This window comes from Ovis canadensis, chromosome 17 (genome assembly GCF_042477335.2).
Source record: "Ovis canadensis isolate MfBH-ARS-UI-01 breed Bighorn chromosome 17, ARS-UI_OviCan_v2, whole genome shotgun sequence".
Taxonomy (NCBI): Eukaryota; Metazoa; Chordata; class Mammalia; order Artiodactyla; family Bovidae; genus Ovis; species Ovis canadensis.
This window is the reverse complement of record NC_091261.1, coordinates 70,135,245-70,207,333: the sequence shown is the minus strand read 5'-3', so window position 1 is coordinate 70,207,333 and position 72,089 is coordinate 70,135,245. Positions and strand designations below refer to the sequence as shown.

The following is a 72,089-nucleotide window of genomic DNA, read 5'->3' as shown; positions in this document are numbered from 1 at the left end:
ATTTTCACACTGGATACTGCATTGTGGTGCAACTACTTGCCAGGCTCCTCTGTTCATGGGGTTCTCCAGGCAAGAGTACCTGAGTAGGTTGCCATGCCCTCCTCCAGGGGGTCTTCCCGACCCAGGAATTGAACCGAGGTCTCCTGCACTGCAGGCAGATTCTTTACCGCTGAGCCACCAGGGATGCCCTCGACATGCAATAATCCACCAAATGGACCTCTCTATTGAACGGTGCCCGGAACGAAAAGACATGATGATAATGACAATGGTGGTTGGTACTTCATTTAATAAACCACCCTGAACGTAACAGTCCCCAAATAAGAACTGCTTTTTGATACTCATGGATTCTGCGGGTCAGGAAATGGATAGAGTACGTAGGATTGTTCGGTCACTGTTCTATGATGGCTAGGTTTCATCTGGAAAGGTTCCTTTTGGTTTGTTTGTTTTAAAGATTTTTTTTTTTAATGTAGATCACTTTTTAACTTTTAATTTTATATTGGAGTATAGCCGATTAACAATGTTGTGATAGTTTCAGGTGGACTTTAAAGGGATTCAGCCATATATATACATGTATCCATTTGCTCCCAAACTCCCTTCTCAGCCAGGCTGCCACCTGACATTGAGCAGAGTTCCCTGTGCTATACAGTAATCCACTGTTGGCTATCCATAATCCATTTTAAATATAGCAGTGTGTACATGTCCACCCCAAATTCCCTAACTATCCCTTCCCCTCATCCATCCCCTCTGGTGACCACAAGTTCCAGAGAAGTTCAATTTTGTATTTGAATATGCTTTGCCAGTAAGTGAGTGAGAATTTGAATTCAGTAACTCATGTCTCCAAAGCCCAGGACCTTTCAATAGGCCCCAGTAGAAGGAACAGGTCTGCATGTGGGTCTTCCTTCTAAATGGAGGAAAGAACCTTGGTCTAAGATGATCTTGGAATTCAACCCTTACAAACCCATATTTCTGGGAGGGTGGGCCTTGGAACTGCAGGTTAGACCTTGGAATTCATTGGTGCCAGATCTCTGTTATATGGGACACACCATATGGAACCTAGAATTCATCACAGCCTTTGGCAGGCAGCCTGGCCTGCAAATAACCGCAGAAGGCTACATTTTGATCAGGAAGCCCACAGCTGTTTTTCAAAGTCATCGCCGGAATTTTTAATTTAATTTTATCTTTAGTAAACCTTGGTACCCCTGGTTTCTCAGCCAGGCTTCTAATTTCCTGGGTGTTCTGGACGATCACAGTGGGTACCTAGCTTGTGGGGAGAGAGAAATTGGGATGTTTGAAGTGGTTCCCACACCTTGTTGGGCCAAGCAAGGCTTGGGGCCTCAGGAAAAAAAAAAAAAGATCCCAAGTCAAGTTAAGCACATAAACAGCTGTGGCCTTGTCTCAAGGTTGCAGCCGCAAAAGGGAAAGAGTACAAAGGACCTCTGAGTGCTCCCCCAAATGGGCAATTGCCTGTTTTCCTAAAATGAGGCATCTGGAAGGCCAGGCAGACACCCTCAGGATAGACAGGCCAGCCGCTTGGGCCAGTTTGCCATGCACAAGCCTCTTAGACCTTTCAATTTTCAATTTTCCAAGTGATTCACCAGATCCCTGTTACGTGGGGGCTGGACTCTTGAAAGCAAAGCCACATCTGAATTCTCCAAAGTGAAGCCACGTTTTAGGATTTGGCTGCAAGGGGCTTGGAATCCAGCCACCCTGGGACTTGAGGGGAGAGCGGTTCCATTTTTGAGGTTTGAGGGATCCTAGAATTCAGAAGCTGGGCCCAGCCTGGGAGAGAAACTGATTTCAATAGAATTGAATCCCCCACCTCCACCCAGACCCGGGCTGATAGAACAACCTGGTTCAGGGCACGTTCTCACTGGTGTGAACTGTGTTGTGAGCCGTTAAGGTGTCAGGCTTTTGCTTACTGGGGGCAAAGACAAGGAATGAAATTGTGCCGTTCACAGAGACGTGGATGGACCTAGAGACCCTCGTACAGAGTGAAGTTAGGTCAGGAAGAGAAAAACAAATAGTGTAGAGTAGCACATGTATGTGGAATCTAGAAAAATGGTACAGATGAGCCTATTTGCCAAGCAGAAATGCAGACACAGACGTAGAGAAAAAGAGTGAGGACACTCGGGGTGGGGGGAATGTGGGGTCGGGATGAGCTAAGAGGTTGAGATTTACACACGCTCCACTGCTAGGTGTCAAACAGACAAATAATGAGGACATCCTGCATAGCCCAGGGAACTCTACTCAGCGCCCCATGGTGACCTTAGTGGGAAGGAGATCCAAAAAAGAGGGGCTATATGTATACGAATGGCTGATTCACTTTGCTGTACAGCAGAAACTAACACAACATTGTAAAGCAACTATATATCAATTAAAAAAACAATCACATGATGGACTTGGTGTGTTTATGTTTCTTCTTTTTCTTCCTCCACCTGGAATGGCAGTTCTTCTGTGGTGTATCTACCCCACTGGATGGGACAGGGAAGGGGAAGAGAAAAAAGAATCCACATGTAAAATTCAGGGTTTTGTTATTTTCTTTTGCCTACACAATACCACACAGATGGTGTGGTTGACTTATTTTTAACTGTGTTTGTGTGAATGAACCAAACTGGTCAGTTGCTTGGGTAATAATGAGATCAGATGCAAGCTGATCAAAGGCACCAAAAGCAACCGCTAATTTGATCAAGGAAAAAAAAATAAATCACCCCATAATAGCCAGACAAAGACATGTCAGTTTGGTCTGTGTATAAATGTGGCCTGCCTTGAAGTTCAGTGATGGTACAGAGAAGTATCCAGATGAATTGTACTTCTGACCATCTAAATAGCTGAGCCCTGATCATTCAGCCTGGCAGTTTAGCTTGTCCAATCCAGTTCTCAAGAAAGCTTGCAGAAAATGGCATGGGTGTGTCTGCAGGCAAGGAGGAACCTTGGGAGGAGGGAATTGCTGGTAACATAATACAATTATGACTGTTGACATTAACTATCAATCAAGTAGGGCAAGCAGGAATCCAGTGACTTGTTAGTCAATTGATTACACAGTGGCCAGTCCAATCAGTTGTACAATTTTTCCTTCCGTTTCTTCTTTTATTGTATTATGTACTAATTTAAAAATTATTTTAGATTGATGTATTGCTGATCAACAGTGTCTTTTTTTTTTTTCAGGTGTGCAGCAAAGTGATTCCGGTATAACAACTTATCTTTCTCAAACCCTCATTTCTTTGGAGTTGGGAAATCAACTGCCTCTCTCCCTTCATATCTCTGTTGCGGTATGGGTTGAATATGGGTTAAATATGTTATGGGTTCATCTGTCCCATTTTTCTAGATTCCACACATATGCATTAATATATGATAGCTTTCTCGTTTTGACTTCAGCCTCTGTGGCAACTCCAGGTGTGTGGATACGATGAAGGGACAGTGGTGGCAAGGGAGGGTGGGGCGAGTTAGAAGGTTAGGGTTGACACACATACACTGCCATGTGTGAAATAGCTGGTGGGAAGCCGCCGTATGGCACAGGGAGCTCAGCTCGGTAGTCTGTGACGACCTAGAGGGCTGCGATGTGGGGAAGGAGGCTTAAGAGGGAGGGGGCTTTCGGATGCATATAGCTGATGGTGGTGCAGTAGGAAAGAATCCGCCTGCCAAGGAAGGGGAAGTGGGTTTGATCCCTGGGTCGAGAAGATCCCATGGAGAAGGGAATGGCAACCCACTCCAGTATTCTTGCATGGACAATTCCATGGACAGCGGAGCCTGGTGGGCTACAGCCCGTGGGGTCCCAAAGAGCCGGACACGACTGAGTGCCCACCACATACATAGCTGATTCACCTCCTTACACAGCAGAAACTAACACAACTTTGTAAAGCAATTACATCTCAGTTAAAAAATACATTACGGGGATGAATTGTATCCTCCCTTGCCCCAAATAAAGGACACCGAGAACTCCTAACCTCCAATGTCATGGTGTTTGGAGATGGGGCCTTGGAAGGTAGTTAGGTTCAAAGGCGGCCATGAGGGTGGATTCTCCATGATAGGATTAGTTTCCTTATAAGAAGAGGAAGAGGTTGGAGCCCTCTGTTTCTCTGTCTCTCTCTGCCATGGCGGGACATAAGCAGAAGGTGGCTGAGGACAAACCAGAAAGGATATTCTCATCAGAACCCTACCAAGTTACCACCACGATCCCAGCCCTCTGGCTTCCAGAACAGCGGTAAGACATACTTTTCTGTTGTTTAAGGCACCCATCGATGATGTTTTGTTATGGCAGCCTTAGCAGACTAAGACAGTCCTCTCTAAGATCCCTTCCAGGATGGAGATTATATGACTATTGATCTTGCCCGTATGTGGCTAAAAGACGTAATTTATCCTGGGATGGAAACCTCTATCTAAAGGGTGAAATTATTATTTTGGTCCATGATGTATTACACTTCCCTCGTCCATTTCTCGTCTTGGCCCTGTCAGCGAATTCAGTGCTGATGAGTTAATGTATATGAAAGTGCTTTGTAAATGGCAAGGCCCCAATAAAAGGACTTATTTTTATGGTATTGAAGTTGAGAGCATTACAGCTGGGCTAAAGGCAGAGTGCATCTGATATGTGTGGGCAGCAAGGTCATGGGTGTGTGATATTTGTGAAAATGCACCACGACTGTAGTACATGTGTGTTTCCGTTTCTGCCAAAGCGGAAATTTAAGAAACAATGGAGCAATATGTTTCTAAACATGTGATCTTGAGAAGCGGCTCAAAGCTGCCCCCAGACTCTAACGTTTGACGTCTGCGTGGTCTTGGATGACTCACTTCTGTGATTTGATTTCTCCTTCTGAAAAATGGGTACAATAATTTTCACTTCCTAGGGCTGATAAGAAGATTAAATGAGGTACGGCACGTGAAACACAGAGCTATATATACTAGCAACGTATGTGCCTCTCTATCTTGCGTGTGTTTTGTGTGCGTGTACAAAGGCCGTGTGCCATCTTTCCTTCTATGTCTTGTAGATTGATTTGTTCCCTGTGGTTTGGCCTGCATCCCCCCAGTAAACTACCAGGAACAAGAAACAGAAGATGGTGTTTTGGGAGCATAGCCCCGGAAAACCTGGGCTTTGGAAGATCCTGGAGGAATTACCTTTTGACCTTACAATGCCTCCAGCCTTCTCCTCAACATTTTGTAATCAGACATTTGAAACAGTTCCTTGGAGCTTTAAAGCGTGACTCATCATCACTGCCTGGTCTGCACATTTCAGTCAATGACCCAAAAGTATGGTCTCACTCTGAGAAGGATTAAACCTTCCACTGTCTGGGAGGTGGGGGAAGGATGTGAAGGAAGAAACACTTGCATTTCAGGCCACTCCAAACTCTCCATCTTGGGCTCTGTCCTTGGCACGCCGCTATTGGGGAATTTGCTAGAGAAGGGAAACATTTGAGTCCATTATTTTAAAAGCAGCAGAAAATAGACTCTAGGAAAAAAAAAATGTGCTTTGGCCACAGGAACTTAATGGGCCATTTTGATCTCTGCCTCCTGCCTGGCTGAGGGTGTCAGGAGCCATGCTCTCAGCTTGCAAAAAAATGTCATAATGAAGTGTTCGAGTAATGGAGAGTTAATGGAACTGGGAGCCAAGGTTATAACAAAAGGGCCTTAAAAGAGGGGTGGGGTATAATTTATTAACAGCAATATATGGAGCAGGGAACCTGCAACATTTATGAGGAAAGAAAATGGGACCTTTCACAAGATCCAAGGTTTCCACTCTCCGTAGGCTCCGGAGACACCCATTGGTCAAATGCAGGCTCCGCCCCTTTCCCTTCGAACCCTTCTGCGCTTCTTCCCGAGGAAGTGTGGCATCTCTGCTGAGTTCTGTGGATCAAGGGTGACTGCTCTGATTCTCCCAGGGATGGAGAAGTTTCTGTTTATGATAAGGATGTTGAAGTTAATATCCTCAGAGCATGGTTCAAGTGCTTAGGGTATTCTTTTCAAAATCTGGTCTACTAGCCAGGGCTTTGCTGGGAGTGAGATAGACACAGAGTTCACACTGGCCTAAGACTGAAAAAAAAAAAAAAATGGGAGTATGGGTCTTCTTTTGGATTCTATCCAAAGTATATTGGTCTTATTTTGAAGCGGATCTTGAGATGAGTAAGTTTATTTAGGAAATGATTCCGGGTAACTGTGGTTAGGTAGTGGGAAAATGAGGGACGAGAAGGAAAATGATAAAGGTTTTTTTTTTTTCCACAACTTTTTATTTTATATTGCAATATAGCCAATGAACAATGCAACAGCTTCAGGTGGACGGGAGCAAAGGGACTCAGACATATAAATACATGCACCCACTGATTAAAGGTGTTTGTTATCAAGCTAGTTTGGGCAGGTGGAGCTTAACTAATTTGAGCCACACTCTGGATGATATTATACAACATACTTTCAAACTGAGGGGCAAGGGGGCTGGGGAAATTACTCAATCCTTGCAGTCCTTAGTTAAGAGCTGCTGTTGGAGTTTTAACTCCCTGGCAATCTTAGCTTTGTCTGCCTGATGCCAAGTGTGCTCCTGTGGCCAGGGGCTGGGGGAGGGACCTTTGGGCAGAGGGTTGCAGGCTGTTTTCTGTAAAGAATTGTCAACATGGAAAGGTGACTGCCAAGGAGATGTAGACGCACTAGCCAGAGCATCAGTCAAGGAGGGGTAAATACTAACTGACTTTGTTGATTGGAAAATTCAAGCTTGCACTAGCTTCAGGCATAGTTAGATCCAGGGGCTAAAGAAGCATCATTTGGACTTGGTCTGTAACATTTCACTACTGGTTTTTGTTTTCTCAACATCAGCTCCATTCTTAGGTGAGATTTCCCATGTCACGGTATGATGCCTGCCAGTAGCTATATGCTTTTTCAATATATATAGTTTAGCCACCTCAGTGGAAAAACAAAACATTTTTTTCCCCTCAGACAATTTCAGAAACAGCTCTAGAATGTGTGCATATTGGCTCAGCTTGGTTAAAGTATTTTAACAATTAATTTAATCTACCTGGAACCCCACCCCTCCACCCAAGCAGAGTCTTCACCTGCACAAAGATGCTGCGATACTGTCTTTAGCTAGAATCACTTGGTTGTAAGTGACCCCCATTCCACCACATCAAGGAATCCTTTTTATTTTCGTGGCATGTGTGTGCAAGCATGATTTCAAGTGTTAGCCCTCTTCTATGTTCCTCTGGAATAACTCTTCCTCTTCTTTGCTGCGTGTCTCCTTCTAAGTAGATGGCCTTCCAAATGGACTTTATGGGGACTTCCCTGGTGGTCCAATGGCTAAGACGCCTCACTGCCAATGCAGGGGGCACCAAGTTTGGTCCCTGGTCAGGAAACTAGATCCTACATGCTGCAACCGAGTTCACATGCTCCAACTAAGACCTGGTGCAGTAAAATTAAAACAAATTGACCTTGTGAAGCTATTACATCAGGATGGTGGGATAACAAGTCACAGAAGATCTAATTAAAACTGTGTTTGTGTGTGTATACCCATACACGTTACTGACTCTCTACAAAGCACAGAAGAGCATTGTGGGATTGTGTTCACTTAATCAATGATTATTATTGTTCGTTTCTGGGAAGGAAAAGACTGCACATTTCTTTCCATCTTTTCCTGTTTTTAGCACCTCCCTACCCACTCCAGTATTCTTGCCTGAAAAATCCCACAGACAGAGGAGCCTGGTGGGTCATAGTCCATGGGGTCGAAAAGAATTGGACACGACTGAAGTTACTTAGCATGCACTCCTTGTATGAGCTTCCCTGGTGGCTCGGTAAAGAATCCACCTGCCAATGCAGGAGATGCAGGTTTGATCTCCTGGAGAGGGAAATGGCAACCCAATCCAGTATTCTTGCCTGAAAAACCCCATGGACAGAGGAGCCGGGTGGGCTACAATGTATGGGGTCACAAAGAGTAGGACATGACTTCGGGGGTTAAACAACAATATTTACATGTATATCTACATAAATATGTTCATATGTATGTTGGTATATTTATATTTACATATATATACAGTTCTATGTTCGTATAACTAAAACAGGAGCTAGCTGTGGTTTCTGTCTTGGCTGGATTCCCAGTCTTACGTAGACTCATCCGTCATGGACTTTGCCTTCCTTCGGCTCTGTTCTCAGACGTCATCTCGCCCCATGAACATAAGATCCTCCGGTAGCTCCAGTCCCACCTCTCTCACTCTCATTCAAAGAGAAGAGTTTGTTTTGACAAAGGCTCAAACAGAAGTGCCAGAATGCCATCTCACCTGCTCTGGTAGCTCTGACTCAAGTCACATGACCCTTCCTGAAGCAATCACGGGCCTTGGAAGAACCCGAGTGTCTGACTGGCCAGTCTTGGATCTCATATTCTCTCTTGATTTAAACACTGACTTAATCAGAATCACACAGACTGAAAGTAGGGGAGAGCCGCTTCTGGAAAGAGGAAGATTAATGTCATTCGTGTGTCTCTTTTGCAGCGTTCACTTATTTTCTCTCTTGTGCTATACACGTTCATGACTAAAGCAGCATCCAGCACCCATTCACATCACTAGACTCGTTATCACTGCCCAGGTGTCCTCTGATACATTACTTAACATGTTGCATCATAGGGTTTCCCCAGATTTCCTACTGTGGGTACATGTGTTCTTATTCTCTTGTTCTTCTTGATATCCTTGGCATCCAGCACAGAGGCTGGCACTTATCAAGCATGCAAGAAATCTTTGAGAGGCAAAAAAGAAAAGAGAAACACAGCAAGAAATAACAGAACTCTGAATTTGAAGTCCCAAATTCCTTCCCAAGCTAGTAGTTTGGATCTGAATGTTGTCCTGGTGAGATGCAACATAGTAACCTAAGAGTCGGACAGGACTGAGTGACGTCACTTTCACTTTTCACTTTCATGCATTGGAGAGGGAAATGGCAACCCACTCCAGTGTTCTTGCCTGGAGAATCCCAGGGATGGGGGAGTCTGGTGGGCTGCCATCTATGGGGTTGCACAGAGTTGGACACGACTGAAGAGACTTAGCAGCAGCAGCAGCAGAAGCAACCTGTACTTTCAACTCATCAGGTCCCAAAGGGAATTCACCATCTTGTTTTCGGAACCATTACCCATTTCCTACTTTACGCTATTGGACCTCAGGACATCTGCCAGAGGTTTAATCTGGTGGATGTAGACTTTGTTTCAGAGGCCCACAAGCTCTCTAATATCATGGAAAATTTTATTTCAGCTTTTAGTGGAGTATCTTGTTTAAAAAATTATTTATTTATTTGGCTATGCCTGGTCTCAGTTGCAGCATGCAGGCTCTTCAATCTTCATTGCAGTACGTGGGTTTTGTTTTTTTTTTTTTCTTTTTTAGTTGCTGCATGCAGGATCCTTAGTTATGGCATGGAGGATCTAGTTCCCTGACCAGGGATTGAATCCAGGCCCCTGAATAGAGGGAGCACAGAGTCTTAGCCACTGGACCACCAGCAATGTCCCCATGTAAAATTTTAGGGATGTGTTTCCATGAATTGACTAGAGGTGTTCTCCCTCCAACCACGCACAGAAAGCAGGGTCCAGGAATTCATGTGTTTGGTATTGCTTGTGTTACTGAATATCCATGAAATGCAAAAGGGGACCGTGACCTAATGAGGTTTTAACCCTGCCTCATTACTACACATCACCGTAAAAGCAGCCCCTTCTTGGCCAAGACTATTTCAAGGAGATTTAGGAAGTGTTTGACTCCAGAAGAAAGGCTGGAAATGAGGGACCCTTCAGATGGACCTCTCTGAAAGCTCAGAGCAAGATATGTGGGCCACAGTCTGCCCCCTCCCCCCCACCAACCCCAGAGGCACCAGGTAAGTTCACTTGTGGCTGTCCCTTATAGCCCTGCAAAGACTTACCCAGTGCTGGAAAAAACAAGGACTCAGTGTCTATGGATCTGGGTTTACATCTCAACTCTGCCACCAGGACATGTGAGACTGATGACCTGTCCATTCTGAGCTTCAGTCTCCACGTCTATAAAATCATTATTGTACATTTCTCCGGGGGTTGTGAAACTATAATAAGATAACATTCATAGGCAAAGCTCTTGCTTCACGGTGGACACTTGCTATTACTACTCTGATCTTCGTTGCCTTTCTTATTGTGATGTTTGGTAATGTTGGAAGACAACTTGAGTGGAGGAAACCAAGAATTGTCAGCCTGATCCAATGGGACCATTTGCTCCTTGGTGGCTCAGTGTGAAGGAACACGCCTGCCAAAGCAGGAGATTAACGTTTGATCCTTGGGTTGGGAAGATCCCCTGGAGAAGGAAACGGCAGCCCACTCCAGTATTCTTGCCTGGGAAATCCCATGGACAGAGGAGCCTGTGGGCTACAGTTCATGGGGTTGCAAAAGAGCTGGAGACGACTTTGTGACTAAATAACAACAAAACAATTCAAATAAACATTATTTATGGCCTGCCCTCTGTTAAGCACTTTATATACCTTATCCCAGTATTTCCAGCAACAACCCCCGAGGTGGACCTTATTAGCCTCATGGAGGAAACAGAGGGTCAGAGGAGTTAAAAGCCCGACCGATGTTCAACAGCTGCTGCAAAGTGACAAATCCAGGATTTGAGCCTTGTTCACATGACATCAGATGCCATGTTTGTCCCATGACACGAGCCCCAGACCCCCTGTTCTCTACACACCTTAGTTTTTAATCGGTCCTGGGGGTGGAAGGTCAGGGGTCCTGGTGCCCTAATCCAGTTCTTGCTCTGGTTTTCCCATGAGAGCTTTGATCACCTTGTGTGTCCGCCACGTCCCAGCTCCAGTCGCTGGGAGGTCATCGTCCCCACTACCTGGGGACTCCAGGGGCCAGGAGCTGTGTGGGCTTTGCCTGTAAAGCAGTTTGATGATGTGTTAAGTGTCACTGCTTAATGAGCTGCAGGACCAAACACTCAGGGTAGAGGCGAGGGAGGTCGACACAGCCCCCAGATGCAAGCTCCTGCCCAAATTCAATCGTAAACGTCACAACCAAGGGTGGGTCTGGAGCCGCCCGCTCAGAGAACCCTGACTTCCGTTGCCCCATTGGCCTCTGACTAATCCACTCTCCACTCAACAGCTTGCCCCGACTTCCTCCCCAGTCCTCCAGCCAGCCCCCCCGCACCCCCAGCCCATCCTCAGGGTTGTCGCCATGGGAGGTCTCTTCTTACAACAGGGCAAAGCAATTAAGGCCAGACGGGGCGAATTAAACCAGAAAGAATGAGTTTCCTCCAGTGCCAGAGAAATATTTGGGGCCTTGCTTTGGAGGAGAAGCCAGGAGGAGAGATGGACTGTGATCGAGTGGTGAGGATGGAGGCTGATGGGATAGGACCAGGCAACAACAGGAAGGAGAGAAGGGATGTGTCTCTGGTGTGTCCTCAGTCGAGTCTGACTCTTTGTGACCCCTGGACTACAGCCTGCCAGGCTCCTCTGGCCATGGAATTTTCCAGGCAAGAATACTGGAGTGGGCTGCCATTTCCTACTCCAGGGTGTCTCTGGAGAGAAGGTTAAAGTGGAAAGACAAGTTGAAGGGAGAATGGCAGAGTCATCCATCCACCCATCCATTCCATCATTCACTCATTCATCCACCCGTCTATCCATACACTCATCCATTCTTCCATTCAGGTATCAAACATTGACCTAGATGTTTTAAATCCAAGGACAAATTGGAGACCAGAATGAATTGATTGGGAACCAGGGCTTTGGAATGAACAGATATGGTGGATTCCATCATTTGTTACTGGGGTAACCCTTGGCCAGAGACCCAAGCTCCCATGCCACAGTTTCGATAAAATCTGTTTGTCCTGCCAGGGCTTTGGGGAAGAATTAAATAATATAATTGATGCAGAATGAACATTGCTTTGCCCTTAAGTAGATGTTCAAGAAAATTAATACATCATGTATATGGTCCTCTATGTGTGTCTGTTGAATGATTAATTAAGTTTGTGCTTATGTTTCTAGCTGTTTTATATACATTCATTTATATAGTGCTCAAAAATACACGAGGAAGTCGTTACCACCATCTTCCTTTCTTTCTAAATAGAAACCGAGGCACCTAAAGGTTATAGTATCTTCCAAAATCTCACAGGTGTTAAGTAGCATTTGAGCCCAGGGAGCTTAACTTCAGAAATTGTGCATCTGAACGTCAAATGACACTACCTCCGAGTGATGCTGGAGGAAAAAAAGAAAAAAAATTATGTTATACCTTGTGTGTTTAAGCAGTGGGCATTGGATCAGAGGATCCTTGGAGATCTCTTTAAAGAATTCTATTCAATGACTCCCCCTGCCCATGGCTGGGTATCACACACACACATGGACACAAACACACACTTGTGTGTGTGCGTGCTTTGGCCTCTGCTGACCTCCAGCTGCTCCTCTCCCCATGCCCTGCAGCAGTGGCTGTTTCCTGAGAAGGGGTGGCTGGAGTTGTTGTGTGGATGCCTAAAGCAAAGGCTGCTGACCCCTGTGACCCCAATTCCATCCCATGGTACCCTCCTCCTCCCCGCTTCCCCCTTTCCTTCCCTCCCTCCAGGGCCCGGTGCAAACATGGCATCCAATTTGTTACCTACACAGGAAGGTCAGGGCCCCGCTGGCCCCTGCACTTTTCTCAGCGTGGGTCACTTGACTGTGGCTCGCTTGTTTTTCTCTCTGTTCTTTGAAAGCATCAATGGGAGTCAGGGAGGGAGCTGGGACCAGACGGTGACCTCTGACTAGAAGAAATTCATGGAAGAGGAGGCTTTTCTGGAGTCCTATCTAGGTGTCAAAGCTGTTCAGGCAAGGCTGTGTGGGAGGATTTTGATGGAAAACTTGGGGTTCACCATAGACTGCAGGACAGATGGATTGCACTGCCTATAAAGTAACTGAAGTTCACAGACAAGATGTATGTGATATTGTGTCTCTCTGTGGGTGTGTGTGCATGGTGTGTGTGCCTACCCCTGTGTTTGCATGTGCTCATGTGGGCGTTTTTCTGGCCAGAGGGTTCACAGATATCATTAGAATTTCAAAAGGATTTGAGTCTCCCTAAGGGTCAAAGTCCACTGGCTTAATGTCACGGGGAGTTGAAAGGGAAAGTTCTACAGTGATTTGGGACAATGAAGGATCCAGGGAAAATCCCATGGATTCACAGAGTCCGAGCACCATATTAATTGATCCAGGGGCCCCAATCCAAATATCTACAGGAACCCACGGTGAATGTCAATACATGATGATGAGTCCAACCAAGTGGAAGACAAGTCTTGGTGTCTGGGAGACAAACTGTAGGAACTCAGATAGTAAAGAATGATTGTCCCCAGTGAGGGGTCACAGCCATCCCATCCATTGCTGACATATTGGAGCGTTGCCCCAACTTTCCTGGGTCTTCCAACTCTTTTGAGCAAAGTCAGAAACCCAGATTTCTATCTGAAATGTCTGAAGTGAAAACATGTAAGGATATGTTACATAGAATATTGTCAAAGCCAAACAATGTGCAGGTCTGATCTGGCCTGTGAGCGTCTAGTTTTGCACATCGAACGTTTTGTCTCCAAACCATTTTCCTGGGAAAGAACTGCAAACCAGAAAGGAGAAGTCTGTTCTTTCAAGATCGCATAAAATGAAGAATCAGGATTCAAAAGCCTAGTGGACCAGTGGCTAAGACGCTGAGCTTCCAATGCAGGGGACCCAGGTTAGACTCCCTGGTCAGGGAACTAAGACCCCTACATGCTGCGATTAAGAGTTTGCATGCTGCCACAAAAAAGATGCCACACGCCACAACTAAGACTTGGTGCAGCCAAATAAATACTTAAAAAAAAAAATCTCAAAAAAAAAAAAAAAGGTCTCAAGTCGCAACCCTTGTTTTTCTCGAACATGCTGCTTTGTTGTTGTTTCTCAGTTGCTAGGTTGTGTCCAATTCTTTGTGACCCCATGGACTGCAGCACGTCAGGCTCCCCTGTCCTTTGCTATCTCCTGGAGTTTGCTCAAATTCATGTGCATGGAGTCAGTGATGCTGTCTAACATGCTGCTTAAGAAATAACTTTTCTCTATAGTTCAGCTTCTCTAAGGAAGGTCAGCAGTTATTTAGGCCTAGATAATAGACCTCAGCACTTCTTATTTATCCATCAGGGGATGTAGAGGAGGTCTATTGCCTGGGTGCCTTCACTTCTCCCATTTAGAATAAAGCCCTTTTGCTTTACACCTTGATCCTCGGCTTGGCCATGTAATTTACTTTGGCTAATGAGACCTTAGCAGATGTGATACAAGCCAAGTTTTGAAAAGTGCTAACTAATTTCACCTTGCTTTGCTCACCCTTGGACCTCTGCCATCACCCTGCGAACTAATGTGACGCAGTGAAGAAACATGTGAGAAACACAGGGAGGTGAACTGAGGCCATTCTAGAACAGCCGGTCCCCAGCCAACTCCCAACTGACTGTATTCACAAAAGCAAGCGCAACCTAAATCACTCAAACTCAGCTCACAACAGCAAGACCATCCAGCCTTCTCATGGAATCACGAGAAATGAATACATGGTTGCCATTTTAAACCACATTAAATTCACAACACTCATTCTATGACACTCGGGTCACTTTCTATTTTGTCTCTTGAGTTATTGGCCTACCCTGCAGATATGGGGATGTACTGGTAAATGGGAAGGTATAACTGGGCTGTTGTTTAGTCACTGAGTCATGTCTGACTCTTTGTAACCTACCAGGCTCCTCTGTCCATGGGATTACCTAGGAAAGCATACTGGAGTGGGTTCCTATTTCCTTCTCCAGGGGATCTTCCTAACCTAGGGATTAAACCTACATCTCCTCCATTGGCAGGCATATTCTTTACCACTGAGTCACCTGGGAAGCCCCATAACTGAATTACATGCAGGGTAAAGCTTGCTGAAAAGATGGCCCATAATATTTCTGTAAATAGATCATATTTAATAATCCCAAGTGTAGGAGGCAGTATGGGGTAGCAGCAGCAGCAGCAGCATGCTGCAATCACAAAACTCCAAATCTCAGTGGCTTAATGGAACAAGAGTGTATTTCTCTCTTACGCTTCACATACAATGATGCATGTTGGCCTGGGGGTGGGGGCAGGCATTCTACTCCTTGAAATCTTTCAGAGATCCAGACTAACGGAGAGTTTACCTTGACGTGTGCTTCCATGGCCACGACAGCAGCGGGAAACGAGCATGGAGACTCACTTATCTCAGCTCTCAGAGCTTCAGAGTGACACATATTGAGTGACAAAGTGACACGTACCCCTCTGCTCATATTTCATTGGCTGAAGCAAGTCACGTGACCATGCCTAACTTCAAAAGGGGCAGAGATGTACAATTCTTCCAAGTACCTAGAAAGTAGAGCATTAAAAATATTTGATGAGCAGCACAACTGACTACTGAGCTTCCCTAGTGGCTTAGTGGTAAAGAATTCAGCTGCCGATGCAGGAGCCACAGGTCCAGTCCCTGAGTCGGGAAGATCCCCTGGAGGAAGAAATGGCAATCCACTGCAGTATTCTTGCCTGGAAAATCCCATGGACAGAGGAGCCTTGTGGGCTACAGTCCATGGGGTTGCAAAAGAGTTGGACATGACTTAACAACTAAACAATAACAACAATTGGCTACTGCATCAGGGAATTCAACAATTTAAGAGAATCTTTTTTAAAAAACAGAATATGTTGATTATCTAACATTGGCTTGGCATTTTGTTTACTTTATCTTACTTAATATGCGCCCTGGAAGACAAACATGACTATGCTTGTTTTTACAAGTAGAAAACTGAAGATTGGAAAGATGATAGAATGCCCACAGTCACCTGGCCAGGAAGTGATGGATTTAACTTTGAAGCTGGCTGTCTCTCTCTCCCTCTCCAATGTTTTTACTCTTCACCACACTTAAAAAATGTTCAATGTTAAGAAGCACCATATATTTTAAAAACTCCAAGAGTGAAATAGTATTAAGAAAGACAAAGATTTTTCTTAGGGAATTCAGTGTCTGGCCATTAAAATGTTCATGATCTGTCTTTTGTTGGATGACAATTTCCATATCAGGCTTTTCTTAAAGCAGGGGAATCAGGAAAAAAAAATAGTGAGTCAATATTAACACAATACATGATTTAGCTTTCTTGGGGATTTAGGGTGGTGTGTGGAAGCTTATCAACTTTCTAGTGAGACCCTGGTATAATCTCACTGTCAAACAAGGCTTTTGTTTATCCCAACCTTCACTGGAGGATTTCTTTATAATTTTGAAAGTAATTTTTTTGTAGTTTATCTTGTTGTGCAGCAAATTCATTCTTCTCCCTCTCCGACTATTGCTGGAGAACATTTCCCCCATGCTGTTGAGTTGGGGCTTGGTTACATGACATGTTTTGGTCACCAGTGTTGGTGGGGGGTAATGATGTAAGCTGAGTCCTTAAACATGCTTGCATGTATTGGTCTGACTCTTGAGCTCTCTTAATCTACCATGAGAAAAGCATTTACTCAGGTAGTTATTGCCCTTGTATCCAGTACTTTGGTATAAACACATGTGGAGCAGACAAGGAACCATGCAGCCAAGCCAAGCCTATGCCAGCTTAACCCCAGTTGATTGCACATCCATTAGTGTAAGAAAAATGCTATTGCTCTAAGCCACTGGATTGTAGAGTTATTTGTTAGGCAGCATTACTATAGCAATAGCTGACCAATACACCATTTATCTTGCATACTGGTAAGAGATGAAAGTTGGCCACTGGAACATTACAGAGGTCATTTATTTAGTTCAATTTAATCTGGAGAGGTGGGGGTGGATCTATAGAGATGTCAAGGAGCATGGTGAACTCTTGCCACAAAAGGGCATAGGACGAGGAATTGGGCATGCTTGAGTTCTGATCTCAGCTCTGACTCATGCATGCTATTTGACATTTGGTAGGTCATTTCTATTCCCTAGGCTTTTTCTTTATTTTATGTAAAGGGGCTGCTTTTAGAGAAATAATTTTATTTATGTTTGGCTATGCTGGGGTCTTTGTTGCTGCATATGGGCTTTCTCTAGTTGCTGTGAGAGGGGGCTACTCTTCAGTTTTGGTGCTCATGCCTGGGCTTCTCATTGCAGTGATTTCTCTTGTTGTGCAGCACAGGCTCTAGGGCACTCAGGCTTCAGTAGTTGCATTCCCAGGCTCTCGAGTACACAGCCACAGCTACATGGTAGTTGTGGCACACAGGCTTAGTTGCTCCATGACATAGGGGATTGGCCTGGATCAGGGATGGAAACTGTGCCTCTTGCATTGGCAGGTGGATTCTTTACCACTGAGTCACCAGGGAACCCCCCAAGGGGCTGCTTTAAATTTCAGTAGCAAATATGTCTAAGGGGCCCCCTGAGATTTATTAGTGCTGGTTGTCTTGAGCACATTGGCAAACTGGGAGGATGGATTCTGACTTGGAAGACATGTTCTATGATTGATTATTGATGTCTGCCATGGGCACAGATTTCTGTGTGTGTGTGTGTGTGTGTGTGTGTGTGTGTGTGTGTGTCCTCCCTTGCCTACTGTATACCTCTGAGAGTCTAGGAGTCTCAGAAGCCAGTCGGTTGTCCTTGTGCCCTGATAAAGATAGAGAGAAATCCGATCTCCTGTGAAAGAATAGGAGGGCTAAGAGTTCACAGATTCTGTGAGGTTAGGGCGACTCTTGTGAAATTCCTTGCATTTCCTCAGCAAAGTATCTGTGGAGTGTTGCAGCTGTGATGGAGAAGCTGGCAAGCTGCTTGGAGCACACTCCCTCTTGCCCACCAAATGGTAGAGAATCTAAGTTGACAAAGGCTGGGGCTTTAAGAATGAAAGCTGATCAAGAGTCTTCAAAAGGAAGTGAGGGGAGCTGTTTGCTTTGGTCCCTTTAAGAGCAAGTGCAAGTCCTCATAATGGGGTGATGGGTACCACTTGGTTAAGGAAACAAAACTGCTGGTCCTGTGACCAATCTGAATTGAGCGAGAATCAAAGCAGAGGCACCCAGCCCTCCCTTTGCCCAAGCATTGTTTATTGGGAAATTTTACTGACTGCCCTGACGGGTTAGTTTCCAAAGTACTCCCTCCTTTCAAAAAATATGCTTCCACCTGGCATCAGAGCTCTTTCCACAGCTTTTGGATTAATTACCGAGCTTCATATTTTAGAGGACATAGATTCAAAGAATTAGTTCGCACACAGGGCGGCTGTTGAAAAAGCAAGGGCATCGTTCTGTCAGGGTGGGAAAAAAGATCAGCCAGAAGTTTGCTTAAGGTGGAAATACTGGTTGGTCCCACTTTCCCAGAGCTCAGCTCAGCCACCTGCTTGTTCAGTGTCCTTGATGGTCTGGCCACACTGACGTCTGCCAGGTCAGTGGCCTGTCACTGGGCAGGTGTTCTTTTCTTTTCTTTTTTTTTTTTTTGGTTTGTTTGTTTAAATTTATTTGGCTGTGCAGGGTTTTGGTTATGGCACGTGGAATCTTTATTGCACCATGTGGGATCTAGTTCCCTGACCAGGGACTGAACGCAGGTCCCTGCACTGGGAGTGCAGAGTCTTAGCCACTGGACCACCAGGGAAGTTCCAGTCTATCTTGTTTTATCTTGCAGGTCCAGATCTATCTCATGATTACGTAGCACATGGGTGGACCCCAGGAATCATTTGCTGATGGAATGAGTGCTTGGCATGGCAGCTGTGTACAGAGACTTGGGCAGGTCAGGGAATCACATTAAACAGAAGAGAGAAATAAAAAACATCCATTGTGCAGACTGAGGCCAATATTGGGTTCTCAATTTGATAAATATTAATTAAAGTTTTCTGAGTGCTCACATGTGTCTGAGGCTGTTCTAAGCTCTCCATGTACACGGTCTCCTTTACACTCATGTCACAGCCCAGGAGTTAGCTGCTGCTGTTATCCGCCCCTCGGCATCCACATTGTCATCATACTGAGATGCTAGGAAGTTAGGTAGAAGGTCACGTAGCTTGTAAATGCCAGAGCCATAATCTAAAACCAGGAAACCAGATTCTAAAGTGGGGAGTCCCCAGAATCGGTTGGAAGGCTGATTAGAACAACGATTGCCATATGGCACCCCTAGAGTTTCTGCTTTAGTCCATCTGAAAAATTATAACTTCTTATAAATTCCCATCTTATAAGTCCATCTTATAAATCCCCAGGTGATGTTGATTCTGCTGGTTCAGGCACCGCCCTTTGGGCACCAGTGATTTAGAACATTGCTAAATGGCCGAGGCTTAACACGATGTAAGTTTGCATTTTGCTCGACAAAACTGATGTGAAGGTCCCTGGTTGGTGGGTAGTTTTCCTTCAGGTAGCGGCTCAGGAATTCCGGTGTCTTCCATCTTGTAATGTTGCCTCTCCAGAAGTTCAGCTGGCAGACATGAAACCACAGCAAGGAGAAGGACTCTGAAAAGACTTGGTCTTGAAGCGACATATCGATACATTATTTCTGCCCACATTTCATTGGCGAAAATGAGTCACGTGACGGTCCCTGGGGAAGAGGTCTTCTGGGAACTGTAGTGTTTGTTAACGGGGTGGCTTCGAAACCACAACTTTCTACTGCGCTAAAGGAGATTCTAGTGGAGAACACAGCAGCCTCTGCCAGAGACAACAGGGCAAACTGCTCCTGTGTCTAACGCTGCTGGCACCAACTATGGGGAGTTCAGATGATTGCTTTTCCAGATCAGAGAGGTGATGTGCTTCAGTTATCCCCACGAAAGCAACAGACTGCATATTTCTCACTTGTGTTTTGGCTACCACAATGTGACCGTCAAAGACGGGGCTTAGATGAATACCTAACACTGAAACGCATGAAAATCTGTGTGAGCTTTGTGTGTACCAATTTTGGGGGCGAGAGACAGTATAGAGAGGTCACTGGATTTTCAAAGGAGGTGATGGAGATCCAGTCAACATTGAGAACCACAGCTCTAAGGAAACATAGACATTTTCCTTGCTGCTCAGTCACAGTATCTCATCACTGCCTACTCCACCTCCCTTTTTATTTTCTTAACAAATGCTAGTAGCTGATGTTTTCTTTTAAAAAATATTTATTTATTTGTCTGTGCTGGATCTTATTTCCAGCACGTAAGATCTTCAATCTTCATTCCACTGTGGCATGTGGGATCTAGTTCTCTAACCAGGAAGGGAACCCAGGCTCCCTGTGCTGGGAGCACAAGAGTCCTAGCCACCGGGGCACCGGGGAAGTCCCAGTAACTGATATTTTCTTGTCTTACTTTTTCCCTCTCTGCTTCCCCGAATTGTATGTCAGCTGTATTGACCATCCTGTTTATTGCTGTTTCTTCAGTATCCATAATGGGATCTGGTTCCTTGGAAACACTCAGTAAGCAACTGATGGACAAATTTAGAGAGTAACCAAGGGGAATTAAAACATTCTAGTGTTGGGGACTTCCCTGGTGGCCCAGTGGTTTAGAAGCCTCCTTTCATTGCAGAGGATATGGGTTCGATCCCTGTTTGGAGAACTGAGATCCTGCCTAACTTCTGAGCCTGCACACCACAACTAGAGATTCTGTGTGCTGCAATGAAGGATCGTGCAGGCTGCAACTAAGACCCAATGCAGCCAAATAAAAGATATAGTAAGTAAATAAATATTGAAAACCATTCCAGTGTTATGCTTTCCATTGCTTGTACCCAAGATACTTCCCCCCACCTTTATTGAGGTATAATTGACATATAACATGGTGTAAGTTGAGGGTGTATGGTATGTTCATTTGATGCATTTATATATTGCAGAATGATGACCACAATTGCATGAGCTAACACATCCATCCTGTTGAATTATTACCATTTTTTGGGTGTGTGGTGAGAACATTTTTAAGAGCTATTCTCTTAGCAAATCTCAAGTATATAAAGCAGTATTATTAGCTATAATCACCATGCTGTACATTAGATCCCCAGAACTTGTTAATTTTACAGCTAGAAGTTGTATAAAGAATGAACAAGTCCATTGTTCAAGATCTCCCCACTCCCCCCATCACCCTGGTGACCACCAGTCTATTCTGTTTATCTGAGCCTGACTTTTTAAGATCCCATATGTGAGTGAGATAACACAGTATTTGTCTTTCTCTCTCTGACTTATTTCACTTAGCACAGTGTCCTCAAAGTCCATCGAAGTTGTTGCAAATGGCTCATACCCACGCAGACACCATATACCCTCATACTGACAAAAAGAAAATACACCAAAATAACAGTGGCTATCTCTAAGGGATGTGATTAGAGTTGATTTTAATTTTTTTTTCTCAGTTTGTTCTTTCAATTGCCAAAATTTTATAATAAACACTACCAGTTATGAACATATTAATTTATAGTTACCCCAAGATTATTTTCCATCAAGAAAGGTAAAGTCACCTTTATGGACTTACAGTCTATGAAGAGACAAAACACACACACACACACACACACACACACAGTGTGTGCTGGTATAAATTAGACATTCAAAATAATCAAGAATCTTGTGACACATATCAATAATTCCTATTTATAATTTTATAAATGTCTCAACAGAGACATACAGAAACAATTTTGATTACATGACACAATTATAAATGCAGATTTTGGAAGGCTGAAATTGATCAACATTATCTGGATTGACAATAAGCCCATAATGTAGCATAATGGATTTTTAAAATGCGGCATAAATCTGCTTAAAAAAAAATAGCGAGGCAGCCCAACATCAAGACACATTAAAAAGTGCCACCAGTTCCTCCTGGGCTGTGACTTCCATGTGAGCAGCTTGCAGACTCAGCAATGCAGGAAATGACACAGTGCATGCCTTGCTGTGGTGCAGAAGGTGGGTTCATGGGATCTTGCTAAAGGACGTCTCTACTCAAGTTGTCTGAGTGAGACGATTTTCTCTTCTTTAAACAAGAATGAAGGTGGAAATATTCAACCAGAATTTATCTCCCAATAGGTAGAACCATTTCATGGAAAAGGTACAAAAAGCCTGAGTTGAAGGAAGTACTTTTTTAAGCAAAGGCAGACAGACGGAGCTGCTGAGGGACAGACAGACCTTGGGTACATCAATTAGTCAGAGCTATTCATTCTTGTGACTCTAAGGCTTCGTCCCTGTGGAACGTGGGGCTGCTTTTTGAGGCTAAAGCAAATAAACTGGATGGGTTAGTTGCTGAATTGAAGGCTCAAGAAATAATGACATCAACAAAGGAGGGTTTGGGGTGCACTGTTACTCAGCTACCCCACCCCTTCAGTTCAGTTCAGTCACTCAGTCGTGTCTGGCTCTTTGCGACCCCATGAATCGTAGCACGCCAGGCCTCCCTGTCCATCACCAACTCCCGGAGTTCACTCAGATTCACGTCCATCGAGTCAGTGATGCCATCCAGCCATCTCATCCTCTGTCGTCCCCTTCTCCTCCTGCCCCCAATCCCTCCCAGCATCAAAGACTTTTCCAATGAGTCAACTCTTCCCATAAGGTGGCCAAAGTACTGGAGTTTCAGCTTTTGCATCATTCCTTCCAAAGAAATCCCAGGGTTGATCTCCTTCAGAATGGACTGGTTGGATCTCTTTGCAGTGCGAGGGACTCTCAAGAGTCTTCTCCAACACCACAGTTCAAAAGCGTCAATTCTTCACCGCTCAGCCATCTTCACAGTCCAATCTCACATCCATACATGACTACTGGAAAAACCATAGCCTTGACTAGACGGATGTTAGTCGGCAAAGTAATGTCTCTGCTTTTGAATATGTATCTAGGTTGATAATAACTTTTCTTCCGAGGAGTAAGCGTCTTAATTTCATGGCTGCAGTCACCATCTGCAGTGATTTTGGAGCCCCCAAAAATAAAGTCTGGCCCTGTTTCCACTGTTTCCCCATCTATTTTCCATGAAGTGATGGGACCAGATGCCATGATCTTTGTTTTCTGAATGTTGAGCTTTAAGCCAACTTTTTCACTCTCCTCTTTCACTTTCATCAAGAGGCTTTTTAGTTCCTCTTCACTTTCTGCCATAAGGGTGGTATCATCTGCATATCTGAGGGTATTGATATTTCTCCCAGCAATCTTGATGCCAGCTTGTGTTTCTTCCAGCCCAGTGTTTCTCGTGATGTTCTCTGCATAGAAGTTAAATAAGCAAGGTGACAATATATAGCCTTGACCTACTCCTTTTCCTATTTGGAACTAGTCTGTTGTTCCATGTCCTGTTCTAACTGTTGCTTCCTGACCTGCATACAGATTTCTCAAGAGGCAGGTCAGGTGGTCTGGTATTCCCATCTCTTTCAGAATTTTCCACAGTTTCTTGTGATCCACACAGTCAAAGGCTTTGGCATAGTCAATAAAGCAGAAGTAGATGTTTTTCTAGAACTCTCTTGCTTTTTCCATGATCCAATGGATGTTGGCAATTTGATCTCTGGTTCCTCTGTCTTTTCTAAAACCAGCTTGAACATCAGGAAGTTCACAGTTCACATATTGCTGAAGCCTGGCTTGGAGAATTTTGAGCATTACTTTACTAGCATGTGAGATGAGTATAATTGTGCGGTAATTTGAGCATTCTTTGGCATTGCCTTTCTTTGGGATTGGAATGAAAACTGACCTTTTCCAGTCCTGTGGCCACTGCTGAGACTTCCAAATTTGCTGCCATACTGAGTGCAGCACTTTCACAGCATCATCTTTCCGGATTTGAAAGAGCTCAACTGGAATTCCATCACCTCCACTAGCTTCGTTCATAGTGATGCTTTCCAAGGCCCACTTGACTTCACATTCCAAGATGTCTGGCTCTAGATGAGTGATCACACCATCGTGATTATCCGGGTTGTGAAGATCTTTTTTGTACAGTTCTTCTGTGTAATCTTGCCACCTCTTCTTAATATCTTCTACTTCTGTTAGGTCCATACCATTTCTGTCTTTTATCGAGCCCATCTTTGCATGAAATGTTCCCTTGGTATCTCTAATTTTCTTGAAGAAATCTCTAGTCTTTCCCATTCTGTTCTTTTCCTCTATTTCTTTGCACTGATCGCTGAAGAAGGCTTTCTTATCTCTCCTTGCTATTCGTTGGAACTCTGCATTCAGATGCTTATATCTTTTCTTTTCTCCTTTGCTTTTCACTTCTCTTCTTTTCACAGCTATTTGTAAGGCCTCCCCAGACAGCCATTTTGCTTTTTTTGCATTTCTTTTCCATGGGGATGGTCTTGATCCCTGTCTCCTGTACAATGCCACAAACCTCATTCCATAGTTCATGAGGCACTCCATCTATCAGATCTAGGCCCTTAAATCTATTTCTCACTTCCACTGTATAATCATAAGGGATTTGATTTAGGTCATACCAGAATGGTCTAGCGGTTTTCCCTACTTTCTCCAATTTAAGTCTGACTTTGGCAATAAGGAGTTCCTGATCTGAGCCACAGTCAGCTCCTGGTCTTGTTTTTGTTGACTGTATAGAGCTTCTAACTTGGAGTTTTATTGAGTTACTAGCCACTGCTGCTCTCCTGCTCCCAGCACCTGAAAATTGATGAGAAACAAAAAAAGATATAGAAATTATACCACCTTTTAAAATCCTCCATTCATGTCTACACTGAATGTTTATGCCGCACACCTACTGTGTTTCAGGCCCAAGTGGAGGAAACTCCATTTATGCTTCATGTGGCATTCAGTTGTAAAATTCTCAAGATTCTCATTAGAAGTAGAACCCGCAAGAAAAACTCAAGAACAGATAAAAGCAGGAAAAAACAAAAGTTAACAGAACCAAAGGTAGTTTAAAGACTCTGTGCTGATGTTTTCAGCACATTCAATTTGACTTAGTTCAGCTCGATTTAATTCAATTAATGGAAATAAAGTTGGAATAGTCCTAAAAGCTAACAAAGTCTACTCTTTAATCTAGTAGACATTTGTCAAGGAGTCTTACCAGATCAATATTCACCTCTGCTATTTAGAAAATTTAGGAGCAGGACCGTATCCTTGGTGAATATTTTCTGACTTGAGTGGATAAATGAAGGAATAACCAAAGGAAAAAAACTGTTGATAAAGCCAAGTCTCTTAGTAAAGTGTCCAGACACATGGTAACCCATGATATGGACATAATCCTGTAACAGCAAACAACAAGAAACATTTAATGAGCACTTAGTATGTGCTTAGGACTTCCCTGTACATCAGATAGTAAAGAGTCTACCTGCAATGCAGGAGACGCAGGTTCAATCCTGGGTTGGGAAGATCCTCTGGAGGAGGGAATAGCAACCCATGCTAGTATTCTTGCCTGGAGAATCCCATGGACAGAGGACCCTGCTAGGCTACAGACCGTGGGGTCACAAAGAGTCAGATATGACTGAGCAACTAATACACTTATTCCATCCTCATCTGATAAACCTATGAATGTGGGATATTATCACCACTACTGCCTTATTGTTAAAGAAAGTGACACACAAGAGGATGGGGTATATTTCTTAAAGTCACAAAGTTAAATGTGGCCTTTGGTGCTTAAAACCATGATGACTACTGCCACACTCCCTGGTCATATCTACTATTCTCTGCTCCCTATTTCAGTTAATTATACTAATAACTACAGAAAGCTAAGGCACAGGGAGGTGATAAAGGTGGGCTTTGAGGGGATTTAAGAATCTGCCTGCCAGTGTAGGGGACGTGGGTTTGATCCTTGGTCTGGAAACTAGGATCCTACATGCCTCGGGGGCAACTAAACCCATGCACCACAACTACTGAAACCCATGCAACCAGGGAGCCTGTGTTCTGCAACGAGAGAAGCCACCAAAATGAGAAGCCTGTGCACTGCACCTAGAGAGTAGCCCCTGCTCTCTGAAACTAGAGATAGCCTGCAAGCAGCAATGAAGACCCAGCATAAAAAGAAAGGATTTGAATTCAGGACTAAATCAAGTCTTAGATTTCTCTTTAACAAGTTTATCTTCATACCCAAAGTCATCATCCTTTATGGAAGTCTTGGCAGCCAATCTAAAATTGTCCCTCTAATAGAACTTTGTGCAAGAGATCACTGTCAAGCTTGGCCCTCTTTGTAGTTTTCAGAGTAGAAATCCACAACACACCTGAAATCATCTAGAACCATGGACAGCACCCAGGTTTCCGGAGTAGGTGGTGGTGATTCATTCTATCATGAAATCAAACCAGCGATCACATACCAGGCTTTGTAGGTGAGAAAACAAGTTGGTCCATCTGGAGATTTGTGCTGAAGAAACTGCTTTACATGACTAACCATGGAGTTCCAGATGGTTACTTGGTTTGTCAGCCTCATCACCAGACATCACCTAGCAAATTATCAGCTGTTTTCAGGTCACCACGTATTTTTTGTTTGCTAGAACCACACTGGGAGAAGGCAATGGCACCCCACTCCAGTACTCTTGCCTGGAAAACCCCATGGATGGAGGAGCCTGGTGGGCTGCAGTCCATGGGGCTGCTAAGAGTCAGACACACTGAGCGACTTCACTTTCACTTTTCACTTTCATGCGTTGGAGAAGGAGATGGCAACACTCCAGTCTTCTTGCCTGGAGAATCCCAGGGATGGGGGAGCCTGGTGGGCTGCCATCTATGGGATCACACAGAGTTGGACACGACTGAAGCGACTCAGCAGCAGCAGCAGCAGATCACACTGAAGGCTAAACTAAGTGTACAGTTCTGGTCTCTCAATTAATTATTTCATTGATGATCTAAGTCCTCTTTCAAAATACACAAATGCCTGGGAGAAGTAATATAACAAGCCAATTCCTTATACCTTAATGTTGATTCATTAAGAAGAGCTGGGCCAGCATACAACCATACAGAGGGTGTATGAAGAAGAAACAGAGGGAATTCAGGGAGAAGCAACCCACACAATTTATAATTAGACCTAGGAACAGCCCTGAAGAGGCTCTTTGGGTTTCTGCTCCCAGAAAATACTTCAACATTTGTTAATTTGATTGATTATTTATTGAGCTTCAATGAGCTATCCCTAAAATTCAGTTCTCTTCCTTTATTCTTATTGCATTGGAAGCTCCCTTAATACAAACTAACCTGTGACTTCTTATCATATGTTTTTCATCCTTTTTGGAGTGAGAGCTCTTCAGTGACAGGGACTATGTATGTTTTCTCATCTTTCAAACATGCATATCATGGTTTCACGCACATGCCAGATAACACATAAACACTTTAAGTTCTAATGGATCTATTGGGTATATCCAGTTATTGGTGACTGTGCCTGCCATTTTTTCCCATTTATTCATACATTCATCCTCGTGGCTTTCTGTTTGCCCATGAGTTAAAGTGTGCATCCATACATCCACCCACCCATCCATCCATCCATTTGTCTGTCCATCCATATATCTTTCTATTCATCCATCCCTTCATCTAGATACTCATTCGCCCCCTGATTTCACTCTGTTAACAATTCAGACAAAACAAGTAGACCAGTTTCACCAGAAGAGGGGACAGTTGATGAGGATTTTCCCATCCATCCTTTTTTCTTTCATCCTGTCCTAATTTTCTTTCATCTACCATCTCTCCTCTGTGTTCTCCCTCAACTCTTTCTCTTCCCCCAGGAAAGTCAGAGGAACAAAAATGAGATGGCTCCTGGGGGCTGGAAAGGGGAGTAAATTGCTTGGTGACAGCTTGGGTCCGGGGACAGATGAAAGTCTTAGCCTTAAGCAAAGTTCAGGGAAGCCCAAGGAGCAAGCTGATGGACAGTCTGACTTGTCGAGGGTGAAATCAATTAAAGTACATCAAATCCAGAATTCATGCTTTCTCAGAGTGACAAATCTATGCTGGAAACTGAGAAAGACGAAGAGAGAAAAATGTCTTTGACCTCTTGGAGACCGGCTGTTCGTTCTGTCAGGGGAGCCAGGCCTAGAGTGAGATGCGTTCATGATGAATTATAACAGCCAGCCAGCCACCTTAAAAAAGAGCGGGGTGAAAAGGTTACCAAAGAGACCCAAAATGTGAGGAATTCAACCAAACATCAAGATAAATCAACTCAGGGCCCGGAGTACTGGTGCCATGCCTGTTCAGAACTGCTACGGAGATGCTCTAAAGTTTGTTAACCCAAATCTTTTAGACATGATATGCACCACGCTTACACCCGCACATACATTTGCCAAGACGTGGGAGGGTGACCTGGAGAGAAAGGCTCTACAATTGTCAATCTAACATCAGAGTCCTGGAAGTATAACATTTCTGGGTAATGGTAGAACTCTCTGCAATGATGAAAATGTTCAACGGCTGGGCTGTCCAATATGGTAGACATTAGTCACGTGTGACTCCTAGGCCCTTGAAATGTGACTAGTGCAACTACATTTTTTAAAAATTTAATTATTTTAAACAACCAGATGTAGCTAGCAGCTACCATATTAGACAGTAAAACTCCAGGACAAATGATGTGGGTTATTTGTTTGTTTGTTGCTTTTTGGCCTGCAATGATATTATCAAAGAAGCAGGGAGAGATTTAATGCCAGATTGTTCAGTTAGTGTTTTGACAGAAATTTTCCTACACACTTGGACTCTTACCTCAAAAGAAAAGAAAGAGAAAGAAAGGAGGAGAGAAAGAAGGAAGGAAGGAAAACATTTGTGTGGCTTGGCTAAGTAGCCCTTCAGGATTATCCTACTGCAAAAGATATTATACAGCCAACAATAATTTGCATATGCCTTTTATGGAAATGCAGAAACCAAACGATTTTATTTTACTTGTCCTATTATAATTTAATTTTGTTTTCTTTCTCTGAAGGTCATCTAGTCACTGATTTCCACCCTCACTTCGAACATTATTGCCTCTGGAACACACTAGATAAGTGAATTACGTCTTTAGACAATGGCTTTTCAATGAACGGGGAACAAGTTGCCTGCCAGGGGACATTTGGAATTTTTGATCATCACAGCTAGGGGAGGGCACTCCGGGCCTCTAATGAGTGGAGACCAGAGTTGCTGCTCAGGATGCTGTGATGCATATGGCAGCCTCTACCGCCAAGAATCATCTGCCTAAATGTCAGTGATGCTGACACTGAGCAACCAGGTTTAGGGGAATGAGTTGAAATGTCTGACAGGGAATTCCAAAGCAGTCCCGTGGTTAAGACTCCACACTTTCACTGCAGGGAGCATGGGTTCCATCCCTGGTTGGGGAACTAAAGATCCATAAGCCCACAGGCATGGCCAAACATCAGAAAGAAAAAAAAGGAAACCTATGATAGAAATGAAATGACTGAGACAGTTAGAACAGACCTTTTAAAATGTCTGTGGAAACACTTTCCCTCATTTCAATTTTATTTTTAACGAGTTTAATACGAGGTGAACTCTCTCCTCAAATATGTTCTGGTCTGCGATTACAAAGTACATTTTTGGACTTTGGAAACTCAAGTTCTAGATACAGTGAAACCCAAACCACTGGCCACTTCTACTTTCCTCTCTTGCCAGAACATTCTGGTGCAACAGAAGGGTTAGAGGCACACACCGTATGTTTTCCATTCATTTATGCTGAAATTGTCTCAAAGTTCCCTTTTTTTTTTATGAGCCATTTGATGTCCAAAAAGCCTTTTGAGTCACATTTATAACCCTTTAAAAAGCTCATTCCTCTTCGAAACAGGAAGCCACTTTGTGAACAGAGTAAACACAGCCAAACCTTGGAAGAGGGGCGAAGAGAGGTGACTCCCTTTCAGGAGCCTCTGCCTTTGGGGGGGATGTCTTCACCACCCCTGCAAGAACCCCTGTGTGGCCATGATGGCTAGTGGGGGTGAGATGATCAAGTTGGAAAGCAGGGGCCGTAATGGGGCCCCCCGCTCTCTGGGTGGCCTTTGTTCAAGGTCTGCTGCTGATGGAGCTGCTCTAGACGGACCAGCATCTGTGATGGGTGATCCTTTATATGAATCTGTCACAGTATAGCAGAAAGGATGCTCAGCTGAATCTGGACAATCTCTCTGGGTTTCTTTAAGGGCTTACCTTCTCTGGCTGTCCCCCCTTCACATGTAAGTGACAGAGATGGGCCGGGAGATCTCCAATGGCCTTTTTTTTGTTCTTTGGAGCTACACTTTGGAGCTAAAATATAGTTAAATCAAACCAAGTAAAGTGCAGCAAAGAAAAGCAAAATGAAACAAAAAATAAATAATAATAATAATAAAACTTGATTTGAGAGTCACTTGCTGTGTGACATAAGGCACATGATTGACTTCTCTGAGCCTCCGTTTCAGGACTCATAAAGGATGTGAGAAGAGGTGCACCTTCCCATTTTGGGTACTTTCTTTGCCCTTCTTAGTATTTTTTAATAGTTGACGAAGTGCGTTCCTGTTGATCATGATAATAGCACTACTCCCTCTCCTGAATGCCAAGGCACGCGACTTCTCATATTGTTTCTGAAACCAAAATGTGCCTTACAGTTGTGCACAGGTAAGAAGGACACGTCTCCTATTTTCCTGAATGAATAAAAGAGGTTTTCAAAGCCATGAAGCCTTGGAATAAAGGGTGGGAATAGTTTCCATTTATTTAGTACATAATATATTCTCAAGTGCCCTAAGTTATCGCAAGTGCCCATAAAGCCAGTACTGCAGGGCAGGAATAGAAATGCAGGCGGAGAGAGCAGACCTGCGGATACAGCGGGGGAAGGAGAGGGCGGGACGGATTGAGAGAGCAGCGCTGACGGATATACACTACCACGCACTAGTGGTAAAGATCGCACCTGCCAGAGCAGGAGACACAAGAGACACGGGTTCAATCCCTGGGTCAGGAAGATCCTCTGGAGGAGGGTGTGGCACTCCAGTGTTCTTGCCTGGAGAATCCTATGGACAGAGGAGCCTGGCAAGCTACAGTCCAGAGGGTCGCAGAGAGTCAGACATGACTGAAGCGGCTTAGCACACGTGTAAAATAGATAGCTAGTGGGAAGCTGCTGTATGCCACAGGGAACCCAGCCTTGCACTATGTGATGACCTAGAGGGGTGGGATGCGGGTGGGTGGGAGGCAGGCTGAAAAGGAAGGGGATAGATATATATGTATGTGTAGTTATGGCTGATTCGCATTGTTGTACGGCAGAAGCCAACACAACATTGCAAAGCAATTATCTTCCAATAAGAAAAACATATACATGAACATCTTAATGTTCACCTTATTAAGATACAGAAATGGAGACTCTGGAAGGTTCTCTAGTTCAAGGTCAAGAGGCAGATCACAGACAGAGGTGGGATTTAACCATGGCTCTCTGATGCTACTAGGCTTACTCTTGTAACCAACTTTCTCCTTTTTGCCTCCCATGCCCCGGGAGAGAGACCAGGCAGGTGTTACTCTGCTCCTTTCCAGGTGCAAAGATGGAGCCCATGACCACGAAGTGACGCAGTCTTGGGGTCACCTCGAGAAAACATTATGGATCCTGGGGCTTTAAGTGGAATAGGAAAAATCATCACAGCGTCTTGTAACTTATGGATGTTAATCTCCCATTGATCGTTGGCCCTGAGACAGAGATGAGGCTCCGAGGGCTGCTGCCTCCTCCCGAAGTTTTAGGAGGCCCAAGGGAGCCGGGGAGGAAAGATGCTTCAAGTTGTTAGAAAGTTGAAAAAGATGTATTTGCCCAGAGAGACTTCAGCAGATGGTCTGTGACATTTGCTCATTCATGCAGTAGGCAGTTATTGAAAGTCCTCTGCATGTCTGGTGAGGTCAAGGCACTTGGGTGAGTCCTGGGTTGTGGGGCGGGGGTGGCGGGCACACAGCATGTGAATTTACAAGGCAGGAGTCACTTGAGAGGTAATGAGGCAAATTGGAAGCGCACCAGTTTGGGAATCAGCCTCAGCCTGGGTTGAAGGCTGGCACAGCTGCTCTCTTGCTGCGTAACCATGGGCGTGTGACTTGCCCTCTCTGAGACCCAACTTCCTTATTTATATATTTTGTGCTTACTGATAAAATTATAATATTGGGTGCATAGTATTTTTCAGACACCCTTTGCAGAGCTTTACACATATTCTTATTTAACCCCCACTACCCTGTGAGGTAGATGTTAACTTCCTTTCTGTTTTACAGGCTCAGATGAAGAAGTATAAAGCTTAGTGGCTCATATGGTAAAGAATCTGCCTGCAATGTGGGAGACCCAGGTTCAATCCCTGGGTCGGGAAGATCTTCTGGAGAAGGAATGGCTACCCACTCCAGTATTCTTGGTAGGAGAAGTCCATGGACAGAGGAGCCTGGTGGCTACAATCCACGGGGTCACAAAGTGATGGACACGACTGAGTGACTGTGTAACTCAGCCATGGTCAGACTGTTGATTGGGCATGCATCTATGATCTGACTCCATAGCCTGCACTGTTCTTGTTTTTACTTAAATTAAAAAAATTTTTTCCCTATGTTTTCCTCTCCTATCCATTTTATTTTTGATTGTAAGTTTTAATTTTTATTGGAGTAAATCAACATTGGCCCATATAGGCCCCTAGAATGTACTGAGTAGAGTTCCCTGTGCTATATAGTAGGTCCTTATTAGTTATCTATTTTATTTATAGTAGTGTGTATATGTCAATCCCAATCTCCCAATTTATACCCCCCTGCTTACCCCCTGATAACCACATTCTTATTTTTATTTAAAATATCTTATTAAAGAGGTTTTTGTTTTTCATGGAGACATAATGTATGATACACAGCAATGTGCACATGTGTTAATGAATTGAAGTGGATATTTATGCCATTTTTATGCACACCGCCACTTGTAGACAAGCCCGAGCTATTAACCCACTCACCCACGTCGAGCTAACTCCCAGTTTGATGTTGTTGGAATGATCTGATGCTGTTTCACACTTCCAGATTTTTTTTAAAATTTTTGGCTGTGCTGAGTCTCAGTTACCATGAGCAGCGGCTACTCTTCCTTGCGATGCACGGGCTTCTCATGGCGGTGGCTTCTCTTATTGCAAAGCATGGGCTCTTGGCACATGGACTCGGTAGTCGTGGCTCGCAGGCTCGAGAGCACAAGCTCAGTAGTGGTGGTGCACAGGCTTAGCTGCCCTGTGGCATGTGGAATCTTCCCGGACCAGGGATCGGACTCGTGTCCCCTGCATTGGCAGGTAGATTCTTAGCCACTGGGCCACGAGGAAAGTCTCACACTTTCAGATTTGTCTTCTACCTGTTTTATCTTCACTGTGCTCATCTTAACTGCAAGCCATAGGATGTTTACTATGATCCGGACACTGTTCTAAGCCTCTTTCCTATACCAACTCACATTCGCCCTGTGAAGTTGGTACCATTCCCACTGTCCACATGTGAACACCGAGGCACAGAGAGGTCAACTGTCCTACCTAAGGGTACACAGCTGGGGAGTCACAGTGCTGTGAATGACATCCGGCCAGTCTGGTTCTAAAGCCTGTCATGGGCTTCATTTCCTGTAAAGCCCGTCATGGGCTTCATTTCCTGTAAAGCCCGTCACGGGCTTCATTTCCTTGCCTGCCCACACAGTTAGTCTGGGGAAAGTGCAGTTGCCAACCCCAGTTTACAGATAAGGAGAGTAGGGATCAGCCAGGTTCAAGTCACTTGCTTTCACATTTCTGCTGGTAAGCCACCCAGTGAGAACTCTACCAATTTCCAAATACGTATGTTTCATTACTACCTGAAGACAAGTTTAAAACATCTTTGCTTTGGATTGGAAGTTTTGATGTAACTGTGTATCCCCTTTCAGGAATCTCAAGTTTGGGGGATGCAGGAGCCCTGTTTTATTGGTCTTTTGCCACCTATAGCTGCTTAGTCCTGTGCTTCTCGCTCTAGAGAAACCAGTGAGAGGAGAGAAGACTCGAGCAGAAACATGCTTGCTGTCAGCAATGGCAGATTCCCAGGCCCCATCTGGATGAGGCTGTGACCAAATAAATGGTTGTCTCTCTAACTCACCTCTGTATCCCTGCACCCACTCCCCCCTCACCCCCAAGCTCCTGGGTCCATGTCTTCCTAGCTTTTCCTAGGGGGATAGTAAATCTCGCATTTCCCATTTTCCTCCAGCTCGAAAGGATATGAATTCCGTAAATCTTGGCTTGAGTGACCATTGAGATGCATGAAATATGGCAGGAAAGAGGCCAGGGAGACAGAGTTTATGCAGAATGCAGCATCCAGTGGCGAGGAATGGGCAGACTGAAGGGCCCTGGGGACCCTTTGGGCTGCAGAGAGACGCTTTGGCCGTCTCGGCCGTCATCATAGATGGTTATGGTCACTGCCGTGCCGAAGTCCTAACTGCATCATTGGGGCATGATGCGGAGGGGCCACTGCAGAAGCTCCACGGGACCCTGCCCCTGTTCCTGAGTCCAGAGAGTGGGGAGGGAAAGGAGACACATCCATTAGGACTGACGGGGCAGCAGGAAGGACTCAGCTGTGATGAGAGAAGAACTGCCTGCAAGGAAAGGTTATTAAGCCCTGGAATGAGTTATTGAGAGAGGTGGTGGAAGTGACTTCCTGACTCGGAGATCAAGATGGATAGCTATTGGTCTGTGAGAGTTCGGTCCTGCCGACTCGTCTGCGTGGATCCTTGACCCCTTTGGGGAGACGGGCACCAGCTTCGTCTGCCTCCGAGGTCATTCCCAGATGCTCAGCGATGATAAAACATACCTTTGACAGCAGGTTTCATGTTTTTGCTCTTTTTTTTTTTTTTTGTATTCTAGAACAACTTTATGTTCAATATAACTTTTTTTTTAATCCAAATGATTGAGATGAGAATGAAGCAGAAAAAGAAACTTCCGGCTTCTTCTCTCAGCAAATCTCACCCCCATTTTTGCAGATAACTTCTGTCAACATTTGGGGTAAATCTTGATGGTCTTTTTTGAGGGAACATTCACACATATACACACACACGGCAGTCCTTGAATGACTTTTATTTTTCAAAATAGGCACATGCTACACTCACTGTTTTGATATTTGCATTTTTTCCCCTGTTAACATCACGGGCATCTTTCCATGTCAGTATGTATATTTCATTTTTACTTTTAGATAGTAACTTCATATTCATTATATAGACATGCCATCATCTATTTAACCAATCCTCAGATGGTTTATTTTCAGGTTTTTTTTCCCGCAAATTTTGTCAATGCTGCAGTCAATCATCGGTGCTCCTCTTTGTCTATAAGCGCTCCGCCGTGGGTATAAGGATCTTCCTTTCAGTCACGCTAGGTCTTCATTGCTGCGTGTGGGCAAAACATAGGCCGCTTAATTCTATAAAGTTCTTTCAGAATAAGCTCATAGAAGACTAAAAAACCAGGGCTATCCCTTGGTAAAAACTGATGATCATTTTCCTTCAAAACTCAAGGGATTGTGTTTGCCCTCATCTCGGCTCTGCTGACCCTCAATCCCCCTTCGCCTTCCTCTGCTCCGTGGTGCCTCTCGCCTCCTCTCTTGCTCTCAGGGGCCACCTTGTATGATGCTTCAGGGAGAAAATGAAAGCCATGACCTTCTGGGCCAATTTCCTCCTTTCTCACTCTGATCCTACCACCAACCATAACTAAAATTCTAAAATGTCCTCCTTCTGCCAAAACAAAAGAGATGTTCCTTCTTCGGTACAAAATAGACTCCCTTTACTTGAGCATCTGTATCACTCTCTTTTAACTTTTGATATGAGTCTTGCAGCATCATTTACACCAGATTTTTCTCAAATTGTGTTCTGGAAAATACTAGTGGCCTGAACATATCAAAAGAGGCTCTGAGGGGGAAAATGGTATCTATCTATCTATCTAGGCATCCCTAGTGGCTCAGCAGTTAAAAAAAAAAATGCCTGTGATGCAGGAGATGTGGGTTTGATCTCTGGGTTGGAAAGATCCCCTGAAGAAGGAAACAGCAACCCACTCTGGTATTCTTGTCTGGGAAAACCCTATGGTCACAGAAGCCTGGTGGGCTTTGTCCGTGGGGTCACAAAGAGTCAGGCAAGACTGAGCATGCATGTATCTCTCTGTCTATTCAACCATCCATCTATCCATCCACCCATGTATCCATCCACCTGCCTATTTATCTATCACCTATCTATCTATCTACCCATCCATCCATCCACCTGCTCCTCATCCAGGTGTTACTATACACCTACCCATCCAGCCATTCACTGACTTTCTCTCATGTATCTTTCTATAGTCTTCTGTGATCAACATGTTGGGAGTCTTCCTGCCTCCCCAGTCTACACACACCATCACATATCCCTCACCCTGGCCACAGAGTGTAGTAGCATATTACAGGCTGTGCAGTGAAAATATAACTAACCAAAGCCTGTTTACTTTTACATTAACCAAATATTTCCCTAACTGAACTGAAGACAGACCCTCTTTCCCATGTATTTTTCCTTCACAGAATATCTCCTGAAACCAGGGTGCCATGCATAAAATTTAGGGAAGTGCTGAGCTGTATACTTCCTGAATGGACTTCCAAAGAAGGCCATTGGCTGTTTCCTCCACCGTATTCCTGAGCCCTTGGAGCTTCAAATACAACCACAATGCACATATTACATGCCAGCCACATTATGCTCGTGATTACCCTAGATGTAACAACTTTGTGCACTCCCTATCTTACCAATGAAAGAAAGGAGGCTTGGAGATTAATTCATTTGTCCCTGGTTAAATTGACAATGAGTGGCAGAGTTGGGGTTCAAACCAAGGTCTTCATGAATCTGGAGTCCATGATCTAAACCACACCATTTCTCTCCAAAAAGAACAAAAAACCAAAGGCTACACTTTTCCACTGAAGAGACCTTGCATCCTAGTCAATTTCTTCAGAGAGTGTCAGTTACCTAAAATCGTACCTGTCTTAGTTGATGAAGAGCTGAAAGTGTGCTTTAAGTCCAGAGGGTGAGATCAACAGCCCCTCTTCTTTGGTGGCACATTTATGAACAGATGCGAGACAGGAAATAGGTACCCTCCACCCCTGCCCCAGGGTGTCTGCAGACAGAACAAAGAGCAGGGTTTTGTGCCCGGCCAGCGTGCAGAGCCTATATAGCATGATTGCTGCCTGATGGTGCGAAATGGATTCAAGGCCCAGGTCCATCTGGTTTGTGTATCGTCAACGAGCTGTTAAAGTGTCAGGACTTAACTTCTCTGGATTCGAGGAAGTCTCATGAGGTTTTATTGAGCAGTTAAGATGGGTGTAAACCTCACTGGTTGGACCCGCTTCTTCCCTATGAACTAAGAGACATGAACGGTTCAGGGGATGGAGAAGTACAAGGTTAGAAATAAGAGGATGGAGCCCTCACCCCCCAAATTAAAATGCTGTGGATTTGGAATTCAGGCTTCATTGATCATGCACCATTACAGAAATTCATTCTCTCCCCCTGCACCTCAGTGCCTCCCTCCTCTGAGTGGTGGGCACAATTACCTTGCCCAACTCCCAGAACTGTTTGGAAGTGACAGATACTGGCAGTTGTCATGGCGTCTACAAATGGGAGCAGTAGTCACTCACTTCCTTTTGTTTCCTCTCTCAGAAAGAATCAGATAGAATTACAGAGACCTCTTCTCTTATTTCTGTTCACCCTCTCTCCTGCTCAGAATGAGGTAGTATTTCTATGAAGTGAAAGTGAAGTCGCTCAGTCGTGTCCGACTCTTTGTGACCCCATGGACTGTAGCCTATCAGTAGGCTGTAGACTGTAGCCTCCGTCCATGGGATTTTCCAGGCAAGAGTGCTGGAGTGAATTGCCATTTCCTTCTCCAGGGGATCTTCCCAACCCAGGAATCGAACCCGGGTCTCCTGCATTGCAGGCAGACGCTTTACCGTCTGAGCCACCAGGGGATATTTCTATAGTTGGTGTTAGTTGCTCAGTTGTGCCCGACTCTTTGTGACCCCGTGGACTATAGCCCACCAGTGAGCTCAGTCCATGGGATACTCCAGGCAAGAATACTGGAGTGGGTGGCCATTCTCTTCTCCAGGGGATCTTCCTGACCCAGGGATCAAACCCAGATCTCCTGCATTGCAGGCAGAGTCACCAGGGAAGCCTAGTATTTCTATACAGAAGTTTCTCAAGATTCTCAAGAATGACTTGCAGCTGCTTTGGATTCTATTCTGTTGGCTGGTTCTAAAAGTCCATCAGCCTTGGAAAGAATGTAAGAACATGGCCCCAGGCAGAGGAAAGGACAACAGGAAGTGTGCTGGTTTAAAAACACATTCAAAAATTCCTTGGCACACCTCTCGTCAAAGGATGGAGCCCAATTCCCTTTCACTTGGATATGAGCCAGGCTTGGTGACTTGCTCCTAATGAACAGAATATGGTAAAGTGATGCCCTTTGACTTTTGAGGTGAGCTGGGCAATCACTGCAGCTTCCTCCTGGTTCTCCTGCATGGGGCACTTGCCTTTGGACTTCTGAGACTCGACACATCTCTCCCTCCCCCTATTCCATCACACCTTGGTTTTCTTGTAGAATGACCTCATTTCCTCCTCCTGGAAATGGATCTTCTGTGTGGGATTATAGGTAGGGAAGAAAATGGTCAAATAAATAAACACTCAAGCAGATAATTACAGATATGATAGCTGCTGACATGGATATCTGCTCTTTTGTTGTTGTTCAATATCTTATTCCCCCTTCCACCCAAAGCTCCCTACTTTCTTTGGGGAGCTGCTCCTTCTCCATACCATTAGGTTCTGGCTAGGTCTGATGGTAATATCTGGCATACTTACATCCTTGGTCCCAAGGGTGAACATGTGACCCTTTCTGGCCAATCATAGCTGTTTACCTCTCTGGATGCACTGATTGACTAAGGGATGGGCACATGACCCAAACAGAGCCAACTGGATTTCCTTCTTGGAAACACTGTGGCCAAAAGGAAATGGGAAGGATGTAAATATGGATGGAGCTGTCCGTCTGCACACATACTCTCTCCAGTTTATATGCCACATGGAGAAGAATCATTTTTTCAGGAGAAAAAAAAAATGTGGGTCAATATATACCCACTCCAGTACCTTGCCTAGAAAATCTCATGGACGGAGGAGCCTGGTAGGCTGCGGTCCATGGGGTCGTGAAGAGTCGAACATGACTGAGCAACTTCACTTTCACTTTTTACCTTCATGCGTTGTAGAAGGCAATGGCAACCCACTCCAGTACTCTTGCCTGGAGAATCCCAGGGACGGCGGAGCTTGGTGGGCTGCCGTCTATGGGGTCGCACAGAGTCGAACACGACTGACGTGACTTAGCAGCAGCAGCAGCAACATATAAGAAATCAGTCAAACCAAGATTTGGGCACCGAGAGAGAATGAGAGCGATTTCAAGTCCCAAAGTTCTGTGGGTAGCCCCATCTCTAGGACTCCGCTGACACATGAGCTAATATAGCATCTTTTCAGATTGAGTTGGCTTAACTTGGGTCTCTGTTACTCACAAAGTAAGAACTAACTCAAGCAGGAAATATATAGACAGTTATGAGAGGGCGTAAGAGGGAGAACTGATAATGTCCACAAGGATGAAGAAGGCTCCCCTGAGAAAGTGAATCTTGGCTGAAATGAGCAAGATAAATAGACTTCAGTTAGACCAATAGTAGGGTCATCGGTTGAGAAGAGTGTTTTCCAGGTAGAGGATATGACGGATGCTAGTGGCTGGAGTCAGGAGGAAGGGAAGCTGGGTCCAAGAAACAAAGAAGGTGAGTATGACTGGAAGGAAGAGGATGGAAACATTGCTGGCTCTCAGTGTAGGAGGGCTTTACTGAGAGTCCTAAGAGCCTGAAACAGGCAACACCTGAAGCTCAGTAACCAAAATGCCTGCCCCAGAAAACTTCTTTCTAACTCTCTCCATTATCTCTCACATCCAACCATGTCCTCAGGGCCTCTTCTTTGCAACCTCGTCTCTCTTCTCATCTTTTCAATCTTGATACCTCACCTCCTGTCTCTGGTCCACCTGAAGGAACCAAAAGCCCCTTCTTTTATTATGTGGGGGCAGAAGGCTTTTAAACTTGAACATGAACTAGAATCAGAATCACCTGGAGGGCTTGTGAAAACACAGATTCCTGGGAATCCTCCCCAGGGTTCTTGATCAGAAGGTCTGGGGTTGGGCCTGAGGATTTGCACTTCAGACAAGTTCCCAGGGGATGCTGATGCTGCAGGTCTCAGGACCAAATTTGGGTACCACTGATGCAGAGCAATTTTACTGCTCCTTCATCCCTTATAGTATGGCCTCCTCTTCTTCAAAGGATCCTCCACTCCATCACAGATACATGGCCTATCCTCAGTTTATTGATCTATAAAATGCAGATAAAAAATGGCATCTAATTGGCAGGCTTATTTTATGTATTTAAATGGTTAGACCCACGACTGATATTATTTAGGTGTTAGTGGTGATTGCTTTGGCATTTTGTATTTCTCAAAGATGGCCACAACAATACCTCCAATCTCCTGTGTTTCTCTCATAATGTTGCCTGGATACTCCTCCCACGGGGACTGCATCTCTGAAGCTGGTGAACTTTGTGACTTCTTTGACCAATAGTGTAGAAGAAGTGATGCTTGGGGATCTCTGAAGCTAGCTCATAGAGTATCACGCAATTTCTCCTTATTTTCTTGAATGACTCATTCTTGGAATGAGCTGCCATCTTGTGAGGAAGCTTAAAAGCCCACAAGGAGATGCCTCATGTTGATGTTCTGGCCTATAGCCCAGTTGTGGTCCCAGCCAACAGCCAGTATCAATTGCCAGACAGGTGAGTAAAAGCACCCCATGATTCCAGCCCCTAGCCACTGGATTGCCCTCCAATTGTCAGACCTTCCAGCTGAGGCCCCAGATGTGACGGGCAGAGACAAGCTCAGCTGTGTCTGACTCTTTGTGACCCCATGGACTACAGCCCGCCAGGCTCCTCTGTCCATGGGATTCTCCAAGCAAGAATGCTGGAGTGGGTTGCCACTTCCTTCTCCAGGGGATCTTCCCAATCCAGGGATGCCCTGTCCAAATTCCTGACCCACAGAATGAGTGAACATTAATAAAATGGCATTTTATGTCATTAAGTCTTGGTGTGGTTTGTGACACCTCAGTAGCAAGCGGAACAATTATTAATTGCTATTATGTATTAAATATCCCAAGAGACAAATTGCCAAACAATACCACTCCCCAAGAAAGCAGAAAGGGTTATCGTTGATTTTTGTTTTAAAAGATCTCTCCCCCTTTTTCCTATTTTATGTTGTGCATTGTGTTACCTTATGTAAGTCACGCAACTTCTCTGTGCCCTGGATCCTAATATGTGAACGAAGAACAATACTCCATCTTAGGAAGAAAGGACCACAGAGATGAGAGGCAGGAGGATGCTCTGGGTAAAACTTGCTCTCCTGACCTTTGGTACTGACAGCTCATGAAGGAGAAGCCCCAGCTCTCTCCCTCCCATGGTCCCCTCAAATCAAAGTTGCAGCAAGAGGCTAGAGTTAGCTCCTGTGCAGAAACTCAACAGCTGTCCCAGCTTACACGGGAACATTCTATGATGGGGTCAGGGTGGGGATGCAGCTGCTAGCCTTGCCCCGCTCCCGTCTTCCCCACCAGCCTGCTTGTTTTGGGGAATGAGAGCTTATCCGTTCCTCCTCCCTGGACTTGTCTGAACTCTCTTTGCCTCCTTTACAGGACCTCTGTCCTCCAGGCTTGAGCTAGCACCCAAGGACACGTGGCCAGCCTTGCTTTTGCCCTTAAGGCTCCCCTGGCTTCAGCTCAGCTCCCAGGGACAGGGGGCAGAGGACTGGGGCAGGTGGGCAAGAAGAGTTTGCATGCCTCTGCTTGGGGATCTTGAGGTTTCCATCTGCCTGGAGTGATGAGCCCAGCATCCCTGGTGCCCTCTCTCTGCTACGCCTGGCTCTCTTCCCTGTCATCTGCTGCCATGTGTCCAGCCAGCCTGCCCACTTCTCCCTGCCTGCCTCTGATTCTGATCCTTCCCCAGATTCTGGTCCAGAATTTCCTTGGTGGGAGTGACCGCGGATGGTGGCTGCTCAGTGCAGGACTGTGAAACCCAAACCAAATGCTTCACTTTCGAGCCAATGGACTCTGCTGCTCTGACCCTGGGTCAGAGCTTAAAACCCTCTGAGGGCTCCTCATTCCTCTCAGGAACCCTCTCAGAGCCTACAAGGTCTTGGGGGTCCCACCAGCCCCTTGCCCTCACCTTGTGCCTTGAGCCTCCATGCTATCAGGATTCCAGGCATCCTGACAGCCTTTCAGGTCCTTGAATACCACGTGACCCCAGACCCCAGCACTTTGTTCCCACCCTTCTTTCTTCTTTGGTTGCTTTTCCCTCCATGAGTTCACTCTTCTACTTCTTTTGGATCTCAGTGCAAGTATCATTCCTGTTGGGAAGGCCCCAGGTCCCCACCTCCCCGCCAGCTCTGTCCTTGCACGGGCTCAGAGCGCTGCAGGCCTCCCATCTTGTCAAGTTCACAGTCACATGCTGAGCGTTGCATTGATGCCTGTTTGCACCGTTAGGTTTTTAGCCCCTTGGGAGCAGGACGCTTACTCAGGCTTCCCCTCATCTCCCCAGTGAATACAGCAGAGTGCTCGGGGAATCAGAAGTACTCACTCCGTATCTGCGGATAAATGAACGCACAAGCAGGCATAACCCTTTCTGGTGTGTGATCTTCCTTTTGGACTTTTGTTGGCATCAAAACTCTTCCAGAAAAGACAGGACAAAATATAGTTGTAAAGTAGGAATGTGGCTTTTTACCTGCTGTCTTTTGCTCACTCTCATCCCAATAGGAACCTGCGGCCCTCAGGAGAAGTTCAGGGCAACACATCCTGGGCTTGTGTTTTGACTTTTCTCCTTATGATCTGTGTGACCTTGGACAAAGCACTTACTTCTTTATTTCTCATCTGTAAAATGGACTGATAACATGGTTGTGTCTCTTTCTTTAAATCTTTAAAAATCTGTTTATTCTGGCTGCACTGGGCCCTTGTTGCTGCACACAGGCTTCCTCTAGTTACAGTGAGCGGCGGCTGCTGTCTAGTTGTGGCACGTGGGCTTAGTTGCTCTGTGGCATGCGGAATCTTCCCGAACCAGGGAACCCATGTTGCTGCATTGGCAGGTGGATTCTTAACCACTGGACCACTAGGAAAGTCCAACAGAAGTGTTAATAGATGCACAGCACTGAGAACTAAGTTGAGCCCAGGGTAAGGACCCTGAGTTTGATATTATTATTACTATTTATTATTAGGAAAGACTGCCCTTTGCTAGCCTGTGCTGTCTCCATCTTCCTGCCCTGTCCACAAGCCATCACTGGCCCCCATCCTGGTGTTCCCTCATCCCGGTTCCTCTGGATTTCAGAACTCCCTACACAGGAGCCTGGCCCTGGAGCATGACGGTGACCCGTGGACAATGCATCATGCCTGTCAGGGTCCTATTGCTTCAGCGGCTGGTGAGGCAGTGTCCTGCTGGGAGAGATAACTTCCCATAAAGATGGATGGTCTTCCACTCCTTGACAGCACTCCAACTGAGAGAGATCAGGGACCCTGCTGTGGGAGGGGAGGGGGGATACATATTAAGTGGCCACTGGACCCAGGGTGGGGGGACGAGGAGGGGCATAGAGGCTTGGTTCATTTTGTATTAATAACACACAGTCTTGCAGACTGACAGGTCCTCTCTCATTGTAGATGTAATTGCACAGTTGCTCAAGGATTTCTTTGCACACTGATGAACCCCAGGGTTCATAGGCATGCATTCTGGGGTCAATAGCCTTAAGAATGAGTCCATGCTTTGCCATTGTATTAATCACTAAACTTGGACCCACTGAACCAGAAAGCAGCCACAGACCATAAGGAAAAGAATGGGCGTGCTCCAACAGAGCTCCAATAAAACTGCTCACAAGAGCATCAGTGGGGTTTGGCCTGAGGCCACAGTATTAGCAATGCCAGAGGATTATACTAGACAACGTCTTAAAGTGTTTAAATGGTAGAGATGATAACAGTGACCTTAGTGATAACTAAGTTGATGGTAATGATGATGATGCTAATAATGGTGTCCTGGTGATGATGGTGATGCTGATAGTGATGGTTGTGCTGAAGATGGTGGCAGGGATGGTGGTGGGGGTGATGATGGTAGTACTGGTGATGGTGATGATGGTGGTAGTGATGAAGGTGGTGATGATGGTAGTGATGGTGGTGATGATGGTGATGATGGCGGTAGTGGTGATGGCGGTGATGATGGCAGTAGTGATGGTGGTGGTGATGGTAGTGATGATGGTGGTTGTGATGATGGTGATGATGGTAGTGATGGTGGTGATGGTGGTGATGATGGTGGTGATGATGGTGATGATGTGATGGTGATGATGGCGGTAGTGGTGGTGGCGGTGATGATGGCAGTAGTGATGGTGGTAGTGATGACGGTGATGATGGTAGTGATGGTGGTGGTGATGGTGGTGATGGTGGTGATGATGGTGGTGATGATGGTGATGATGTGATGGTGATGATGATGGCGGTAGTGATGGTGGTGAGGATGATGGTGATGATGGTGGTAGTGATGGTGGTGGTGATGGTGATGATGATGTGATACCTTGGCAAAATTCATCCTCAGTCACGGTCATTGATTGCCAGAATACCAAGACCTATGTTGAAACATCGTTTTCATCACAGCCATCCCTGGTAGGACATGAGAATAACTTGATTGGTTGTCTCAGCCTAGATCGGGCTTGGGGACCACACACTAGGAGAGCAGGCCTGGAAATGAGAGGACCTGGTTCTCCTTTTGCACAGCTAGCACTGATTCTTGTTTGTCCCTGGACAAATCAACCTCTGCCACCTCGTCCGACTCTGTACTTTCTTCTTCCTAAGCTGAACAGGGTAGCCAAGGTGGAAGGGAACTCGGATTCAGTGAACTTGTAAATAATGTCTGTGAGCACAGGTTTCCCTGAAGAGACCGCGACTGCATTCTTGCTTCTGTAAGACACCGACTTCCATGCATTCACACATTTACTTTTTACACATTTGTGCATAGTGTGGTACCCAGCACACGGAAGGAGGCTAATGACTGTATTTTCCAAAACAACTAATAATAATGCTAACAAGGCATTAAGACTTACTCTATAGGGCCTTCTGTCACAGCTCAGATTGCTCAGGAAATAGACTCTGAGATGCAGATCAGCAAACAAGAAGCTTAAGAAGAGGCTTTTGAGGGGGCACAGTGGTAAAGAATCCACCTGCCTACGCAGGAGATGCAGAAGACGTGGGTTCGAACCCTGAGTCAGAAAGATCCCCTGGAGTAGGACAAGGCAACCTACTCCACTATTCTTGCCTGGAAAACTCCATGGACAGAGGATCCTGGTGGGCTATAGTCCATGGGGTTGCGAAGAGTAGGGCACGACCGAGCGGCTGAGCACACGCACTCAGAATCAACACCTGGGGAAGGGGCAGGAAGGGTCCAGGAGTCGGCAGAGGGAGAAGTTGGGCTGACAGTCTGAACGAAGCCATCGGTCAACCTCACAGGGAGCCTAAAGCCGGGATAACCCCCCAGAGTTTCTCCCATTGGGGAGAAGGACGCACCTGCCCTGGGAAGATGGGACATCCCTGGGTGAACTAGCTCTTCTCTGAGCTGAGGCAGCTGCCAGAAAGATTGACAGCTGAGGTTTAGCCGATGACAGCGCTTCTAATGGTGAGGGAGCAGGTTCTTCCTTCCTGAATTGAGACCTGGGACAGCACACATATCGGCATCCAGCACAGATATCGCTATGGCTACTAAAAGTGAGGAAACCAACGCTCAGGGCGGCATCAGAAGCTGCTCAAGATGTTATAATTTGTAAGGGGAAGCACTAGGATTCAACTCTAAACCTGCTGGATGTCCAATCAGTTTTGTTCTTGTTATGCTCAGAACTCGCCAGAAGACAAACTTCAGGGAGGCGTACTTGCCCACTTTACTGAGTAAAGGAGACAACAGAGGAGGTTGCCCAGAGAGTCAGGGAAGGGAGAGGAAACAGATAAAGAAATACAACAACCAGAGGAGACATTCTGTTGAACAACGGTTGTTTCTGCCATTAAAATAATTAGCTGGTTAGGAAGGGTTATTCTCCAGAGGAATGGTAATGCTATCACCTACTTCTTCCTCGAGAACAGCTATTCTTTGTTTCCTTCAGAGAGGAAATTCAGAGTGAGTTGTGGTTAAGAACACTGACTCCAGGCTATCAAAGACCTGGCTAGGAAGTTCCATGGCTCCCCTTTCTAGCTGTGTGACAATAGACAGATAACTTACCCTCTCTGAGCTTTCCACAATATTTATAGACAGAGGTGGCACTGTTGTAGTGATCAAAAAGATCGAATAACAGACCTGTTTAAATTCCATGTACATTTCAAGGAAATTGATTCAGTTTCTGTGTTTAAAAGGCACTCAGTGAAAGCAATGGCTCAACTTGAAATCATAAGGATAAAAAATTTTGTTTAACGCAATCATCTACCCTCATTTATGGCTTGAAGAGTTAGGGAATCTCTTGGCATTAACCCCATCAGTTTCCTGCTCATCCACCAACCTGGTTCTTTCATAATTCTTGGTTGGTGCATGGTACCCGACACTTCGCTCAGATCTCAACTCCCCCCAACGTGTAGATGTCTGCCAAAAAGGAGTTTCAAATGTTAACTGATTCATCATTATACCTATGGTCACTTCATTCTACTTCCCTTGAGATCTACCAAGGGAAGTCTTCGAAGACTTCCTGTGTGAGGAAGGAAGAGAGAGAAAGAGAAGGAGGGAAGTAGGGAGCAGGGATGAAGGAAGAAAGAAGAGATGGGCACATGTTTTCTGGATGGACAAGGGGTATCACCTGGAGCCACCATTTCCTGGCTATGTGACCCTAAGCACGTGACTGAATTCTTCCAAACCTCAGTTCCCTTACATATAGAATGAGAAGAAAATATCTACTTTAGAAAACTGCCAACAGAGCTTAACTGAGATCCTACATGTCACACCAAGTATGAGGGTCAACACAGAGCAGGCACTCAGCAGTGATCCCACCTTCTTTATAATCAAGTTTTAAATATTAGCACAGCTCCTTTAAATAGAATAGCACCCAACAGCAGTTTCTCTGTACAGAAGTGGCTGCAGATTTTGCCGTGCCTCATGCAAAATGAAAATGGGGGGGGGGTCCCTTATTCAAAAAATAACCCAGCCCAATTATGTTAAGTGAAATAAGTCAGAGAAAGACAAATATTGTATGACATCACTCATATGCAGAATCTAAAATATATAACAAACCAGTGAATATAAAGAAAAAAGGGAAGCAGACTCACAAACAGGGAGAGCAAACTAGTGGTTACCAGGAGGAAGAGGGAAAGGGGAGGGGCAAGACAGGCATAAGAGATTAAGAGGTACTAACTATTAGGCACAAAATAAACTACAAGGACATATTGTACAACATAAGAAATGTAGCAAGTATTTTATCATAACTATAAGTGGAGTATAACCTTTAAAGATTATGAATCACCATATCGTAGACATAATATTATGTATCAAATATACTCCAATAAAAAACCCAGCCCAGGTATTGCAAATGCTACAAATGTAGAACAAGAAATGATGGGAATATCATCCGTTTCCTCTGCTCACTGTCACATAAGACTTCCCTTAATGAAACACACCAAATTATTAAAATTTTAAAGTGGGGACAGTAGCACCTGAAGCCAGCCCCGACTCTGCAACACAACTGAGGTGCAAGCCTCTGGAATAGACTGGCAGGGGACGCCTTTTCCTGCTCTATTCCTTCCCTGGAAACCAGTCTCTGACTTCTGAGATGCAAGAGCTGACGCAGTCTTTATCTCCAGTCCCTGGCAAAACCTTGCACCTAACACCTGCAGTCATTTTAACGCTCACAAGCTCCTCGTGAGTTACAATTACTATCTCCAATTTACAGAGCGGGAACAGTGAGGCAGAAAGAGGTGACAGGACTTAGCCCACAAGCAAGCCGTTACTGAGAGCTCAAACTAGAATTCGCACCCTTGTCTCTTCAGCTCTGACCTCTGGGCAACTCCCTTGTTCCCTTGAGCACAGACCTGCACACACGTGTAGCATGTCCAGACCGCACGTCCTCACCAGCCCCCTCTCTAACCCCGTTCTGAACTTTTCAAAGACAATAAGCTCGAACACCAATACATTCAGTCGGTTCCCAAAATAACAAAGGACGCCCGTGGATACATCTGTGACTGACACAACATATTGGCTGGTTTCACTGTTAATTAATGCACAGAGGAATCATTAAATCAGATCAAATTCATTTTAAAAAGGTTCAGCTCGGCTCTCCTCTCCTTCCCATCGTGAGGGCTGTGTGGATGGTCAAGGGGGAAGGGAAAGGGAATAGACACCGCGATTTAATTTTTCAAGTAACACTGTTCAAATAAAAATACATTTGTTCGAATGAGATTGCCCTGAAACAGCGTTTGCATTGATGGCTCTGGGAGTAATTCTATTAAGTCTGAGCAGATTTTTCATCGAGAGGCAGGAAAAGAGGGTGAGAGAGTGAAGGAGGGAAAGGACCAAAAGCCGAGTGTAACCTTATGGAATTGCAAAAATCAAATACTTTAACCCATTTTTATCTCAGGCTTCTCCACGAAAGTTGTTCACTGTTCTGCTGCCTCATGTGGGAGTCAGACACGTCTAAGTCAGCCTTCCCTTTGGCGAGACTGGGCTCTGGGGTTCAGCCGGGCAGGGGGCCACAGCTGGGCCGACACGCCAAGGACTCTGCTGCGCCAGGTAAGCTGGAAATCAGAGTGGCCCTGGGAATTTTTCTCTTCATTGCTCCTGGGCAGAAAGGCAGCTTGAGAAACACTTGTGGGTGTGTATGTGTGTGTGTGTGTGTGTATACATGCACACATATATGGGTGCACACATATATTGGTACACACATATATGCACGCATGCCCACATGCACATGGTCAGTATACGTACATGTATACATACATACACACTTGCATGTGTACAGTCTGCTGCTGCTAAGTCGCTTCAGTCGTGTCCGACTCTGTGCGACCCCATAGACGGCAGCCCACCAGGCTCCCCCATCCCGGGGATTCTCCAGGCCAGAACACTGGAGCGGGTTGCTATTTCCTTCTCCAATGCATGAAAGTGAAAAGTGAAAGTGAAGTTGCTCAGTCACGGCTGACTCCTAGCGACCCCACGGACTGCAGCCTACCGGGCTCCTCCGTCCATGGGACTTTCCAGGCAAGAGTACTGGAGTGGGGTGCCATCGCCTTCTCCAATGTATACAGTATATACAGGCACATAAATACACGGATACATACACATGAACATACCTATATACATATATGTTTCTATGTGTCACCTTTGGATGAGACTCTGTGTATATATACATACATATTCAACATATATACACATTTACATATGCATGTAATTTGTGTTCAGTCTTGTCCGACTCTGCGACCCCATGGACTGTAGCCTGCTAGGCTCCTCTGTTCATGGGATTTCCCAGGCAAGAACACTGGAGTGGGTTGCCATTATGCACAAAACACACACAGACATAGATATACACACATGAATATACACGCATGCATGTACATGCTTCTGTACACACGTGTACAATCACCTTTGGAGGAGACTATGTACGTGCTCACACATATATGCAATATGTATACACATATATATTGCAATATGCAATATGTGTATATATAACGTAGGCAACATCAGCTAAGACTAATACACACACACACCTCTTCATGTATACATTGTCAGAGTCTGAAAAATAAATTCAAGTGTCATTGCAGAGCGTTTGTCACATACCGGACACTGTGTCAGGGGCTACACAAACCTTAGCTCAGTAGAGCCTCATACTAACTTGTCAGGTATGTTATACAGAAGGCGTTACTAGCTCCATTTTACAGATGAGCAAACTGAGAGTCACACAGGAGAAGGGAATTTTCCCGAAGCTACAGCTGAGTGACTTAACTCTGGTTCTTAATCTATGTTATATTTCTGAATCAGTTTACAAATTCCCAGGAGGTCTTTGAGGAAATCATGAACTGCTGTTTTCTCAGCTTTCCCATCTGTTCAATGGCAGGAAGGATTCCTGCCTGTCTCTAAATCAGGAGGCTGAGCGGGAAGCAGGTGGGGCTCAGGAACCATCTCCTGATTTCTCCCCCAGTGAAGAGCTGTCCCCTTTTCCTTTGCTAAGTATTAATTTCCTAGGGCTCTGATAACAAATGGCCAACTACGTGGCTTTTAAAAACCCCAAACTGGACTTCCCTGGTGGTCCAGTGGTTAAGAATCTTCCTGACAATGTATTTGACATGAGTTTGATCTCTGGTCTGGGAAGATTTCACATGTTTTGGGGCAACTAAGTCCATGTGCTACAAATGCTGAGCCCTCGCCGTAGACGCCAGGAGCCGCGACTGCTGGAGCCCAGGCCCTAGAGCCTGTGCTGTGCAGCAAGAGAAGCCGCTGCAACGGGAAGCCTGCGCACCTCCGCTGGAGAGCAGCCGCTGCTTGCCGCAACGAGGGAAAGACCGCACGCAGCAGCGGCCAAGCTCAATCAAGAAACAGACAAAGTTTCAAAACATACAGTTGAAAGAACCCCACATTGATTCTTCCACATTTGTGCAGGGCAGAAGTCTGAAGTTAAGGCATCGGCAGGGTCACGCTCCCTCCAAAGCCCCCGGGAGAGAATGCTTCCTCATCTCGTCCAGGTTCTGGCGGCCCCAGGCATCCCTTGACTTAGTGGCTGCATCATTCCACCCCATGCTCCCGTCTTCACGTGAGTGTCTTCCCTCTGCATCCTCCCCTCTCCCCTTCTCATGATACTTGCTATTGGATTCCGGGTCCACCTGACTGACCCACGATGATCTCATCTCAAGACCCTTAACTTAATTTCATCTGCAGAGACCTTTGTTTCTAAATAAAGTTGCATTCACAGGTGGGTAGACACATTGTTGGAGAGCCTGCCATCCAACCCACTGGATTCTCAGAGAATTCTCTTTCCTTTTTGAATCTTCCTTTCCCCATTGCCCATATTACCTTTCCACATACTGTATATATTTAATCTCTTTATTTTTCTTATTGAATGGCTATCACTCCCTACTAAAATATAAACTCCTGGAAGACAAAGAAGGTGGTCTGTTGTGCTCACTGGTGCATCTCAAGAGTTTATAACACTGCTGGCACTCACTAGACTCTTAAAATGTATCAGCTGCCTTTTATTATTATTAGTTCTTTATGCATCTGTCTCCTTAACTCTAACACAAGGAAAACAAAGTCAGGGCCTCCATCTTCTTTCTCATCATACCTGTTGTTTGACATGCAGGAGGCATCCAATTAAACTGCGTGAAATACTTGCTATCTTTATGGAGCTCTAAGTAGCAGACCTTATTGTAAGGACTTTATATGTGGTGTATCATTTAATCTTCACAACAATTCTTTGTGAAGCGTATCATCAGTACACCCATTTTACAGAAGAACAAACTGAGGTCCAGAGAGTAAAGTCACCTGCCCAAGTCTATTACTGTTGTTTAGTCACTAAGTCATGTCTGACTCTTTTGCGACCCCATGGACTGTAGCCCACCAGGCTTCTCTGTCCATGGGATTTCCCAGGCAAGAATACTGGAGTGGGTTGTTAGTTCCTTCTCCAGGGGAGTCTTCCCAACCCAGGGATCACTTCCATAAGTTCTATCTATTCTTTAAAAAACAACATACATATACCTACATATATGCAAGTGACGTGAATCTATACCCATGCAATCACCTTTGGAGGAGATTATATACAGATACAAACACACAAATGCATATACAATGTATGTAGACATAAAAACGTGTACCCAGCATCTGGCTAGTGGGAAGGAGAGATGGCTCAGTCATTTCATGGCAGGTTGATACCCAAGCTGGACCAGCTGATGGGAATCTCCAAGATGAGATAAATAAACTAGGAAGCCAAGCCCTCACTTTACTGGGCTGTCTGGAGCACATGTACACTTATTTGCTATATGCCACTATTGTTTTTCCCAGTGTGGTCCCCTAAGGAAATTTCTCCAGGTGCCCACCTAGTGGGTGGAATGTACTTTCCTATGGCAGGGCTGCAGTGGCATGTGGCATCCAAAGTAAGTAGAAATTGGAGACCCCTGATGTCACAAGTAACGTTTGAAGTCAGCCACTTCTTTGGATTATGTCAAAAAAATGATGCTGAAAAGGGACCACAAAGAACTATGGAAAGGATTGGGGAGGAAGGGTCTTTGTGGAGGAAAGAGAAACTGGATCCCATGCAAAATTCACCAATAGACGTCCTCAAGATTAAGATGATTGGGAACTCTCTTTATTGGATGGTTTGGAGATCGCTACTCAATGTCACACCTTAGGTACTTCCCTTAAGGCAGGTACAAGAAAGGTTTAGAAATAACAGATGCCAGGGAGATGAAGGGAAGATGATCAGTCTTCATGAAGCCCCTACAGTGTGCCAGTCCTGTGGAGAGCTTAGCAACCATTTAACATCATTCACTCTGGCAAATTTTTTTTAGCTCTGGCTGCACATGAGAATGGGAGAAGGCAATGGCACCCCACCCCAGTACTCTTGCCTGGAAAATCCCATGGACGGAGGAGCCTGGTGGGCTGCAGTCCATGGGGTCGCTAGGAGTTGGACACGACTGAGCAACTTCACTTTCACTTTTCACTTTCATGCATTGGAGAAGGAAATGGCAACCCACTCCAGTGTTCTTGCCTGGAGAATCCCCGGGACGGGGGAGCCTGGTGGGCTGCCGTCTCTGAGGTCACACAGAGTCGGACATGAGGCGACTTAGCAGCAGCAGCAGCAGCAGCAGCACATGAGAACGGGCTTCCCAGGTGCCTCAATGATAAAGAATCTATCTACCATATAGGAGATGCAAGAGACATGGGTTTGATCCCTGGGTCAGGAAGATCCTCTGGAAAAGGAAACGGCAACTCACTCCATTATTCTTGCCTGGAGAGTCCCATAGCCGAGGCGGGCTATGATCCACGGGGCTGCAAAGAGTTGGACACGACTGAGAGCTCACGCATGCACATAAGAACCATCCAAGGAAGTTTTAAAAAGATACAGGACATCACAGAGCACCGAGCTGAGTCCTGTGATGACCTAGATGGATGGGATGCGGTGGGGCGTGAGGGAGGCTCACGAGGAAGGGGGTATATGTAAACTTGTAGCTGACTCACAATGCTGTACAGCAGAAACCAACACAACACTGTAAAGCAACTATATTCCAGGAAAAAAAAAAAAAAGTTTCCGGATGCCCAAGACCCAATGGCAGAGACGCTGCATCCTCTGGCCTTGACCATGCCGTGACAAAGGTCTATTTCAGAAGCACCTCGAATGATTACTATGAGACTGGAGTTAAGAATCAGCTGGTTGATTCTTCGCAACAACCCTCCAAGGATGACACTATTTATACCTGCATTTTACAGATGATGAAACCGAGGTTCCGAATGGCTAAGAATCAAAGCCAAGGCCGCACAGCTAGCATGTGACAGAACTGGGATTCGTGCCTGCCTGGGGGTGTCTGACTCCAAATCCGGTGCTCTCTTTACTGCCAAGGTGGCAGGGCGAGCTGGCCCTGTAGACACCTTCTATTTCACTCCCAGTGGCCATCAGTCACGTAGACCTGGAAGGATCAATGCCACCAGAGTCCAGGTGGCCTCTATCCAAACACTCCTTCCCAGAGGTACGAGCTTCAGGGACTCTACCTTGCACAACCCAGGCTGGACTCCTAAACCCTGAAGTAATGATGGAGGTGGGCTGGATCAAAAGCAGGAGATGAACTCAGGGTCTGCAGTTTATCCTTGTCTCTTTTTTGATCCCAGTAATACTCTTTCCCAAGATCTTCAACTGTTGTCAGTGCGCTTTAGTCACTAAGTCGTGTCTGACTCTTTTGCAACCCCATGGACTGCCAGCAGGCTCCTCTGTCCATGGGATCCCCAGGCAAGAATACTGGAGCGACTTGTCATTTTCTGCTCCGGAGGATCTTCCCAACCCAGGGACAGAAGCTGTGCAGCAGTGCACTGGCAGGTGGATTCCTTACCACCGAGCCACCAGGAAAGCCCTCTTCAACTTACTTCTAGAGAAAGAGGAAGCATGCAGGTTCCCACAAGGAGTCTCAGGCTCCTGACGGGGAAAGAGGCCACTTCGCTTACCTGTCTCTTTACTGCCTTGATTAGCCATTTGGTGACCCAATGGTCTCTTTAATATGCACCCAGCATTGGTCCTGAAATATGGTGGGGGGGGTGTCTGTTGAACAAGAGTCAGTCAGACTGTCAATACCGCTGTCCAGCAGGCTGATCCAGGCTGGGTGCTGACCTGCAATGAGATCATTGAGTCATCTGTCCTCTTCCCCCGGCCAAAGCGTTGGTGGCGTGTGGAGCACAGCTGAGGTGACAGTGTCAAGGCCGTTGGGCGGCCGACTTCAAACCAGAGGCCCAGCACAGCAAACGACAGGGAGAAAACAGAGAAGGCACTGTCCAAGTTAAACTACAGCAAAGCCAGAGGAAGATTGAAAGTCAACAAGTCAGGACAAGAGGAGGATCTCTGAGGCACTCAGTGGGTATCAGGACCTGGGGTTAACCCTGTCTGCACGGTTGGCCTATGGGAGCACAGAAATTTCCTGTTTACCAAATTATTAGGGTGTGTAACACACCCAGAGAAACAACTACTGTAAGGTTTGAGACAAGTGAAAAATCACTGTACTCAAATGAGGTGACATGGCTAAGGCATCAAAATGACCTGGTGGATGCATTAATAAAGGTGTTCAGTTCAATTCTGTTCAGTTCAGTTGCTCAGTCGTGTCCAACTCTTTGCAACCCCATGAATCGCAGCACGCCAGGCCTCCCTGTCCATCACCAACTCCCGGAGTATAAAGGTATACTGACTGCAGTAAAGGAGGTGATTCATTCATTTCCCAAGTATTAATCAAGCATCTATTATGTGCCATGGGTTATTCAAGTTGCTGGAGATAGTATAGGAAACAAACAAACAAAAAATCCCCCCTACAAATCCTTGCTCTTGTGGAGCTTTCAAAGCACTGGAAACAGATATTAAAAGAATAATGACTGAACTGTATTGTATTTTAGAATGTGCAATAAAGAGACATAAATGAAAGCAGGTGTCATGGAGTTGGGAAGTGGTATGCGGTTTTAAATGGGGTAATAAGAAAAGATGTCTATGAGAAGGTGATATTTGAGTAAAAGTCCTGAAAGAGTGGAAAGAGCAAGAGAGAGAGTACTCAGATAGTGGGAAGAGACTTCCAGGCAGAGGAAACAGCCAGTGCAAAGGGCCTGAGGTGGGAGCACATGTGCACTATGTGATGAATTGCAAGGAGGCTATTGCAACAGTTGAGTGAAATGAGGGAGGGGCCCGTGGGAGAAGAAGCTGGAGGAATAATGCAGGCCAGGGTCTGCAGGGCCTTGTGGACCAGGGAGCCGACGTTACCTTCCATTCTGAGGGATGCAGAGAGTTATGGGAGGGCTCTGGCCAGAGGAGTGACATGATCTGATGTAGGTTTCAACAGAATCCGTCTGGCTGCTTTTTGGAGAATAGAATGTAGGAGGCAGAGGCAGAAGTTGGGAGACCAGTTAGATTTCTAGATGGACTTCCCTAAAATGAGATGGCCTGAAGGACAGTAGTAGCGTCAGTCGCTCAGTCATGTCTGCCTCTTTGCAATCCCATGGACTGTAACCCGCCAGGCTCCTCTGTCCATGGGATTCTCCAGGCAAGAATACTGGAATGGGTTGCCATTCCCTTCTCCAGGTGATCTTCCCAACCCAGGGATTGAACCTGGGTCTCTCGCATTGCAGGAAGATTCTTTACCATCTGAGCCACAAGGATATCTGTATCTATATCAGTACATCATCTATGATTCTCTTTATATGCTCTCTCTATGTATAATTGTATATGAAAATCCAATGGATAGATGAGATAGATGGATAGACTTCACATATATAGAGAAGTATTCAGATAGTATTTACTTGGAGATTCATCTGTCAATCTATTGTTAGGCCAATATATTGATAGATGGATAGATTGATAGATTGATAGTTCAATAGATTGATAGACGTATACTGGTGCTCATGCTCAGTTGCTAATTTGTGTCTGACTCTTTGCGACCCCATGGACCGTAGCCCGCCAGGCTCCTCTGTCCGTGGGGTTCTCCAGGCAAGAATACTGAAGTGGGTTGCCATTTCTTTCTCCAGGGGATCTTCCCGATCCAGGGATGTAACCTGCATCTCCTGCACTGGCAGGCGGATTCTTTACCACTGAGCCACCTGGGAAGCCCCACTAGGCTCCATATTAATGATGTTCATAGGAAGAGTAGTGATAAACACATGTGCAGAAGGCTTACTTTGTTCCAAGCATCTGTTAAGTGCTAATTTCTCTGAATTTTCTCAGCCACATGATAACGTTAACATCTTGCTGTCATAGCTACTCAGGGCCACCTACCAGCAAGGCTGGATCTCTACATACTATCTGCATCATGTCCCATGCAGATGCTCAGAACTTTCTAGAAAATGGACCGTTTGACTCAATGGCCTTACTTCTCTGAGGCCCCTCTTGGTCCTGAGTTTCTTCCTCCCTGAACAGCCTGTGCCTTTGGACCCACGGGTGCCTTTAATCTTATCGAGCCCTTTCCCCTCACTTTGCTGGCTGTCACGTTTGTTATGCCAGGATAAACTTTCGGCCGATGTAGCACACACTCTGGGGTCAATGCCCTGTGCTATCTCAGGGATAGTTCAAATATTTGTGGCCTTGTCAACCTCCGTCTCACTGGACGTGTGTCGTGGTGGAGCCGGAGGGGAGTTTTACTCCTGGAGACCAGCATGCGCCAGTGCCCAGTGGGCAAGAGGCCCTTCATGGGAGACCATGGAAGGCATGTGATAAATACACCGGGTCTTGGCTCCAGGTTGAAAGAAGCTGGCTGTCAAGAAGAAAGAGGATGCTAGTGCTGATTGACCATCTCTTTCGTGCTCACTTCTTTCACATACATTGCAAAATGTCATCTTTGCAAAGGCACTGAAACAAAGGGATTTTAATGACCATTTCATTGACTGGAAAACTGAGCCGGAGAGAGCTGAACAGCTATGACAAAGGTTCTTAAAATCACTTGTGTATGTGACTCTTCAGCGGTATGGTGAAGTCTAGGAAAGCCTTCTCAGAACTGTGCTTTAAAATCCCTGAAATAAAATATATAGGGATCTTCCCTGGTGGTCCAGTGGTTAGGACACTGTGCTTCTACTGCAGGGGGCACAGGCTTGATCCCTGGTTGAGGAACTAAGATCTCTCATGTCATAGCTTGGCCAAAAAAATAAAAATCTAAAAATAAAAAAAAATTTTAAAAGAAAAACATAAGATTACAAAGGACACCCACTGCAAACAGAAAAAGAGATATAGTCATACTTGTATTTCTTTATCAATTCTTGAAATAAATCATAGCGGCAGTTCTAATAACAACCCCGGTGGCAGAAGTGTCATGACACCAAGGAATGCTGAATTCACTGTGACTCCTGTAAGCCAATATGGGTGATTGCTACTGGGGACCACGTGGTAGGGGCTGCTGATCCTGCCACATGTCTGTTACCTGCAATCATAATGGAAAGGGATGCTCAATTGCAGTTCAAGGTCAGTGACAACAACAAAGACGTGATATACTTTCCTGCTGACCCAGTTCAGAGAAGCTTTGAATTCCAGCATAGGGCCCTTGAGGGTCTGGGGCCCAAGAGTGAGGACCCCAGAGCTGGTGAGGGGAGGTTTGGGAAAGGGCAGCCAGTTGTGCCAGGCTCCAGAGACACACTCAACCATGGCGAGGTTCTCGTCCCGAAACCCCGTCTCCCCACATTGCATCCTCTAGCTTTGTCTCCATGTGAGCCAGTTAGCCATGACCAGTGGCTGGGAGGGCAGAAAGAGCGCCTGCCTTTGAAGCTCTGGGCTCCCTTTGATGTGCAGATTCCATCAAGGTCCTTCCTGGAGTTGGGCAAATCTCAGCTGCCTACTCTTATCCCTCCCTTCGTGAACATTCCCCGGAACAGTTCAAAGACCTCTCTTGCACTGTTTCTGTAGCTTTTCTTGTTTTGGCTTCTTGGGCTGGCTAAACTGGTGGTCCAGTGGGCGGGACAGGGACTTCCCCCCCCCCCCTTTTTTTTTTTGGCTGCACTGAGTCTTTGTTGCAGCAAGCAGGCTCCTCGCTGAAGCGTGTGGATTTCTCTAATTGTGGTGGGCAGGGTTAGTTGCCCCTTGAGAGGTGGAATCTTAGTTCCCCGACCAGGGATTGAACTCATGTGTCCCCTGCATCGGAAGATGGATTCTTAACCATTGGACCTTCAGTGGACACAGACTTCTGGAGAGAACTTTAGAGTTTGAAGAAGGTATCATTGTCAGGTAGTTCTTGTTGCAGGCCAGGTTGAAGAAACTGAGGGGCCTTGTTCAAGGAAAATAGAAATATGATGAAAATGTAGCTGCTTACTGGTTAAGCCATCAGGGCTGTTGGACATATTCAGGGTTGAGCTGAAATTCCTTACTGGGTAGGTATAACTTTGGTGAAGTCACTTAAGCTTTCTAAACCTCTCTTTATTGATGGGGAAACTGAGTCAGGCTCAGAGAAGCTAAGTAACTTGATCAAGGCCACAGAGCCATAAGATGATGCTGGGATTAGAATACAGGTTTATCTGACTATAGAGACAATGAGCGACTTGGGAAAGAAGGGAGGCAGCCCCTTAGCCCCAGCAACAACAAGAATAATAACAATAACCAGAACAAAAGCAAAAGTTCATTAGGGAGCATGGACTCCATGCCGGGTACAACACTGGGGATTTGCACTCGTTTTCTTGAATCTTCCTAAGGACACTGCAAAGTAGGGATGATACCTCACTTTCTACAAATGAGAAGCCTAGAAGATCAGAGAGGTGATGTGACTTTTCCAAAGTCACACAGCTGCGGATGGCAGAACTCAGGTCTGGCTGAACCAGAGCCCTTTCTTCAACCAGTCTCCAGAAGCCGGGTCCCCAGGGTCCCTCTTGGAGTCAGGGAACTATTATTTCCACGACAGAACTCTATAAACAGTTCCACCCTGAATGGACTGACAGTGGCAATTGGTCCCCCGAGATCAAAGTCAACACTGGCCACCTGGAGGGTATGCCATGAGGGAAGGGACTCTGAATTTTGGAACAGGCTGAAGGAAGAGAAAGCCATGAAGGGCCAGCAGTTCTTTTGGAAGGGGAAGCCGTTTAGCAACCCAGCAGGCTTTCCAGGGCTGGCTGGGGCTGTAGGAACGACGTGAGACTGTGATTGTATCCAAGCTGACCTCAAGGCTGCAGGATGGGATGGTTGCTGCCTGAAATATTCTCCAACTGAGAGCCATGAGCATCGCAGAAGCCTGGCAGTGTCTCCATCACCCCCTTCCTATATCCAAAATGCCACAAACTTGAGCTCAGGATGACTCCAGCGTCATGCTCCAGGGGCATCACGGGACCTGGGCTTAGGGGCTGACATTCCAGGCAAGGGGCCGAGTCCTGTCTATTTCCCTGGCCTCCCTCGCAACCCGGAGCTCACATCTGCAGCCCATCTGGCTGGGTTGAGAAGCCCAGTCCACTGTCAGGGGAAAGGAAGTCTCTCTGCTGGTATTTCAGGCCTGACCTGGACAGCCTCACCCCCTCCTTCTGGGCCAAGATCAGTGGAGAAACTCAGCCCAGTGGGCTGCTTGTCAGGGAGGCTGCTGGCCTTGACTTTCAGATTCCTGAGTCATCTTTCCTTGGGCCCATCCTCTGCCTGACTTCCTTGCAGGGGCCTTTGATGAACAGATGAGATAATGGACACGCTTTGAAAAAGATGAAACACCAAACGAAAGGTTGTGCTGGCCACGGCAATGAGTGCAACAGATTGGTTAAACCCTGGACTTCCTTCCTGTCCGGGGCAAAGACTGCTCCCAATTTCTGCATCTCTAGGACAGCTGGCTTTCACAGTGAGCCCTCCTCCCCCCACCCCCACCCATCACCCTTAGAGAGAGATGCAACTCACTAGCCATTAGAGCACATTACATCCATCAACTGGGAGAATCATCACAACAGTCATGAGCAAGGAGTATGAATTCACTCACTTCACAGACAAGGAGACTGAGGCATAGAGAATTCAATCATGCCCAAGATCATACAGCTACTTGGGACTGACCCAGGATTTCAACCTAGACCTATTCATTCCAATGAAGACTTACAAAACGTAAGGGGTTTATATATGATGTTTTCAGTTAGAATGAGATATAATGCATCAATAGGAGCAAGAAACATGGGGTTTTGCAAAAAGATGTCCCTGCCAGCTCCTCCAAATCTGCAGAAAAGATGACTTTTTCCCCTCACTGCAGCTGGGGCTCTTGGCATGAGATGTATTGGGCGGTGGTCCCTCTGCAGGGAGATGAGAGATTATAGGATTGTGTAGTTGGAAGGGAACTTGATGGTCATTTAGGGACAGCATCCCCTCCACTATAGCAGTGCCAAGAAGCTATCTGGCCAATACTCAGACACTTGCAGAGATAGGGAACTTCTTCCTAAAAAGCGGCCTATTTCTGTTCTCATGCAGCTCACAGTCACCTAAGCAAATTAACAGACTCTGTTGAAATACCCAGTGTGTTCTTTCTACTACCCAGAGATGAACAAGGAAGTAGGTACATGTGTATCCACAGTTACGTTGTGGTAGCAAAATATTTGAACCAACCTATAGGGCCCCCAGTAGGCGAGTGATGCATACAATGTAGTATACAGTCCTTTGATGGAACATTACAGAGTCACGAAAAAGAGTACACTCAGTCTAAACAAATCTCTATGGACAAATCTCAGAAACACAACTGTGAATGAACAGACTGGCTGTTGAGTGTGTCATACACTTTGCAGAGTGTATGCAGAGTTTGCAGAGTACTACGCATGTTTAAAAAAAGCAAACACAAATAAGCTATACATTTTCTATGTGAATATGTGCAGGCAGATGTATTCGCAAGGGCTATGGAGGACTTCCCTGGTGGCTCAGATGGTAAAGCATCTGTCTACGACCCGGGAGACACAGGTTCCATCCCTGGGTCGGGAAGATCCGCTGGAGATGGAAATAGCAGTCCACTCCAGTACTATTGCCTGGAAAGTCCCATGGACAGAGGAGCCTAGTAGGCTACAGTCCATGGAGTCGCAAAGAGTTGGACACGACTGAGCGACTTCACATTCACGTTCATGGAGGTAATTAACAAACTGACAACGGTGGTTCTCTCTCTCTGGGAGGGGAGGAAAAAAGGCTCTAAATTAATTGGCAGAGTTAAATGATGTTCTTAAGGACAGTATATTACTGTAGAGTTTAGGTAATTAACATTTACTTGAAAGTCTTTAAAGGGAAGTTCTCATTATTACATTGTCCTGCCCTATCTCAAGCTTCTCCAGTTTGACCTATCTCCCTTGACGCAACCCCAAACATACGTGACCGTAGGGTTTGCATTTCTCCTCCATCCAAAGTTACCATTCCTACAACCCTTGATCCTTTGCCTGTTTCCAAGCTCCTTATTTCACCGTGTTTTCTCTCCCCGTACATGTTTCTATTTCTCCTTCTCTCCTCCTTCTATCCTTCCTTACTCCTCTGCTATTTTTCAAAAAAGATTTTTTTGATGTGGACCATTTTTTCTAGTCTTTACTGAATTTGTCATAATATTGCTTCTGCTTTATGTTTTTGGTTTTTTGGCCCTGAGCCATGTGGATCCTAGACCCCTGACCAGAGATCAAACTCGCACGCCGTGAATTGGAAGGTGAAGTCTTAACCATTGGACCTCCAGGGAAGTCCCCCTCCTATGGTCTCTGAAATTAAAGAATTTAAAACAGAAAGAAGGAAATAAGATCCAGCCATATTCCTACCATCCACAATGAGCTGTTATGAATCTGTTGGTATCTTTTCCAAATATTCTTTTTTTTATATTTACAGTTTAAATTACTTGATAATACATGAATTACTAGTTCTTAAATACAATTGGAGCATCTCAATACAGCTAAACCCCCATTATGCTCCCAGCCCTACACACATATTATCATGAACTTAGAATATATACTCCCATCTAAATTTAATTTTTACATACTTATATATGAATGCTTAAAAATATACAGGACTTCTTGGGCATGTAATTTCTTAAATGGGATATGAATCACTTCATGGCCAGAATTCTCTCTCCAAATCAAGTTTTTGAGAAAGCTCTCTGTGGATACTTACAGCTCAGGTTCATCTGCTTTGATTTCAGTCTGAAAACACGAGCAAGTATGTTATCTGTATCCAGTCCCTAGTCGGTGGGCATCTAAGTTGACTCCAGTATATTCTATCACAAATAATTCCATAATGACATTACATACCTGTATATATCTCCTTGTGCACAAGTGTAATAGTTTCTCTGAGGGTGATACCACCTCTTCCTTGAGAAGTGACATGCACTCTTTTTCCTAACAAGGGTGTTCAGCACTGAATCCAGTCTGCTAAATGTGGTCCCATCAGAGCAGTCAGTCAATGAAGATTTATTGGAGAACTCATTAGGTGCTGCAGTTCTAGGCATAGAGAGAGAATACAAAAAAACATTACCCCCTACCTACTTAGAGTTTATCATCTCACCTCAGAGACCAACAGTAAGCAAATATTCCAGGTTGTTAAGTAAACATAAATGTGCAATACTCTGTGAAGAAGAATGAGGCAACAGGAGCAATGACAGGGGACCCAGCCTTAGACTAAGATCAGGGAAGGCTTCCTGGAGGAGGTGACGCTTAACTGTGTTCCAAAGGAGGGATGAGTGGAGAGCAAGATGGTAGACAAACATTTCAGCAAACGAGCTTGTATGCATGCTAAGTTGCTTCAGTTGTGTCTAACTCTTTTCAATCCCATGGACTGTAGCCCACCAAGCTCCTCTGTCCATGGGATTTCCCAGGCAAGCATACTGGAGTGGGTTGCCATGCCCTCTTCCAGGGGATCTTCCTGACCCAGGAATTGAACTTGTGTCTCTTATGTTTCCTGCATTGACAGGCAGGATCTTTACCACTAGTGCCACCTGGGAAGCCTCAGCAGAGGAGAGCTAGAAGTAAATGTGAACAAGATGAGTCTGTTCCTGCCTCAGGACCTTTGCACTGACTATGTTCTCTGGCTGACATACTTTTCAACCAGTTCCTTTATGAGATCCTGGAAGCTCTGTGACTCCCCCACATTTGTGGTTTGTGTGACTCTGGCTGTCTCCTTGCATTGATTCTTCCTGTAAGCAGAACACCCAATTTCCCCTTCTTGGTTCCTTTGAGGAAGAGAAAGGTGAGGAACTGCTCTGTCTTTGTTGCTAGGCCTGGTCAAGAGAATCCCTGTTAAAGCACATGAGGCTCACAGCTTCAAGCATGGACTCTGGAGCCAGACTACTTGGATGCAAAGCCCAGGTTTTTTCACTTTCCAGCTGTGTGACCTCTGGCAAGCAAACTTCCATTTTGAGCAGGCTGTAAAAATAGGGATTTAAAAATGAACCTATCTATGGAACAGAAACAAAATCAGGGACATAGAGAATAGGCTGATGGTTGTCAAGGAGGAAGGGGTGGGAGAGGATCGGAGTTGGGGTTTGGGGTTAGCAGATGCAAACTCTTATCTACAGAATGGGATAAACAGCAAGGTCCGACTGTATAGCACAGGGAACTATATTCGGCATCGAGTGATTAAACCATAATGGGAAAGAATATGAAAAACAACGTGTATCTATGTATGACTGAGTCACTTTGCTATATAGCGGTAATTAACACAGCATTGTAATTCAACTACACTTCAATTAAAAAATAAATCAAAAACAGTAGGGATGAAGGGACTTCCTTGGCAGTTCAGTGGTTGGGACTCTGCACTTTCAATGCAGGGGGCTTGGGTTCAGTTCCTAGCTGGACAGCTACAGTCCTGCAAGCTACGTGGCTGCAGTCAAAAAAAAAAAAAAAAGGGATAAAAATATTCTCCACCACTCAGTTCTAGTGAGAATTAAACGAGAAAATGCATGTAAAGTACTAGGCATGGAGCCCTGGACACTCAATCAATAGTAACAAAGATAATAGTAACAACGTGCAGCCACTGCTTGAGAAGAGAGAGAGAGGAAGCAGACAGACCCGCCGGGAACGAGAAGGGAGAATGTCCCAAGCCGGAGCTCCAGACCGTCCCCAGAGACAAAGGGGGGCAGTTACTGAATGACTGATGACTTCAAGCCCCGGCTGCGTTTCCTGGAAGCCTTTAGCCTTGAACCCGAGGGTGTCTCTCCAGCTGGACCGTGGGCGTGGAACTGAGCAAATACGCCATCATTGATCAGCCGCTGTGGTCCAGAAGCTTCCCTAGAGGCCGGGATGTGAGTGAGTGGGAGTCCCCTTGGGGTCTGGTCAGCTGTGTCTGCACAAGAGGCCAGCAAAGGAGGATGGGGTTGGTGGGGGGATGCCTCTCAGCCTGGTTCTGTGGGGCCTCTGACCTCTGTTGTCAGGAGCAGACCCTTCCTAACTGCTGACGGGTGCAGGCAGGGAGCGTCAGTATGGTGGGTCCTTGGGAACCTTGAAATCAACAGTAAAAAGTTTACTGTTATTGTACTTTAAATAAACACTAATGCACTGCCCTAATTGTTTATTTTCTTGCTAAAAACGTCCTGCAACTCTGTGACATGAGTCTATTCTATTCCCATTTTCTTTTTTAATGATTATTAGCTCAACTCTTTGAGTGCATTCACTTCCCCCCACCCCTGTGAGTGTTTTTTGTTTTTTTGGCGTGGGATCTTAGTTCCTCCACCAGCGATTGAACCTGTGCTCTGCAATAGATGCATGAGTCTTAACCACTAGACCACCAGGGAAGTCCCAATCCTCATTTTCTAGAGTAGGGAAACAGGCTCAGAGAGGTGAAATCACTCCTGCAAGGCCAGTTTTGTCAGCTGTAAACTCGGCCTGTTATCAATTCGTCAGTTGGCACCATCCTCTTTCTTCCTCTGTCTGCCGCTTAGCAGCAAGGATCCTGGACCAGGAGCTTAACCCTTGTGAGGCTTGGTTTCCTGGACTGGGCTGTGATGTGGAGAAACTGCCTCTGAGAGTTGTCAGAAGGACTGAAACAGGTTGGTGGATGCCCAGTGCTCGTGGCAGTGGCTGGTTTGCCGCCACAGTGCAGTTGCAGCTTATTTGAATGATGATGGTAATTTTTCCCCTTCATGTTTGCTCCTCATTTGTATTTCTTCATTTTGCCAATGGAAGGGACTTCCTTCCCTCGATTTTTATTTTGATAAAGAGGCTCTTAGAAATGTTAGAAACAGTGTGTTTCTCTAGAGGGACAAGGGGCATTCTGGTACTCAGGAGTATGGGATGGGAATTGATCACGGGGGCTCGGTCAGTCAGTCTGGACTTTAACTCCCTGCAGCCTTCAAGAGGGGTTCCCTGGTGGCTCAGCGGTAAAGAATCCGTCTGCCAATGCAAGAGATATAGGTTCGATCTTTGGGTCAGGAAGATCCCCTGGAGAAAGAAATGACAACCCACTCCAGTATTCTTGCCTGGAGAATTCCACAAGGGACCCTGGTGGGCTATAGTCCTTGGGAGTCATGAAAGAGTCAGACATGACTTAGCGACTAAACAGCAACAAACCTTCAAGGGTGAGATGGAGCTGCAGGGTGGCCCTTCAGAGAAGGCCAGCATGGTGGCCTTCAAACTGGGAGACCAGCAGAAAGACCCTGCAGCAGGGCCAGGCGGGGGTCAGGGAACTGAGAGTTCCCATAAGCAAGTTAAATGAGGTCCTCTTTGGGACCACCCAGAAACACACCAGCCTCATGGCAAAGATGCAGGGCCTTGGAAGAGAAGATCTATCTTCCTCCCGCCACGGAAGAGACCTGAACTCCCCAGGGGCCTCTTGCTGGGCTGACTTCCTGCCTGGGACCCTTCCAAACTTTGTCGCCTCCGACCCTGACTGCCCGGCTCCCCCTTTCCAATATCCGTTCCCCTCCTTGCCCCCCTGCCCTCAGCCCTGCCCCGGATCCTGGCAACATCCTGTTCTTCCCCTGAACTGAACTCCCCCTCCAGCTTCCCGGTGTGATAGGAATCTTAAATAAATGCTTCCTGTCTCTCGTCCACCTTATCTCCCGTTCCTCCTCAATGGCTGAGGTTCAAGAACCACAGGCAGCCTTGCGCTCCCTTCTAATTTTAAACCTGCCCTCCGAGGCGCTCTCCCCTTCCTCCTTAAGGTTCCGGGAAAGGCCAGGGGGTGTCAGAGGTCCCTGTTGACCCGCTGAGTCAGCAGAGGCTGAAGGCATCCTTCTAAAGTTCCCAGGAAGGGAGTCTGGAGCCAGGGAGCCTGGGTGAGGCCATTTTGCAGCGCCTGCTCCCACAAGAACTGAGTTCCGCGTGGAGTATATGTGTGTGTGCTGTGCTCTGCCTCTGAGTCGTGTCCGACTCTTTGGGACTCCGTGGAATGTAGCCCACCAGGCTCCTCTGTCTGTGGGGTTCTCCAGGCAAGAATACTGGAGCGGGTTGCCATTTCCTCCTCCAGAGGATCTTCCTGACCCAGGGACTGAACCCGCATCTCCTCCCTTGTCAAGCAGGTTCTTGACCACTGAGCCACCTGGGAAGTAGATGCCTAGATTTCAATCCTTAGGTCTGCCTAAGTCCAAATCCTGACTTTCTGCAAAACGTTGAGCTGTCTTTGGAAGAAGATCAAAGAAGTCTTCTAGCCTAGATTACGGAAGCGACCTTGGCCGCTATAATTAACTACAAGGCTCCTGAAGTCTTCTATGTACCATGCCATTACAGACATTCATTGTATTAATAAACACACCATTCTAGACGTCCCCTTCTTCCTCTTCTTAATCATGCCATCCTTCTGTGAAACTGTCATCCCCCATTTTTCCTGCCTTGTCCAACTCTTCACTCCTCTTCCTCAGCTCTCCTCCTCAGCTTGAGGATGTCCCAGGGTTGACCTCAGTTCATCCGCCAGCTTTGAATGTGCCTCCTCCCTATGTCTCAAAGCCATCAACACCCCTACGTGTCCCTTCACCCCAGCACCTCAAGGTGGGGACATCCAAAAGGGAGCTTATCACCTTGCCCCAAACCTGCTCTTACCTCTCAGTTCTCTAGCTCATCCATGGTGTGATCAGCCATGCACTCAATCAAACTAGAAAAATCTTGGGGTCCTGCTCAACTTCATCTCCTTCCACACTTGCCCCACCTAACCAGTCATTCACCCGGTGACTTCTACTTCCTATGGAATCCCCAAGCCCATTGTTGCCCTGCATCCCCGTGAACACAGCACGTGCAAGTGAATGAGCAGCAGAATGACAGTGTGCACACATGGCTTTTGGAAACCAGCCCGGGCTGTACCTTCAGTGAGTGTCTTTGGTTCCTGTGCACGTGGAGACACAATACACAAAGCCATGTGTATATAACTCTTCTAGAGCTGGGATATCTTAGAATCAAAACTGTGACAAGCTCATGGATTTTTCTGGTCATCTCAGTCACTAAGTCTTTGCAACCCCATGGACTGCACCGCGGCAGGCTTCCCTGTCCCTCACTATTTCCCGGAGTTTGCTCAGATTTCATATCCGTTGAGTCAGTGATGCTATCTAATCATCTCATCCTCTGCCAGCCACTTCTCCTTTTGCCTTCAATCTTTCTCAGCATCAGGGCCTTTTCCAATGAGTTGGCTCTTCCCATCTGGTGGCCAGAGTATTGACGCTTCAGCTTCAGCAATATCCTTCCAATGAATGTTCAGGGTTGTTTTCCTTTAGGATGGACTTGTTTGGTCTCCTTGCAGTCCAAGGGGGTTTCAAGAGTCTTCTCCAGCAGCACAATTTGAAAGCATCAATTCTTCAGCACTAAGCCTTTCTTAACTTCAAACTTTATTTTTCAGCTCTGATTCTCCAGAGGGCATTGGACTGTCACATTGTCTGTTTCTTCTTGCACTAAATTTGGCATTCTTTGTTTTTCAAGAAATGTTTCTGTCTTACTTAGGTTCTTGAATTTATTGCTGTTTAGTTGATAATACTCCCTTTCTTTGTTTTCTTGTCTACACAGTTGGCATAGATTGAGCCTATTATTTACTTACTTAACAATTCTGAGTGAATACTGTCTTCATATGGTTTAATACATATAGAAAAAGGCATAGAGTGGAAATTATCCACCCCCCTGACCCCCCACCGCCACCTTGCTTATTTTCCCAGTTCCATTCCTTCTAGCAGTGATGAGGTGAGGTACTTTTTTGGGCATGCTTTTATAGTTTTTTTTAAAAAATAATATTAAAAAAATATTATACAAGAAAACGCAAACCTGCAGACCACCCTGAAACAAACTCTTTTCTGACCGTACCATTATACACGCGTGCGTGCGTGCATATATGTAAGTTTCCTTTTCATCTTTATTCACAAGATGTGGTGAATTCCACAAGATGTTTCTTTCTCCCAAACCCCTAACTTGCTTCCTTAACTAGGTCATGCTTAGTGTTATTTCCACACCCCATCACACGTTTGCTGGAAGACTAGTTACTTCATCTGAAAGTTGAACAAACACAGCCATTAACAGGAGAGGACCACTGGGAGGATTAAATGAAGATACGTCTGCAAAGCACTTAACCTGTACCTGGCCCTTAGAAGCATCTAGTACATTCCAGTATTACTGTTATCATTATTACTATTATTATAAGGAAAAAGGGTTTTTTTAATTGTTATGTTCTTTCTGGGTCATGTCCTGAAAATTTCACTTCTTGATAAATTATTACAGACAGCTAAGACAGGGCAGTTCCCTTCTCAGCCTGAGAATGAGCAGCACTGCCTTAATTAGCAGCCACTGGGAACATCAGAGTGTCTGTCCTCTCGCTGTTTATATTAACAGCTTTCATTAATCACACATAAGATAATAGACATCGCCATCTACCACACCATGTGTTAAAAAAATACTCAAGTTAATTGTGTCTGAATAGATGTCTGTACCCTCGGAGAAAATGTCCAGAACTGAAAACATATGAGCATCCTTTTCTTTAGATTCTCTTTTAGTTGAATAACTCCTCCTTGAAAAAAGTTTAAGAGATGGGGGGGCTAATTTAATTGTGTTTCCATCATGTGATAGTGACTTAACCAACATTACTAACATGCTTTATACAAACAGCAACAGTCCTTTATTTATTTATCTTTGTCCTGCCATGCATCAGGTGGAGTCTTATTAATAGTCCCCTGACCAGCGGCCGAACACGGGTCACCGGCATTGGAAACATGGAGTCTTAACCACTGCACCACCAGGGAAATACCAACAGTCTGTTTTTGAGTCAGTTTAACATTTGGGAAATTGTGGCTCAGAGAGACCAACACACCTGCCCAAGTTTACAGAGCTGGTCACTCCCAGTACAAAGCAATAGACGTAGTGGTTAAGTGGTGGTATATGGAAATTTAAAAAAAGTAACCCAGGTCAGCTGCTTAAAAAAGAACCAATCACACAGGACATGCTGTGTATATGCTGGTGAGTGATATTGCTCAGGAAATTTTAACAGTTCTTGACATTTTCACATATATATATATATATTTTTTTTTAACAGCCATATATATATATTAACAGTACTCTAAGGCAGGGGTTGGGCTTCCCTGGTGGCTCCGAAGGTAAAGAATCCGCCTGCAATGCAGGAGACCCTGGTTCCATCCCTGGGTTGGGAAGAGCCCCTGGAGAAGGGAATGGCTACCCACTCTAGTATTCTTGCCTGGGAAATCTCACGGACAGTGGAGCCTGGTGGGCTACAGTCCACAGGGTTGCAAAGAGTTGGACATGACTGAGCAACTAACACTTTTCACTTTTCAAGGCAGGGGTGAGCAAATTGTGATTTGATGGCTAAATCCAGTCCCCTGCCTGGTTTTGTAAATAAAAATTTATTGGCACACAGTCCTGCCCATTCATTTACATATTGCCTATGACTGTTTTGAGAAAACAGTGGCAGAGGTGAGGAGTTACAGTCCCACCAGACAAGCTTTAAGTTCCACAAAGCCTAAAATACTTACTACCTAGCTTTTCACAAATGTTTGCTGGCCTTTCTTATAATGGATAATAGCACCTATTGCTATACATCAGATTGAGTCAATGTATTCTATTTTTTAAATTGAAGTATACTTGATTTACATTATTATTTAAGCTCTGGGTGCTCAAAACTGATTCACAATTTTTACAGGTGATGGCTTATAGTTATTATAAAACACTGGCTATATTTCTTGTGCTATACAATATATCCTTATAGCTTTATTTATTTCGCTATTGCCTCTGTATCCATGTATTTTTGTACACTGATGCCGATTTGTCTGTAGGATACGTTGTCAGGTGCTGGATTGCTCAGGCATCTGAAACGTAGGGAGCTTCTGAGAGCAAGGGCTAAGAACAGTCACTTCCACAGAGGAGGCTCCTGACCCCCACTGTTTAGAGAGGAGAGTTAGCTGTGAGTCAGATTCAGAGCTTTCTGAGTCCTTCACTCAGAGCTGCAGTGGTTCCAGCACAAAATCAGAGCAAATCAGAATCCACCTGACTATAATTCCATCAAAGTTGTATGCAATGATCTGGTAACAGGTCTTTTTCATGGGACTATGTTGGGTCAGGCGCTGTACCAGGTGACAGGAATAAGAAATTCAGAGAATTAAAACTTTTTTTTTAATTGGGGTATTTACAATATTGTGTTAGTTTCTGCTGTACAATGAAGTGAATCAGCCATATGAGTACACATAACCCCTCCCTCTTCGACCTCCCTCCATCCCAACCCTCCAGGGCATCACAGAACATTGAGTTGAGCTCCCCGTGCTGTGCAAAAGCTTCCCACTAGCTATCTGTTTCACGCACAGCAGTGTATGTATGTCGACCCCAATCTCTCAGTTCATCCGATTCCCCTCTTCTTCACCCCTTCCCTGTGTCCACACGTCTGTTCCCTGTGTCTGCATCTGTATTTCTGCTCCTCAAATAGATTCACTGTACCATCTTTCTAGTGCAGTGAGTTTTAAAGGTGTTTAAATCTAGAAGTCATTTGAAAACTCACAGAAGCTATGGAGTCCCTGTCCCTTAAGTTGCCCATTCACGTAAAGTTTTGCAAAAGGTTTCCAGGGCTTGATAACTTCCCCTGAAGCACTTTCACTGACTTTCTCCAGCACTGGGGTTAAGAATCCCCTCATCTACGAGGAGAGACTGACCCATAAAGGATAAAATCATATAAAGGATCTTAAATGGTGTCTCTGAACTGTGTCCACACTAGAATGTGTGTCCACAGAGTGAGAGGCTCAGCACTGCTGTGTGGCAGAGCATACAGGAGGGGCTATCAGGGAAGGGCTCTCACAGGAAACGGGACTCGGGGGGTGTGTAGGGGTCCTCCGGATTGTCTAGAAAGAGGAGAGGCAGTTTCACTGCGGAAAAATCAATTAGGGTGAGAGGAACTCTGAGAAGATCCTAACGTTGATGCCCAGAAGTCTGGACTATTTCTAGTTTGTCAACTGACTCCAGAAAATGAGAGCAAATGTCTTAACCTCAGTGTCCCCTCTCGTCTCCCTAGCACCCACATGGCTGCATCAGATGAGGGCCAGCACAACACTCACTGACTTTTTAAAGTTGTCTCAAACCCACAGATTAAAGGCTCCATGTCAATAAAACATCATCATGAGTGCCCCAAAGGGCCAATTCCTTGGTTTCGCACGTCATGGCTAAAGCTGTTTTATTTTTTCCCTCCATAGTCTGCTTGATCAGAGTTGCAAGGGCCATTTGGATGTCCTTCTTTTTGTTCTGTCCTGGACAGTTAGTATTTGAGTTAGGAAGATGGTAAGAAGGCTTCTTGGTCATAGCATCTCTTTGAAGTGTGTGTGTGTCTGCTTGTGTGTATGTGTGCGTGTACACTTTTTCTGAAAACTCAGGTGCTCTGGATTACTGAATTTGGGAACATGAAGACCTTGACGGTTGTCACTCGGTTGTAACTGCCTTTTTGTGACCCCATGGACTGTAGCCCTCCAGGCTCCCTTGTTCATGGGATTTCCCAGGCAAGAATACAGGGGTGGGTTGTCATTTCTTTCTCCAGGGGATCTTCTCCACCCAGGGATCAAATCCACATCCTGCATTGGCAGGTAAGTTCTCTACCACTGAGCCACTAGGGTAGCCCAAAGACATGCAGAGCTGATTCCAAATGTTTGACTGGTAGGTTACTGGGAAAGAGTTTGGGCTGATGTTCTGGTTCAAACCCTATCTCAACCTATCTCCCAGTGGTTTCCTGGGACTTCTGGAACAAAAGACCACAGGCCAGTTTGCTTCATACAACAAAAAGTCTCTAGAAGTTCTGGAGTGCAGGAGGATGAATCCAGGTGTTGGTGAGTGTTGGTTACTTTTGAAAGCTCTGGGACAGATCTCTTTCATGCCTCTTTTCTATCTTCTGGTGGTGCCAACAAACCTT

The 72,089-nt window shown here is 45.5% G+C and overlaps 2 long non-coding RNA genes across 2 annotated transcripts; one reads left to right on the top strand and one right to left on the bottom strand.

Moving 5' to 3' along the window:
• Positions 1 to 30,657: 30,657 nt before the first annotated feature.
• LOC138422537 (uncharacterized) lies at positions 30,658 to 32,181 on the top strand. The gene is made up of 2 exons (XR_011249912.1): positions 30,658 to 31,514; positions 31,862 to 32,181. It is a non-coding gene; the product is annotated as an uncharacterized lncRNA (long non-coding RNA).
• A 2,477-nt stretch (positions 32,182 to 34,658) lies between these two features.
• On the bottom strand, positions 34,659 to 62,298 carry LOC138422535 (uncharacterized). The gene is made up of 2 exons (XR_011249910.1): positions 62,048 to 62,298; positions 34,659 to 34,979 (listed from the first exon to the last, which is right to left on the bottom strand). It is a non-coding gene; the product is annotated as an uncharacterized lncRNA (long non-coding RNA).
• Between the last annotated feature and the right edge of the window lie 9,791 nt (positions 62,299 to 72,089).